General features: G+C 41.0%; 1 protein-coding gene across 9 annotated transcripts; it reads left to right on the top strand.

Moving 5' to 3' along the window:
- Positions 1-6,063: 6,063 nt before the first annotated feature.
- On the top strand, positions 6,064-38,399 carry LOC138815870 (endogenous retrovirus group K member 18 Env polyprotein-like). Of its 9 annotated transcripts, XM_070005249.1 has the most exons (8): positions 6,064-6,169; positions 6,356-6,597; positions 9,518-9,595; positions 9,860-9,963; positions 17,767-17,852; positions 23,609-23,693; positions 27,159-27,379; positions 28,466-30,420. In XM_070005249.1, exons 6-8 carry the CDS (start codon positions 23,626-23,628, stop codon positions 28,759-28,761), a joined length of 585 nt encoding a protein of 194 aa, XP_069861350.1. In that variant the 5' UTR covers positions 6,064-6,169; positions 6,356-6,597; positions 9,518-9,595; positions 9,860-9,963; positions 17,767-17,852; positions 23,609-23,625; the 3' UTR covers positions 28,762-30,420. The 9 variants fall into 9 exon arrangements, 3 of the variants coding, with proteins under 3 accessions (XP_069861350.1, XP_069861349.1, XP_069861352.1); XM_070005248.1 differs by lacking the exon at positions 9,860-9,963; XM_070005251.1 differs by lacking the exons at positions 6,356-6,597; positions 9,860-9,963.
- Positions 38,400-66,444: the final 28,045 nt, after the last annotated feature.

The following is a 66,444-nucleotide window of genomic DNA, read 5'->3' as shown; positions in this document are numbered from 1 at the left end:
TTCTTCTTCTTCTTCTTCTTCTTCTTCTTCTTCTTCTTCTTCTTCTTCTTCTTCTTCTTCTTCTTCTTCTTCTTCTTCTTCTTCTTCTTCTTCTTCTTCTTCTTCTTCTTCTTCTTCTTCTTCTTCTTCTTCTTCTTCTTCTTCTTCTTCTTCTTCTTCTTCTTCTTCTTCTTCTTCTTCTTTTCTTCTTCTATGTTGGTCTTGGGGCTTATACTCTGGGCCTGGGTCCTGTGCCTCAGCTCTTCAGCCCAAGGCAGGCACTTACCACTTGAGCCACAGCAACACTTTCAGTATTTTTTCTATTGGTTTATTGGAGATAAGTGTTTCATGACTTTTTCTGCCTGGGCTTCGAAGTCATGCTTAAGCACTGATAATTTTCATTTATCTTTTGGCCTATATTAATTTTGGAAATTCAAATTCTATCTATTTTCCTATAATATCTACCCTTTAGTGTTACGGTTATTAAAAAAATTAGTTCTGGCTCTAATCCTAGCTCAGGAGGCTGAGATATGAGGTTAATTGAAAGCCAGACCAGACAGGTTATTTTTGATAAATAACTCAGAAAGCTGGACGTAGTCCTGTAGCTCCAAGTGTATATCGCTATCCTTGAGAACAAAGAGCTTCAGGGATAGCTCCCAGCTCAAGCTCCAGGATCTGCAAAAAAAAAAAAAAAAAAAAAAAAAAATTAGAAATGGGTACTGCAATCCTAGCTATTTAGGAGAATGAAATCTGATGATTATGGTGGGAAGCCAGCTCAGATAAGAGTGTCTGTGAGACTTTTATCTCCAATTAACCACCAAAAAGCTGGAAGTTGTGCTGTGGTTCAAATAATGGAGTGCTAGACTTGAGCACAAAAGCTAAGCCCCCAGGCCTTGAGTTCAAGCCCTAGGACCAACACAAACACACACACACACACACACACACACACACACACACACACACACACACACACACAGAGCTGTGCTGGCATGAGCTCTTCAGTCTTTTCTCCTTATGAGATTTTTTTCATTAATATTTACACAATATTTTATTATTTTCATTCAGGTGAAATCTTTACTTAATTCTCTGAGTGGAGAAGAATTAGAGGCTCTAATATTTGAATTAGAACAACTCAGAAGCATTTTCCCTAGCAGAATTTTATGAGGAAGAAGAAGAAGAGAAAAAAGGTAATATGAAAATTCAGAATCGGAGTGGGAAGATGCAATGTATTTATTATTACTAGAGTATTTATTATTACTAGGGTATTCATTATTATTAATATTAATATTATTACTAGATTATTTATTATTACTAGAGCAATTTGTGTGTTTGTGTGTGTGCACGCACAACGCCTGTGCTAGTCCTGGGGCTTGAACTCAAAGTCTGTTTGCTGTCCCTGACCTTCTTTGCTTAAAGTTAGACCTTTAAGGACTTGAGCCACACCTCTACTTCCAGCTTATTTTTTGTGATTAGAGATAGGAGTCTCATGGAGTTTTCTTCCTAGGCTGGCTTCCAACTGTGATCCCGAGATCTCAGCTGCCTGAGTAGCAGTCTGACAAGGATAGCCACTGGTACCCTGCATCTCTCTCTTTTTTGCAGTGAGAATTTTCATGTAGAATTCTTTTTGCAACTTTCCCCCATCTAGGTGTTCAGACACGTCAGCCTCTTGCTTATGTCTTCTTCTTTTTTTCCCTGTCAGACTCCTCTTAGCATCCCTCATACTGATATTGTTCGTACACCCCTGCCAGTGATTACAGTTAGAGATTGCTCTTTTCAGAGTTTGTCCTCAGTTTGGCTAATGTTTCTTTATATCTCTGGATACTTCATCTGTGCCTCGTGACTTGTGGGATCCTTAATCCCATCTTGAATTGAGGCAGAAAAGGTGGTAGTACCTAAAACATGAGTGACACTCTTCCCCCTCCCTGCCTCCACAATTTAAAGCCTGTATCTCTTAGAAAATATGAATGTTGAAGCTGCTCATTTTTTATAGTAATAGGTAATGTGGCAGTTAGTATAAAATGTAATTTCTGGACAAATGAATCTTAAGGTTGTTTTATTTTAACATTTAATTAGATATATTTCTAAGACATATTCTCTGCTAATTGGCTATTTTAAGAAAGTGGAATCCAATGAATTCAGTTTTGTCTTTTTTTTTTAAGCTGGTCCTAGGATTTGAACTCAGGGCTTGGATGTTGCCCTAAGCTTTTTTGCTCATGGGTAGTGCTCTACCACTTGAACCACTGCACCACTTCTGGCTTCTTCTGAGTAGTTCATTGGAGATAAGAGTTTCACAGACTTTTCTGCCTGGGCTGGCTTTGAACCATGATCCTTAGATATTAATTTCCTGAGTAGCTAGGATTACAAGCATGAGCCACCAGTGCCTAGCCCATTTGTAGTGTTTAAATGAACTATTTACTTTGCCATGGAATGACATTTTCACTCTGAAGTATACAAGTGGTCATAGAGACTAGAATTTTATTTGGTGAACATTTCTTAAAAGTGAATGAAATGAGCCTTTACGACGAGAAAAGCAACGATGTATGAGTCATGATACACATTCAAACTAAGTTTCAATTTTATAGAATGTATTTATTGCTCTGTTGAGCTTTGTAGCTTCCCAGTGCTGTTTACAGACTATGCTGATGAAATCTGTGTTGATAATAACAGCTATATTCATTGATTTCAGGACAGTTGGTCAGCATTTGGAAGATTTGTGTGACTCAGTGTGAGTATTTTCCCATTATTTAATGTGTGATGTTAGCAAATCATGTACAGGCAAAAGAAAAGAAAAGACTAACTGATTTTAATTTAATACATCCAAGCAGAAAATCTTATGGTATAGCTTCAGGCTCATTGCTATATATCTCATTACAACTAAATTTTAAGAGATGACCACTAGTTGAGTTTTAGTGTAATATTAAGGAGTATGCCAGCATTAGCTTTATTGATAATCTGAGAAGGCAACTAAAATATTTCTTCCTTTTCTAACTAAGTGACTTTGTAAGGTAGATTTTCTGCATATACTTGAAACATCATAACCCAACAGACAGTATAAAAGCAGATGAGAGAATACAGGTGTCTTTCATTAGGCTAAAGGATGAAGAGATTTATTAAAGATGTAAAACAATGGGACTATTCTGCTGAAATTTTACCTTTTTTGGAAAATACAGTTTTTTTCAATAAGCGTATATTAATAAGTAGTGTTTCTTTTCTTTCTTTTTTTTTTTCTTTTTGGTGAGTTGTGTGGAGTAAACTCTGGGCTTGGGTGCTGACCCTCAGCTCTTTAGCTCAGTGCTAGTATCCTACCACTTGAGCCACAGCGCCACTTACAACTTTTTCTGCTTATGTGGTGCTCAGTAATTGAACTCAAGGCCTCATGCATACAAGACAAACACTCTACCACTGAGCCACCTTCCCATCCCCAGTGTTTTTGTTCTTAAGTTTACAAAACTACCATAAGCACTTGAGTTCTAAATTTTCTTTTGTTTGGGTTGTGAAACTAGGACTCAATACCTGATGCTTTGCTCATTAGCTGAGTTCTACTTTTTTTTTTTTTTTTTTTTTTTTTTTTTTTTTTTTTTTTTTTGGGTCCGGTCGTGGGGCCTGAACTCTGGGCTTGGGCACTGTCCCTCAGCTCTTCAGCTCAAGGCTAGCGCTCTACCACTTGAGCCACAGCGCCACTTCCGGCTTTTTTCTTTTTGCTTATGTGGTGCTGAGGAATCGAACCCAGGGCCTTGAGCATGCAAGGCAAGAGCTCTACCACTGAGCCACCTTCCCAGCCCCTGAGTTCTACTTTTTAACATATCTGTCTGTTTCTCTCGTGTGTGTGTGCATGCACATGCGAATGCATGTGTATCCCCTATTTTTTATTTAATTTATTTATTTTTGTGCCAGTCCTGGGGCTTGAATTCAGCACTTAGGCATTGATCCTGAGCTGTAGTCTACCACTTGAGTTATAGTTGTACTTCTGGGTTTTTTTTGTTTTGTTTTGTTTTGTTTTCTGAGTAGTTTATTGGAGATAAGAATCTCATTGACTTTCCTGCTCCAGCTAGCTTTTAATAGCAATCTATAGATCTCAGTCTCCTGAGTGTGTAGCTAGGATTACTGGTGAGAGCCAACAGTTCCTGGCTCTACTAACATTTTTTTTTGCCGGTTGTGGGGCCTAAACTCTGGGTCTGGGCACTGTCCCTCAGCTCTTCAGCTCAAGGCTAGCGCTCTATCACTTGAGCCACAGTGCCACCTCTGGCTTTTTCTACTTATGTGGTGCCGAGGAATGGAACCCAGGACCTCATGTATGCAAGGCAAGCACTCTACCACTGAGCCACCTTACCTTTTTAATTAGCTCTTTGGGAGCTCTCAAAATTTAAGAGTATTAAGAGGTCCTGAGACTAGCATGTTTGAGAGCTGCCAGATGAAAAATTTCCAAATATTAGTGCTTTTAAAGATGGCTCTCTGTTTACTTCTTTGAACTGTCAGTGTGCTTGCCACTGATATTTCTAAACCTCATTTGATTTTTTTCTTTTTTTTTTTTTTTTTTTTTTGTCGGTCGTGGGGCTTGAACTCTGGGCCTGGGCGCTGTCCCTCAGCTCTTCAGCTCAAGGCGAGCGCTCTACCACTTGAGCTACAGTGCCACTTCCGGTTTTCTGGTGGTTTATTGGAGTTAGGAATCTCATGGTCTCTCCTGCCCGGGCTGGCTTTGAACCGCGATCCTCAGATCTCAGCCTCCTGAGTAGCTAGGATTACAGGCATGAGCCACCAGCGCCCGGCTTTGATTTTTTTCTATTTCTCATCAACTGTAAAATAACTAGTCTTCAAGTTTTCTGCAAAGCGAATATTTCTCAGTGAGAAACTTTTGTTACTCCTTTAGTATGGATTTTATGCAGACTGGGACATTTTCTTTTTTGTTTGTTGTCTTCAGCATCGTGTTTAAGAAGTCAGACTAGACAATTGTATAACATCTTACTAATAAATGATTCCTTAGTCTATGTAAAAGCTTGATTCCTGATTAGAAATTTTTTTCTGACCAGGTACTGGTGGCTCACACCTGTAAACCTAGATACTCAGGAAACTGAGACCCCGGATCTGGGTTTAAAGCCAGCTCACCAGCAAAGTGTGAGACTCTGATCCCCAGGTAACTACCAAAAGCCCAAAGTGGAGCTGTAGCTCAAGTGATAGATTGTTAGATTTGAGCTGAAGAAGCTCAGGGACAGCACCCACGCCCTGAGTTCATGCCCTAGGACTTGCACAAAAAAAGAAAAAAAAGATTTTTTGAACATAAGTTCTTAATGTTTTTCTGAAGTATTGAGATGGCAGTTAACTATGATGGGCTTTGTAGTTATCCACTGAGTCAAAATGAAGATCTGTCTTTTACTAAAGCCATGTGACCTGCAATCCTGAGCTCTTTTCTCATCTGTAAGGTAACCCAATCTAATTCCTTACAGGTTGTTAAAATAAGTACTAAATTAAATACTTTATTCAGAGGCTGGGAAGGTGTCTCAGTGGTAGAGTGCTTGCCTTGCATGCATGAGGCCTTGGGTTCGATTCCTCAGTACCACATAAGCAGAAAAAGCCAGAAGTGGTGCTGTGGCTCAAGTGGTAGAGCACTAGCCTTGAGCTGAAGAGCTGAAGAGCTGAGAGACAGTGCCCAAGCCCAGAGTTCAGACCCCAAGACTGGCAAAAACAAAACAAAACAAAAATGAAATAATGTATTCAATAAGTGGCATAATAGTCATAAGCAAGAGATGGTAATTATTTTAATGATTCCAAAGATATAATAGATTAAAAAATCTGCTTTTTAGAAGTCTTAACTTAGGAAACACATAAAGCCATTGTGATGTGTTTAGATAGTTGCATTCTTTCTAATTACTCCTCAATATGACAGTTGTGTTATTTATAAACTTTTTTCTGCAATTAACTGCATTTGTTCATGTAATCAGCATCTGTTTGGTGTAGGAATGGGAATCTTGAACTTTAAATACCATTCAGAGGACTCTGAGGGATTTTCTAAACAGTTGGATTTTTGTCTAATATGTTCACCAGAAATGACTCTGAAAAGAGACTCCTGCCCAACTCCTATCACTCTTTGCCAGCCCTCCTCAGTGATATTTGTTGAGAATTCAGCAGTGATGTTGGCATTTAATGATATCTCAATGAAGTACTGAAAAAATGGAAGTAGCTGACGGGGATAAAGGTAGGAACCTGCTGTTGTGGTAGTGTTGGTCATCTTTTTCTATCAGCATTCTTGGTCCTTGCCATCCCTTTGCCTAAGAATATGTCTTCCGATTTTGGGAGAGTCCTGCCTTTCTCCAAAGTCCCTCCAATGCCCACACTTTATTCCTTTATTTATTTATTTTGTTATTGTTGTTTTTGGTGCCAGGACCACAGCTTGAACTCAGCTGATGTCTTACTAATCTGAACCACGACACCAGTCTGTCTTTTTCTTGCTAAGTGGAGATAGATCTAAACAGAATTTTCTGCCTGGCTGGCTTTAAACGTCCATCCTCCAGGTCTCAGCCTCCTGAGTAGCTGATTATTGTCGTGAGCCACCAGCACCATCCTACATACTTTCGATGCAACTTCTCCTCATCTCAATGCCAGTCACCAAATGCAAAGCCTCAGGCAAGTACTCTACCATGGAGTTACATCCCTAGCCTAATACTGGGCCACACTCCTGCCCAATATATACTTAATTCTGTGGAAAGTATTTGGTAGTGATCTTCCACCATTGTTTTCCTTTGTTATGATGGTACTGGGGTTTGAGCTCAGCTCACTCAAACTTAGTAAGCAGACACTCTACCACTGAGCCATGCCTTGGGCCCTGCTTTCCCTTGACTGTTTTCAGGGAGAGTATGGTTTCCTGCCTGGATGCATGCCTGAACTACAATTACCGATTTCAGTCTTCCTGTCATTGTTAGGATCACAGACACTTGCCACTGTGTCCAGCCTCTCTGTTGAGATGGAATCTCCTAAAATTTTCTGCCCAGGCTGGGCTGGAACTGAGATCCTCTTAATTTTGGACTCTCACATTAGTGTAGGAGGATGAGCACATATTAATGTAACAGACTATGGCTGAGAAGGGATCTCACAAACTGTGCTGCCAAGGCTGACCTCAAATTATAATCCTCCATTCTCAACTTCCCAAATACCTAGGTTTACAGGCATGAGCCACAGCAGTGACCTGCCTCATTTTGTTCTCAACACTTACCAAAAAAAAGTTATTAACACTCAAACATAATACATTGTATATCTGAACATTGTAAATTAAATGTATATATTGGAATATTATTTACATTCTAAGTATACACTAAATAATTTTTTAGAACAGAATGAGATAAATATAAATGAAAAAAATTCTGCATGCTATTGGATCATTTTGTCAATATTTTGTGATATAGGTATGTCATTATGTTTTTAGATTAATTTCTTGCACCCAGTAGGATTTAGTTGGATGACAACCTACGAGTCAGGTTTTAGATTTTTATTCATATTAGGATATAGTTAAATGTTGCTTAAATGAGTTACGTTGGTAAGGATGGTATTAATGAGATCACCTTCACAATCCATCTTATACTTGGGATTGCTAAGTCATTTTAATTCTTTCTCTTAAATGCCAAGGGAGAGGCACAAATGAGCTATGATACATTCTTCCCACCAATCCCAGGAAATTTGGGGGACAATGGTCAGATAAAACAGTAACAATTTGCCCTTTAAGCTATAGACTGATGATTAAGAAATATATAGATTCTAAAGGTTAAAACCTTTGGCTGGTCTCAAAGTGAGTGAATGGATAGGATTTAGGTGTGTAAAGAGAGAAGGAATATTTCCTGACAGTATGTTTGGCTGTCTTGATTATAGTTTGCTCTTGACTTACCCATATGTTTGCATGTTTCTTCAGTGAGGTGTTCTGTTTTCCCATCATCAAGATAGCATTTTCCTTAGCACCCTTCCAACATTAATCCTTTCTCCCGCTGATTTAAACATCATCTTGCTCACTTGGATCATGGATTATTCCCTCAATTTTACTTCCTTTTTTGTTCCTAGATTAGTGCTGATCAGTTCTCTACTCAGCCATTAAAATGATCTTCCTTTGATTTAAATTTGATCTTACTTGTCTCTGTTCTAAAAATCATTCAGTGGTTCCTCATCTCTTCGTTAGAAACTTTGAAATCTTACTAGGATGTAAAGGCCTAGTCTTTGCTGGATCCTACTTTGTCGCTTTTTTCCTTTGTTTACATTAAATGCTGTGATTATACTAAACTTCCTGCTATGCTTTCACCCCCTAATCTTGGCACTCATTTTCTCTGCCTGAAACTCTTCCCAAAACTTGAATTCCATTTTTTAAATTCTTTTTCTTTTCTTTTTTTTCTGGTCCTGGGGCTTGAACTCAGGGCCTGGGTTCTGTCCCTGAGCCTCTTTGTGTTGAAGGCTAGTGCTCTACCATTTGTGCCACAGGGTCACTTCTGTCTCTTTCTGTTTGTGTGGTACTGAGGAATCAAACCCAGGGCTTCATGCATGCTAGGCAAACACTCTACTACTAAGCCACATTCCCAGCCCTGAATTCCATTTACTTTATACAATATCTGCTTCATACTCTCCATTCATTCTTCTGTAATGTGACGCAAAGAGCATTGAGAGTGGAGGCCAAGGTTTAACTCCTAACCTTTGCTAAGAAATCTTGTGGAAATTCTTGACCTCTTCCAGCCTTCATTATCTTTATTGCCAAAGTGTGATAATGCCCACCTCTCTTATAAGCCCATTAAGAACATCTATCGACATACTATGCACAAAAAAATTCTATAAGCATGTCACCCAAAGATGTTTGGGGTGGCAACGTGGGTGATGACAACAAGAATGATCCACCCAAGGAAGCATTTAGCTTCACTGCTCAGGTGACCTTCCTGAACCATCCAGGCCAAATCAGTGCTAACTATGCCTCTGTCCTGGATTGTCATTCAGCGTAAATTGCTTGCAAGTTTACTGACTGGAAAGAGAAACTTGAACAGAGATCTTGTAAGAAGTTGGAAGCTAGTCCTAAATTCCTGAAGTCTAGTGATGCTGTCATGGTTCATATGGTTCCAGCAAGCCTTGTGTATGTGGGGAGCTTCTCTGACTATCCTCCTTTGGGTCATCTTGCTGTTTGTGATAGGAGACAGTTGCTGTGTGTGGCATCAAAGATGTGGACAAGAAGTCTGCAGGAGCTGGCAAGGCCACAAAGTCTGCCCAGAAATCTCAGAAGGCCGAGTGATTATTATTATCCCTAACGCCTGTAGCTTCAGCTTAACCAGTGGTGGAAGAAAAGTCTCAGAAATGTTTGTCTTAATTGGACATTTAAGTTTAATAGTGAAAGAATGGATAATGATAACAATGCATCATAAAAACTTGAGAAGGAAAGGAAAAAATTCTATAAGCACTCATATTCCATGCTCATTAAATTGTTATGCATACTTCTGCTGCCTTCACTCCTCTTCCTTCTCACCTTTCTTGTGATCCTCAGCAGTTTTTCTGGAATGTTTTTCATGTAAAACTTTGTTTTTTTCAGGGGATGAAGATTTTTCTGAAGAGATAACAGAGATGTTTTTCCCAACACATCTCCTGCAAACCAGACAAACTGGCCAGGGTAAGTTATTACTTCTTGGTGATTGTGATTCATTTATTTGTGACACTTCAGTGAATAAAAACTGAGATAGTAACCATTTACAATATGGAAGTAAGAGCAAAAGCCTTTCTCTTTGTTGATGACTTGTGAGCTATGTTCATATCCAAGGTCAGAGTGGGCAGAGAGGTTCTATATCCAGAGAAATATTTAATACAACATATATTCCATTGCCTGCTCATGCACAGGACATGGGATGCTTTTTCCTTTTATACCTATCTTTCCCAGGCTCAGGAGACATTCTGTAAACCAGTAAGCCCCAGGCACACAATGCTCTCTGGACAGAGGGAACTGATATAATCAAGATGTCCTGTGTGCTCCTAAGTCCTAGGGTAAGGACCCTAATAACTGATCTTTTTGGTTGTTGTTGTTATTAGAAAATAAATTTTGTTATGGAATGTCTTGGGTAGAAGAAAGACATTCCTCAAGCAACAAAGTAGCAGAAAGTTCCAGGCCAGCCTGTGCTAGCAGGGTTTGACCTCAAAAAGAAAAAAAAAACATAAAGAAATACATGTTTAAAATCTACTGAATGTAAGAAAGAAAGAGTACGGTTTCCTGTGAGTATATAATGTCAGAGAGTTTCCTGGAAACAGTAGCCTCTAAAATGGGATGATTGTTTTTCTTTATAGGGAAATAGTAATAACATTTATTATTATAACCACAATTCAGTGACATTCAGTACATTTCCAGTATTGTAGAACCATCACCTTTATCTTATCCCAAACATATCCATCACCCTTGACAAAAATTTTGGACCATTAAACCATTCATGCCTCTTGCCTTCCCTCAACCCACAGTAGCCCTGAGTTATTTTCTGTGTCTGTGAACCTTCTTACTCTTGGTACTTTATTGTTGTAGTCTGAATGTTTGGATTTCCATAATTTTTCATATGTTAACACTTGATCTTTTATTCTTATCCCCTAATGTTTGCTTTCTCCATGAAACCCTCTCAGAACACTCTTCGGGAACTCATCTTCTGCAGTTCAAGTGCATCTCTTCACTATTCAATCTAGTATTGTTTAAAAATGGTCAAATTTAAGAAAAGTCATAAAAAGAATATAAACAGTATTTATGTGCTTTTTATGAAAATTCACTATAGTTAACATTTTCCTTCATTCGCTTAATCACTTATTTGTGTGTATGTTCTCTTTGTGGACATACATTTGAGATTAACTTGTATATATCATAGTCCTCTATTCCTACATATTTTAATCTTGCTCTCCTCAGGATAAAAATGTCCCATTATTACATAGCCACAGTAGTTACCGGCTTCAGTAAATTAATCACAATGCCATACTTTGCTTAATCTTTGTCTATATTTCAGTCTTGACAATTGGCTCAATTCTGTCCCTGTCATTTTTTTCTCCAGTACTAATACCAGTACATGATCATGAATTATATATAGTTGTGTATACTTGATCTCCTATAGTCTATAATAATTCTCTGCTTTTCCTTTATAACATTACTATTTTTAACAACACAAGCACCTGCTTCCATTTAGTAGCTAGGATGAGAGGTATGAGTGACTGCTGACTAGCAAATGTAGAGTTCTTGAGGGTTAAATTGTGTTATTTGTTTTTGTTTTTGTTTTTGTTTTTTACAAACTATGAGGCTCATTGTAAAAAATGCTCAGTGTTGTTGACCCCATATAAACTAGCTTATTATCCCAAATATACATGTAGATGTTCAATAAGCAGATATGTCTCTATATTTTTATTCTAGGTAATTTGCTAGGTGCTAGGGAAGTAATGATGAGAATGACATAGAAAAATCACAAGAATAAAAGAAATCATGTTAATAAATATTTTTGAGGTCAATAATTCTCAATGTGGTCCCTATGTGGCAATTCTCGGAAGGCAGTTTTCAAATAATTGAAATTTTTGGCATAGAGATACAGGGTATAGCAGGGGCATTGGCCTGGTTGTCTGCAAACTAAGGGTGTAGGGAAAAGTGCACTGGAGCATGTGGTTCTGGGAATAATTTTTTAATATTTTTGTTTACATTTTTTACCTTTTTTTCTCCAGGCTAGCAGGCTTCATACCTTGAGCCACAGCTTAATTACTCACTTTCTTTTTTCTTTGTTCATTTTTGCTGACCTTGGGGCTTGAACTCTTCTGCCTGGGCCCTGTCCCTGAGCTTCTTTTGCTCAAGGCTAACACTCTACCACTTCAGCCACAGCACCACTTCCAGCTTTTTCTGAGTAGTCTATTATGTTTCTCGGACTTTCCTTCCTTGCATCAAACTGTGATCCACAGAACTCAGCCTCCTGAGTATGAGTAGCTAGGATTACTGGTGTGACCCTTTGGCACCTGGCTAGGTTTTTCTTATGTTTTGGTTCTGGACCTAGGGCTTGAACACAGGGCCTGGTCAGTGTTGTTTAGTTTTTGTTTTTGATTTAAAGCTGATAGTCTATTTGAGCCAAAGATCACTTTCTGCCTTTTTGTTGTTGTTTTTATTCTTTGTGTTAATCCCAGGGCTTCAAAGTGGCCTGGCCAGTCTCCAGTGTCCATGCTTTCTCCCCCTCCGCCCCCCTCCCCCCAAGTTAGCAGGCACTACATCTTTAGCCAGTGCACAACTCTTCCTTTTTATTTTTGGTGGTTGTTTTTATTTCTTTGTATTTGGCTTTTATTTATTTATTTATTTTGGCTGGTCACGGGGCTTGAACTCTGGGCCTGGGTGCTATCCCTCAGCACTTCAGCTCCTGGTCCTCTACCATTTGAGCCACAACACCACTTCCAGCTTTTTTTTCTGCTTATGTGATGTTGAGAAGTCGAACCAGGGCCTCATGCATCCAAAGCAAGCAAGCACTCTACCACTGAGCCACCTTCCCAGCCCTGGTTTTCATTTTTTTATGGTGATACTAGGGCTTGACCTGCCAGTCTTCTTGAGGTGTTGGGCTTTTTCCCCCCTCTGGGATGGAAGTTTTACAATTTGAGCCATAGCTCATCTTTTTTTTTTTTTTTGTTAATATTGTAAGGTCTGCTCCTGGATGGCGAGCAGACTCCACACTCCTCACAGCAAAGTCTCCACCCAGTAACTGCGTTACCTAGGCAACTGGGACACCTGGAAGAAGTCACATTTGCATCCACTGAGGTCATATCTGAATTTGATGTGTCCACACCTTTCTCTGCCCGTACCCTAGATAAGGCCTAGCCCAGGCCCAGACTCTCTCTGCTCTCTCTGCTCTTTTCTAGCTCTTTCCTCTCTCTTTCCTCTCTTTCCCAGCTCTCTCTCATTCCAAGGCCTTTCCCAGCCATGTGGAGTGCCAACCTTGCCTGGTCCCAGCAGGTCTACTGAATAAAACTACCCCTTACCTGAATAGCATGTGCATGGTGCTGTTCTTACTCGGCTATCTCTTTTTTTCATACCTAACAAATATGAGATAAGTGTTCTATGGCTCTAACTACTCAACAGGCTGAGATCTGAGGACCTCAGTTGGAAGCCAGCCCAGACAGAAAAGTCCTTGTGAGACTCTTATGTCCAATTAACCACTCAAAACCCAGAAGTGGCGCTATGGCACAAATGGTAGAGCACAAGGCTTGAGTACAAGAGGCTCAGGGACAGCACACAAGTCCTGAGTTCAAGCCCCACAACTGTCAAAAAAGACAGAAAGGAAAAAAGAACTACAGGAAGCCAAGATGACTATCCAGACAGCTTGGTATTGGCATAAGAACAGACATCAGGACCAATGGAATAGAATTGAAATCCCAGAAATGAACCTACAGACCTATAGCCATCTAATCTTCGATAAGGGAGCTAAAACAATAGAATGGAAGAACGACAGCCTCTTCAGTAAATGGTGCTGGTAAAATTGGTTAACTACTTGTAGAAAACTAAAGCTAGATCCTTATATATCACCTTGCACCAGAATCAACTCCAAATGGATCAAAGACCTCGAAGTCAAAGCAGACACTTTGAAAACATTACAGGATGGAATAGGAGAAACCCTAGGTCTCCTCGGCTCAGGCCGAAATTTTCTGAATAGAGACCCGGAAACACAAAAAATCAAAGAAAGGTGGGACAAATGGGATTGCATGAAGTTGCAGATCTTTTGCATGGCAAAGGACATAGCTAGCAAGATCAATAGAAAGCCCACTAATTGGGAGAAGATCTTCACTAGCCATACAACAGACAAGGGTCTCATATCTAAAATATACTTAGAACTCAAAAAATTAAATCCCCCAACAACAAATCTGCAAAGAAAAAACTGCCCAATAAACAAGTAGGCTAAAGACTTAAAGAGAAACTTCTCTGAAGAAGAAAGAAGGATGGCCAATAGACACATGAAGAAATGCTCAGCCTCTCTAGCCATAAAAGAAATGCAAATCAAAACAACATTGAGATATCACCTCACTCCAGTTAGAATGGCAAAAATCAAGAACTCTAACAACAACAGATGCTGGAGGGGATGTGGACAGAAGGGAACCTTACTTCATTGTTGGTGGGAATGTAAACTTGTTCAACCACTTTGGAAAGCACTTTGGAGGTTCCTCAAAAGACTTCACATAGAGCTCCCCTATGACCCAGCAATCCCATTTTTGGGCATTTACCCAAATGTTTACAAACAAGACCACACTAACGCCAACAGCACAACTATGTTTATTGCAGCATTATTTACCATAGCTAAGATATGGAACCAACCCAGATGCCCCTCAGTAAATGAATGGATCAAGAAAATGTGGTATATATACACAATGGAATTCTATGCCTCCATCAGAAAGATGACATTGCCCCATTTGTTAGGAAATGGAAAAACGTGGAAAACATTATATTAAGTGAAGTAAGCCAGGCCAAAAGAAACATAGGTGCCATGGTTTCCATTATTTGCAATATCTAGTATATGTATGAGTCAAGCAGAAAAGGTCAGATAATGTGATGTTATGAAAATGAATCCTTAGATATGTATTTTAATGTTTTTTTTCCTTTCATGCATTTGTTTCTAACGCATTTATAAGATTATCTCTTTGTAGCTTTGTATGTCCCTCCCCCACAGTATAACCCTGCTTTCACTATATTTGATGTCATTATAACTTGTGTAGGAGATGGGGAAAAACAAGTCGTTTAAGGATATAGGTAGACCTGTTGCAACAATGAGAAGTACAAGTTGTCATGTCGAAAACGAGTTTTTCAATGTTGGTGGGGGGGAAAGCCGGGAGGATTGGGTGGGCGGTTGGGTGGGGAGGCTGGGAAGGGATGTGTAGTGTAAACAAAGGAGGAGGCTGCAATGCTTGATAAGAAATGTACGCATTAACCTGCCCATGTAATTGTAAAACCGCTGTACAGTGTGTTCACAAAAAAAAAATAAATAAAATAAAATAAAGAAAGAAAGAAAAAAAAAAGAAAGTTGAGAGCCAAGGTTCAAAGCCATCCTAGGCATGAAAATCCATGAGACGTTTTTCACCAATTAACCAGCAACAGGTAGGAAGCAGTAGAGCTCTAGCCTTGAGTAAAACTCAAGTTTTAGCCCAGGAGTAGCATAAATGAAAAGAATTCTCATTTACTTTCCTGCCCAGGCTGGATTCAAACCACAAATGCTCAGATTTCAGCTATTTGAGGAGGTAGGATTATAGGTGTGAACCATATTTTTAAAATCTTAAATTGGCTCTAATATTTTTGTCCTTCTTTTCACTTAATTTATTATTCTTTTTCTCTTTTTCGTAAGTTTGGGTCATCTAGCTTATTATTAGGGCTGGCCACTCTTTCTGAGGTTTTTGTTTTGAAGGTTTTTTTTTTGTGGATTTTTGTCCCAACCTGCAGGACGTCAACGAGGGCGATGAACCTAAACGAGAGGAATGAAGGGACAAGAGACATGAAGAATGACAGCAAGACAGGGATTCTGATCAAGCTGCAAATTTTTATTTTTCACACTGGGGTATTTATATGCTTGGAATAAGGAAGCTTTTAAATTGGCCATTAAGGAAGCTTTTTCATTGGCCATAGCAGCTGCAGGATGTTTGCATAGGGCAGGGTGAAAGGGTGGTCATTAGCAGCTGCAGGATATTTGCATAAGGCAGGATGAAAGCGTCGGATTTCTGAGAGTGGTTCTGTAAACTCAGCCACAAGATGTTCTGGTGAGATAGTCAAGCCTATCTTCATGTTGAGAGACTCCTTTTGGCTCCCAACAGATTTTTTTTTTTTTTTTTGAGCTTGTTATAGTACTTGAACTCCAGGCCTGGTCATTATTCCTAATTTTTTCTCAAGACTAGTAGGCTTCCCACCTCAAGACAGTTCAAATTGTGGCTCTTTATGTATTTTTCTTTCTTTCTGCATTTATTTTAGGTGATGCTCTTATGGCTTGTACTCAGGACTTGGGCATTTTTGCAGAGTTTTTGTTGTTGCTGTATTTTTTTTTTTCTTCATTGCTGGTCCTAGGGCTTGAACATAGGGCCTTAACTTTTGCTAGTCATAAAATCAGGGCAGAGCCACTATGTCTGAGGTTTTTCCCTTTTCTTTCTCAAGACTAGCAGTCTCTATGGCTTGAGCCACAGATAAAGTTCTGGCTTTATTTATTTATTTATTTTCATTTTTGTTGCTAGGGCTTCAACTCATGACATGGCCACTCTCCTGAGGCTTGAAGTCAGGGCAGGGCCACTGTGAATGAAGAATTTTTTGTATTGTTTGTTCTCAAGGCTAGCATACTTTAACAGCTTGAGCAACAGCTGCATGAATGGCTTTGTTTATGTAATGTTCTCTACCACCCCCACCAGGCAAAAGTTGTAAAGTTCATTTTTTGAAATAATTTCTTATACATCTCATTGTTGCAATCGGTCTAGCTGTATCCCTATTTAAACAATTTGTTTTTTCCCTTCACCTTCACAAATTACGCCAACATCAAATACAGTGAAAATGGGATCAAATACAGTGAAAATGGGGGAGTTATTTATTTATTTGGTTCTGATCCTAGGGCTGGAACACAGGGAGTGGTGACTGTTCCTAAACCTGAAATCAGGGCAAGGTCACTGTGCTGGAGTCTCTCCCATGTCCTAAAACTTAAGCCACATTTCAACATCTGGCTTTGTAAAACAAATTTGGTGATTCATAAGGGATAAGTTTCTTATGGAGGAGCTGGGAAGTGGCTCAGTGGTAAAGTGCTTGCCTTGAGCTGAAGAGCTAAGGGACACCATCCAGAGCTGGAGTTCAGGCCCCACAACCCATAAAACAGAAAAAAGAAAAGAAAAAAAAAAGCTGAGTGCCAGTGGCTTACGCCTGTAAGCCACTACTCAGGAGGGTGAGATCTGAGGATTGCAGTTCAAAGCCAGACTGGGAAGGAAAGTCCATGAGACAATTATCTCCACTAAATCACCAGAAAACCAGAAGTGGCCCTGTGGCTCAAGTGGTAGAGCACTAGCCTTGAGCTGAAGAGCTTAGGGACAGTGTGCAGGCCGAGTTCAAGCCCCATGACCAACCCCAAAAAAAGAAAGATTCTCATGGGAAGACAGGGACATTAGCCAGGCTCTAAAATCAGAGGATGGTGGTTCAAAGCCAGCCAGGGCAGGAAAGTTGTTGAGACTCTCATCTCCAATTAATCACCAAGAGCTTGGAAGTAGAATAGTTCTAGTCTTGTGCAAAACAGCACAAGTTCAGGCCCCAGGACTAGCACACATAAAACCAAGTGTCATGGAGCTTCCTGCCCAGGTTGATTATGAACCACAATCCTAAAATTTCAGCTTCCACAGTAGCTAGGATTATAGGCATGAGCCACTACTTAAAAATATTTCATTGACTTCGCTCTTCTTCTTTTGCCTTCTTATTATATTGTTCATTTCGTGTGTGTGTGTGTGTGTGTGTGTGTGTGTGTGTGTGTGTGTGTGTGTGTGTGTGTGTCCGTCCTGGTGCTGGTTGTAGACCTTGAACTCTGGAGCCTAGCCACAGTCTCTGAATTTGTTTTTCTTTTATTTTTAATGCTGTTTCTAGGCTTTGTATTCAGGGCCTAGTCCCTGTCCCTGAGTCATTCTTTTGTTGCTGGTGGTGGTGGTCCTAGGGCTTGAACATAGGGCCTGGTCACTTCCTGGGTTTGAAACCAGGGCAGGGCCACTGTGTATGAGGGATTTTGTTGTTCATTTTCCCTCAAAGCAAGCAGTCTCTGTGGCTTGAGCCACACAGATCAACTTCTGGCTTCTTTTACTTTTTGGCAGTTCATGGAAGATAAAAAATCTCATAGAAGATAAGAGTACTGTATCAGCACCTGAAATCTGAGGATTGGGGTTGAAAGCCCAGGCAGGTAAGTCCATAAAACTTATCTCCATTTCATCCCCCAAAGAAAGGAAGTGGTAGAATGCTACCTTTAAGAAAAAAAAATTCTATTTCAACCCCTGGGTTCAAGACCCACACCTGATACATACTCACAAATTCCTAAGGGACTTTTCTGCCTCAGTTGCCTTGGAACCCAGATCTTCAAGTTCTGTCTTTTGTGTAGCTTGAGCTCCAGGTGTAAACCACCAATTCTCTTGGCTTTTGTGCTCATCTTCCACTCTGATTTTTATTTGTGTATTTGTATTTAATTGATTACTTAGTAGTAGTCCTACCCTATGTATCTGGGCCTGGTCACTGTTATTTTGCTTTTTCATTCAAGGCTGTTGCTTTACCACTTGAACCACAGCTCTACTTCTGGCATTTTTGCTGGTTAGTTGGAGATCAGAGCCTCATGGAATTTCCTGCCCAGGTGGGCTTTTAACCACCATCCTGAGATTTCATGCTCCTAACTGGCATTACATGTCAGCCACCAAAAAGTGCCTGGCTCACTCAATTTTAATATTTTTTTTGTTTGGTCATGGGGCTTGAACTCTGGGCCTGGGTGCTATCCTCAGCTCTTCAGCTCAAGGCTAGTGCTCTACCACTTGAGCCACAGTGCCACTTCCGGCTTTTTTCTTTTTTGATATAAGGTGCTGAGGAATCAAACCCAGGGCCTCATGCATGCAAGGCAAGAGCTCTACCACTGAGCCACCTTCCCAGCCCTCAATTTTAATATTCTTAATAGGCTCTTACAGTCTTTTTATTCACATGATGATGATGATGATGATGATGATGATGATGATGATCATGATCATGATGATCATGATGTGCTGGTCATAGGTTTGAAATCAGGGCATGGGTGCTGTCCATTATCTTCCAGTTGAGCCTCAGCTCAAGTCCTGGACTTTTCTTTATTCCTTTTTGCTTCTTTCTTGGTGGTTAATTTGAGAGAATTGTCTCATAAAAAACCTTGGCACTACTCAGGAGGTTGAAATCTGAGGATTGTGGTTTCAAGCCAGTCCTGACAAGAAAATCCAAAACACCCTTTTCTTTTTCTTTTTGTTGTTGTTGTTGTAATGACAAAGGTGAGGTGCAGTGGATTTGCAGTTTCATTAACAGGTAAAAAGGATGTTTGTTTTTGAGCAATAGCCTCCCAAAGTACACTGCCTCCTGACTAGGGATGGTCCACTGATGGTTAGAATGACTTGTCTTCCTTCTATGACCCTATTACCCTGGTAACCGATTGTTTACAAAGATGTGATCCTGATTCCTTAGCAACATGAGAAGGGATAATATCATTCCTAGGTTGGGATGAAAACCAAGTGGATCCCCCCATTTGGTGTGCTGCCTCGCTCTGGGGGGCCAGGATGATAGTGCACCCTTCTGTGAAGAAGGAAAATGACTTGAACAATTCTGTACTCTTTGTTCATTTCTGACAGATGAGGGCTGTAGATATATTCATGGACTCATCTAGGGACAAGCAGGGAATTTTCTAGGATCTCCATTGTGTCTAGGAAGGAAGGGCCTCAGGTTTTGCTGCAGAGAGATGCATCCTACAGTGCGGTTGCAGCAGCCCTGGCTTGCTCCAATGCCAGTGATTTCCCAGATCAGCAATATACCTGGACCCAGGAAATGGCACCTTGTGCAGATGAAATAACTCTCAGGACATCTGTCCTGATGACCACGGAAGCCTATGCCAGTGCAAGCGACGGTGACACAATGCTGCTCATGTGGCTAGGAGTATGGAAGTGGCACTGGTGTGGATTAGAGGTGTTGGGTAGCACACGTGGTGGATGCTTTCTGCTCTGCCCACCACATGACTAAAGGCAATGCTGGATTCTCTCTGAATTTAACTGGGGTCTGGGGGACTGTGGATTTTCTGGGATGCCAAAGCCCCCAGGGGGACATAGGTTGAGCTGGACTAGGTGAAAGGGAGTGAAGGAAACCTCCAGAAAAAAGGAAGTCTTGATTCTCTTTAAAAGTTCCTTTAATGCTTAAATTTTAATCAAAATGGGAAATAAATGGAAAAAGTGATTCTAGATCTCAGTTTCCTGAATAGGTGTGACACTAGTACCCAGCTCACTCTTTTGTATCTATTGAGTTTATTAGGTTCTAGACACTGTAGCAAGGAAAAAAAGAAAAGCTTTGTTTTGAAGGTCTATGCCTTTGTGTGTGGGGTTGGGGGAGGGTAGAGAATGTATACACATAAATATGTTTAAATATATGATGGAAAAAATATATTGAGTGATGTGCTAGGGAGGAATGCTAGCAATTTGCAGTGATGTATGAGTTCAGAAAAGCCTCATATGGTAAATGACTTAGAAGAGATCAAGGCAACTCATCCAGGCCCCAGAATCAGGTAGATTCATGAGCTCGAAGTATGAGCACCTACACCTGGGCCCCCTCCCATTTCTGGAGTTCCCTCCATACAACTGACCCCTCCCTCTCTCTGCCCAGACCCACCTGGACTCCCATCTACCTCACTTCCTTTTCCCTCAGATCCTCATGCTACCAGGATAGTGATGGAGGTCATGTGCTCCCTCTTGGGGGAAATATGGGTCCTCTAAAAAACCTTGTAATAATCTTTCTCCTTTGCCTTCCTGCTTCTGCATGGTCCCCTTGCATGGATTTTTTCTAATCCTCTTACATTGGTCGCCCCTGTGGGGATGGGCTCCCCAGTGGGTTTGATCCTCCCTCCACTTCGGAAGGAGGTTCAACCAGCTTCCCTGGGACCCATCCTGAGATCCTATATGCCAGTCACCAGAGGATCACAAAGGTAACTTTCTCCTGACTGAGCGCTCTACCAGCCTATCCAACACTGCTAATTAAATCCCACTCCAGGGTAAGTGACCAGTTTATCTGAGGTCTGGGTTTCTGATTCTGATATCTCAGTGGTAAGGCCACCTGGGCCTCTGTGACTTACTGAGCCCCCCTTCCCCTCATCAGAGCCAAACCTTAGCCAAGTGCCAGGGGCCTACCTTGGCCCAAGGAACCCTCCTCCATGGCCCAAGGAATGCAAATGGACAAACATGAAGACATTCTCCACTGGCAAGGCCACCACCCCCTTTAGGAGCCAACCTGTACTGTGGAGAACACTCTAATATAGACCCGTGGAATCAGGTCCCTTACCATGGGTAGGACACTAAATTTCTTTACATTAAGGTCACCTGGGCCTTGGAGGGCTGCTGAGCCCTTCAATCAAATTTTGCCCCAAATTTAAAACTCCACTTCTGTGAGTGCTTGGGCAGATAGCTCTGGCTCTCTCTCTCTCCCTCTCTCCCTCTCTTCCTCTCTCCCTCTCCCTCTCCCTCTTTCCCTCTCCCTTGTAACTGAAGGTAAAAGTATGGATGAGTTTAAGTTTAAACTCCTCCTCTGTGCCTTTGCAGTTTCCCCTCCTCTGCAGTCTCCCCTGTGAGGCCCTCCCCTCTTTTGCGGCCTCCCCCACAAGGCACTCTCACTTCTGTGGCCTCCCCACAATGCACTCTCACTTCTGCGGCCTCCCAGTGAGGTACACCCCTTTTTGCAGCCTCTTCTGTGAGGCCCCCTCCCCTGAAGGACTTCATCTGTGAGGTCCCCACTGCTCTGCGGGACCCCTCCTCTGCCTTTGTAGTGGGGGTGGAAGCTGAAGCCCCAGTTTTGCCAGAAACAATGCATAAAGCATAAAGTGACTCCATTTAGGGTAGCATCTCTTACTCTTTTCCATGGTTTTCCATGGTCAGGACTGACTTTGTCCTGGCCATTGTCTCAACATCCATTCCTGGGATAGCTTGTCCCGGTTGGCATTTACAGTTTGGACTCAAGGCCTGGGCACTGTCCCTGAGTCCTTCTGTTCCAGGCTAATGCTCTACTACTTAGAGTCACAATGCCACTTTCAGCCTTTGGCTGGATAGTCCTGGTTCTGTGCTGATTAGTAGGGAGATGGAGTTTTAGAAGGATTTTTTTTTGTGTGCCCAGGATGGCTTTGAACTTTCTTACAAAAGCTCTTTTTATTTCCAGTTAAAGCAACAAGGAGATCAATGAAATGGAGGTTACCTATAACTTGTTCACAATTGACTAACAATTACTTGTCAGAGATTTTTAAAAGAAAGCCCAGTAGATGCTTTTAACCTGAGACTGATTGGCACTCTATGACCCACTGCCTCTGGGTAGCCTGCTTAAAGTGGCTTATAGACAACATTTAACCTATAACAAATGTACAGGCCTTTTCTTGGGCTACAGCAGCATAGCCTGTTTAACACCCTGGTTTATAAAAGCATTTTCTGTCTGGCAGAGGAATGCCTACCTATGTAGGCCTTTAGACAGATCTCAATAGGAACATAATCTCAGCTCTACAAGCTTTTCAACAGATGAATTTAACCAGCTCAAAAGTTACTGCCAATTAGGACTTTGAGGAGATACAGGGGTTTTGGGATTTACATTCTACAATCTTAGCTTTTATTACCCACTATCACAGATCTCTGGAAAGTTTTGCCCAGTTAGACCAACATGGGTGATAGGCATGTTTACAAACTTATCTTTCTATGACCTTCTGGCTTGATCAATTTTTTGGAGGACCAAGCTCAAGTAACTCAGGACCTGATACCACTTTTGTCATCCAAACATTTGTTTGTAATTGCCTCTGGATGTTTTAACATTGTCAGGGTCCCTGGAGTGCCTTTCTTATGTTGGGATAAATACATCTTTGGCACTTTCCTTGGTCAGTCGCTGGACTTGAACTCAGGGTTTGAGTGCTGTCCCTCAGCTCTCCAGCTCAGGACTAGCACTTGGCCACTTTAAACTCCAAAACAACTCAGCTTTGAGCACTCTGTTGGCAGATTAGAGATGACAATCTCACAGGGACTTTAGTCTGCCTGTGCCTGGACTGGCTTCAAACTGCAGATCAATGAGTTTTTTGTTTTTTTTTTTTTTTTTTACAAACAGTCACTTTTACTCCAATTAAAAGCAACAAAGATGGTCATTGGAAGTAGTTTTTTTTTTTTTTTTTTTTTTTTTTTTTTGTCGGTCATGGGGCTTGAACTCTGGGCCTGGGCGCTGTCCCTCAGCTCTTCAGCTCAAGGCGAGCGCTCTACCACTTGAGCTACAGAGCCACTTCCGGTTTTCTGGTGGTTTATTGGAGATAGGAGTCTCACGGTCTTTCCTGCCCGGGCTGGCTTTGAACCGTGATCCTCATATCTCAGCCTCCTGAGTAGCTAGGATTACAGGCGTGAGCCACCAGCGCCCGGCTGGAAGTAGTTTTATAAGCATGGTTTTACTTATTAAATTACATTTGACAAACTTGTCCTATCTTTTACTGTGGGCCTTCCGGCAACTGTTACAAAAAATTTTAGGGGCAAACTAGAATAATCCTATTTCTTTTTACTTTGAAATAAACCTTTAGGAAAATTTTATCTTTTAAACTTGTCTGGGAGGCCAGCCACTCCCCACAACTTCTCAAATTTTTGCAAGGGGGATGTCATTTTAAATCCTTTTTGTAAAGTTATTTTAATTTGCATTTAAATGCATCATTGAAACACTGGGCTGTATATTCTTTGCCTGTAGGCTGTCCTGTGGGCAGTGAATAGAAAGAGTGGCCATATTTTTTTTCTGCAGTCTTTGTTACCTTTAGGAATTTACCTCCAATTGTAAAATAGTATAGAAATCAATTTCTATCCTTTGCTCATACACCCCGTATGGTCTAACTTCTGGCGATGAACATTTACAGAACCAAATATCTAATGTGTCTTGTGTTTTACCCTTAATTAACAGGCTTTTGGTCATGTGAGATGAAGCAAGGCCAGAGTCTGAGAGAGACTGTGGCATCTCCCAACATGTATGGACTGTTGCACCTCCTGTTGGTAACCTGCAATATTTCTACATATACTGGTTAGAGACCTGGTTTACACTGGCTTTTGCAGGCTGGTGCCACTGGTTTAGGCAGCTGTGACTGGGCATAGTCACTCTGGTCCCTTGATCTTAATTGAAGTTGATCGGCACACAGGGGAGAAAACAGAGAATGAAACCCTTAGCTTTAGTTTACTAGCCATGTCAGTGAACAATAGTTAACTCTTAGCATAAATGGACATAGGAATGACATAATTCACAGCAAACTTAGTTACCAATTTCATTTACTTTGTAAAGGACATTGTCTTTTTTAAGTCCTTTTCCAAGGTCTTTTAAAACTGCCTGTTTTTTCTTTGGCTTAGTCAGGTCACAAAGTTTTAAAGCAATTTAGATTAATTCACAGCTTCCATTGACAAAGATTTTTAGTAGGCAGAGTAACCTTGAAACCATAATCACTTACATATAGTCAAATAAGACACAGACAGACATGTTTGTGCACAGATTATAGAGCGTGCTTAGATTTTAAAATAGACTTTTAAAGTTTTGAAATTTTAGTGGAACTAATTTTCTAATTATGATGGAACCATGTGGTCATTTTAAAATACAAAACTTTGCCAACAAGAAACCTAGTGAACAGGAGGCAATAGGAACATACACTTGGCCTAGCATAATGGCACCACAGGACAGGGGAGGAGGAAGGGGTAGTACTAAGCTGAAGTACCAAGATGCCAATTTGGCACATCCACCACTTGCTCAATGCTAGAGAGAAGATTAATACACTTTTGGTAATATCCAAACTTGTTGGCCTTTATTTCAGGGAGTTTAGACTTAAACTCACCCATTTTCTATCTAATGAGTAGAAACAAGCAATTACTGGTTACATTCTTCCAGGGCTTAACCAAAGCGTTTAGCATATGAAATACTTGTGAAAGAGGTTACAAGCAGGTAATTTTGGCAAGAGGCAGAGTTTAAGGGGAGGGAGAGAGAGAGAGAGAGAGAGAGCTACTTGCTCAAGCACTCTCAGAAGTGGAGTTTTAAATGTGGGGCCAAATTTAATGATGGGGACTCAACAGCCCTCCAAGGCCAGGTGGCCTTAATGTAAAGAAATTTAGTGTCCTTCCCATGGTAAGTGACCTGAAGCCATGTGCCTAGAGTAGAGTGTCCTCTGCAGTGCAGGTTGGCTCCTAAATAGGTGGTGGCCCCACCAGTGGAGACTGTCCTTATGTTGGTCCAAGGTGGGTCCTTGGGCCATGGTAGGCCTCTAGTGGCTAATTCCAGCACTTGGCCAAGTTTTTGGTCAGATGGTGAGGGTGGGGCTCAGTTAGCCCAGAAAGGCTCAGGTGGCCTTACCACTGATATTGGAATCAGAAACCCTGACCTCAGACAAACTTGTCACTTACCCTGGAGTGGGAATTAATTAGTGGGGCTGGATGGGCTGGTAGAGCACTCAGTCAGGAGAAAGTTACCTTGATGGTCCTCTGGTGACTGGAGTGAAGGATCTCAGAATAGGTCCCAGGGCAGCTGTTTGAACTCCCTTCTGAAGTGCAGGGGGAGCAAATGCACTGGGGAACCTATCCCAGTATGGAGCCACCAGTGAAAGAGGATCAGACACATCCATCCTATGGGACCATGCAGAGGCAGGCAGGCAAAGGAGAAAGATTATTACAAGGTTTATTAGAGGAGCCATATTTCCCCCAAGAGGGAGCACATGACCTCCATCATCATCCTGGTAGCAGAAGTATCTGAGAGAAAAGGAAGTGAGGTAGATGGGAGTTCAGGTGGGTCTGGGTGGAGAGAGGGAGAGACCAGTTGTATGGAGGGAACTCCAGAAATGGGAGGGGGCCCAGATGAGGGTGGAGCTGAGGACCAAAGGTGAGCGATCTACAAACTGCAGTTCAAAGCCAGTCCAGGCAGAGAAAGATTATCATCTCTAACTAGCCAGCAGAGTGCCAAAAAAGCGGGCAGAGTTGCTTTGGAGTCCGAAGTGGCAAAGTGCAATCCTTGCACTGGAGAGCTGAAAAACAGCACTCAGGCACTAAGTTCAAGTCCAGTGACCAAGGGAAATGTCAAGGTTGCGTTTACCCTAACATAGAAAGAGGCACTCCTGGGACTTTGGCAATAATGTTTGGCTCTTCTAAAATTGATCATAGCTGGAGGTCATGGCAAGCTACTTTATAAGCATGCATAACTGGGCAAGAACTTGTCAACCATTTGTAATAGTTGGCTGTAAAAGGCTGAGGTTGTGAATTGTGGGGAATAGCTTAAATCCAAACTGCTCTGTATGTGCTTAAAACCCTAATTGGCAGTAAATTCTGGGCTGACACTAACCAAATAAATTTGTTTAAGAATAAAATATGAAATTGTTAGGACCAGATCAAAAGTAAAGAGATAGGGTATTAATCAGAACAAGGAAGGAGAAAATTCAAATTTAACTGAGACAAATAAGTCCCAGGTAAGCAGAGAAACATTGGTATAAACACCAAAATAAAACAAAATTGTGGTCTGATAATTACTAAAAAGATCATTTATATCAGGATTTAGACCAAATGTTAAATTTTCAAAGATAAGGGCTTAAGTAGAGAGTTAAGCACCAGGAGCTACACTAAACATCTGTATTCCAAAGGATGGCCTGCCTGTCCCACCTAGGCTATTTGAGGAGCTAAACAATGCTTTCGCCCATTTGGGGAGGTAATGTTTTCCTAGGATTTCAAGGTAAGACTTGTCCCACCTCCAGGCCTTGAAGCTGGGTGCAATGCCCCCATCTCCAGCCTAGATACCAGGATGTCTACAGGCAGTTGTGTGGACTCAACCACCCTATTTGCCTTGATGCAATTTGTAATCACTAACTGTTAGGTCTGCTTTTATAACTTGTTTGTCAATTACAAAACTGCCACTGAACACCTACAAGTGGAACTTCTTATGGATCTTACCTTTAAACATCCTAGACTATTTAAATCTTTTACAAACCAAAGTACTAAACAGGCTATGCTGCTATAGCCGCCCCCCAAAGGGTCCATACAGTTATGAAAAGTTAAAAAATTATGCCTAAACTCTAGTTTGGAATAAAATGTAATTAGTAAAAAGTTGTCACCTTGACAAACTACCCCACACCATATTCTAAAAGCCAGTGTACAATCAGAAAAATATTAGGGGAGTTTACTAAAGTTAGTCCCTAGGTAAAACTTCTTTAATGAACCTGTGTAGACTAATGCCAACTGTTTACACACCCATAAAACATTTAAGCTTCAATTATTAAAAAAACAAAAAAGGGGAATCCCCAAGGGAACTTTTGCCTTAACCTTATTTACTCTAAATGTTTAAAATTTCACTCAAAGTGATCCTTTCACTAAAGCTGAAAAGCATTTTATCCCTCTAGCACCACCTCACTATCTATTCCCATATGGTTTAAAAAATTTAATCAATGAAGAATAAGACTAATGCCCCATAAGTGAAAATAGCGTTTCTATCATTCCAGATGGATCTACTGGCAACATCTGGGTCCCTTTTTGACTCATCCGACCTCCAGAGAAGCAAAAACAACACAACACAACCCTGAGGAAGAACATCTAGTACGCAGATTTGCAGACCTAAGGTTGAAGTCTGGAGGAAGCCATCATCCTTATCTTAAGAAAACCAGCTTGACCCCAGCAACATGGGGTCAGAATAAGGTGTTGACACAAGACCGAAGCCACCCTGGTCAGTACAAAAACCCCTAGAATACCTGAATATCTGTTTTGGCCATGATTGCACTGCTTGTGAATACTTCTGCAGTGAGTAGTGAACATGCATATTGGGCCTATGTCACTCACCGACCATTGTTAAAATTAGTGGATTAGCTAGACCAAGGTCCGGTGGCGTATACAAATGACAGCATGTATTTTCCTCCACCATGGGATCATGCAGACCCTACTCATCCAGGTGAGGAAGGCATACCTTATATTATTTCCTTAGGATTTGAGTCTTTACCACTGTGTTTAGGGACATCACCTTGCTTACCAACCAGAAGACAGGTATGGGCATACATCTTGCCTGATGATAAAATCAACAATCATATGGGGCTATTCAGCACAATTTCCTTAAATTTTATTGGTAAGGATCATTCTTATACAAATAAGACTGGGCGACCACCTAACCTAGTATGCCAGGACATTAATTATTGAATTTTGTTTATGTTTCTATTCAGTGGTCTCAGTGTCAAAACCCTAGAGGAAAGATTATACAGCATAATGATAACATCTCATTTATAGATTGAGGTCCTCATGGATGTTTCATTGCCAATTATTCTGAAAAGCATGTTGGTGATTGGTATACTAATAATTCTTCTGATGGTGACGTCTATACAATGGAGTTATAAATCATGTAGAACCCATTGGCTTGCTCACCTGACATGATGGAGGCCTTGTGCCTCGTAGGCCACATATAAACTTCAGGGGACACTTAGGGCCTGAGCAGTGGCATTTATAAAACTTGCCACGCAATTTTATACAACTCAGAATTGGATTGGTCACTTTACTAGGGCCCATGAGGCAAATTATACATTTTACAGGAACCATTCTTTTACTGTACAGGGTTGTATTAAACTTTCCTATGTCCTAGCCCACAGGGACAGTGTCAATCAATGAGAACCCACGCAGCCTGGACTCTTTACATGCTTAAATCATACTATTTCTTTTAATATGACTTCTCAGTCTCTCCTGATATTAAGATCTCGCTTAGGGGTCTGGGTGCCTGTTAACCTCACCCGACCTTGGCAGGAGAGCCCCACTGTTGGTTTGTTGACAGGAGTCTTCCAGCAACTGCTGAAGAGAACTAGGAGATTCCTGGGTCTGAGTGTAGCTGTGATCCTTGAAATGACTGCTATCACCATGACTGCTGCGACTGCCGGAGTGGCCCTGCATTCCTCCATCCAAACCAAGGACTTTGTAGAGAAGTGGCTGGACTGTCACCAGCTATGGACTCATCAGCACAATATTAAACAGGACATTGATTCCCGTCTGAACACCCTGCAACACACGGTGCAGTGGATGGGAGACCAGATAATTGATCTGCAGAAACAGCTAACCTTCAAGTGTGATTAGAGCTCAATAAACTGTGCATCACTCCTACTTGATTCAACACTTCTAACATTACTTGGCAGGGACTTCACTACCACCTGCCAGTCTTGCAAGGAAATTTGACTTGGGACATCCACTAGTTACAGCAGGAAGTCATTGAGACTTTCTTGGCACAACTCCCTGGGGTGGGATATGAAGGTCTGGCTGAGGGAATTGCATCTGTGCTAAACCAATTGGACCCTCGAACCTGGTGGCACAGTTTTACCCATAGTGTTTCTACAGGATTGATTGCATTATGTCTTGTCAAGATATTGCTGTCTACATTCCAAAATAGTTTCTGCAAATCCCTTCTGCAAAGGATCTCTTGCTTACGGTTGTACTTAAAAAACAAAAAAGGGGGGAGATGTCAGAGGCATCAACCGGCATAACCCCATCTGTTGCTGTTTCCACAAAGGGATCTGGGAACACGATGTGTGGTATAGGCAAGAAGGGACTACACCATGTGGGTATAGACAAAATTTATTGGAACATCACATGCTTATATACAGCACACAAGCAGGAGAAGTAAATCTTCAGTCAGGGGCAGAGAGTTAAACAGTTTTATGGGAGCACAGACAATGAGAGTTTAAACAGAAAAAGCTAATCCTTGTCAACAAATGTGGAGCAGTTCCACTAAACAAGGTTGTAAAAGTAGGTAAAGCACAGGTGATTTACACATGGGGGGGGGGGTCTCCAGGCATTGTTCTACGTGGTTAAGTAGATGAAGCACGAATGGTACTTTGAGCAAACCATTACCTGAGTCTTGCACCGGGGCAGAACCTTTGCCCAGCATGGAGGAAAGGGTGTCCCTTCCTCCCCGAGAAGAATTGGTAGTGGTCCTGTGGCTCAGGTGGTAGGGCACTTGCTTTCAGCTGAAGAGCTGAGGGACAGCGTCCAGGCCCAGAGTTCAAGCCCCACAACCAACAAAAATAAATAAATTGGAAGGAAGGGATGCATGTCTGTATGCACCCTCAGGGCACACAGGTGCTCAAATGGGGTTTTGCAGGCCTATGCCTCCAACACCCATATGAACCCCTCTCCTTCTGCTCCCACTCCAGCTCCCAGATCTTAGGCAGATTGGGTGGAAGGGGGCTGTGTCAGTCCTGGAGTTTTTCTCCACCTCTGGCTGTGCCTGAGCAGCTGCAGGAGCCCTGGCCCATGCTGCACGAGGCAGCAACAACTGCTGCAGTCGCTGCTGCAAGTTTGGCCATTTGGCTCCACTCCTGCCTGGTTGCCCTGACACTGGAGGAGTCTCGCTGGCTCCTTTGCTGTTTCACACTGCACCTCCAGCCTAGGGATGAGCCCAGGAAGCTCGGCGCTGGAGCCTTTGAGGCCTGAGGTCAGCCACTGGAGGGATTTGGAGGGGCTGCCCTGCCTGCAGGGTCTGGCCTGAGGAGCCTGTGCCCCAGTCATGGCTGCTTGCTGCTCAGAAGAAGCGGCGGTGGAGCTGGCCTGTAGCCGGCTTGCTTGCTCCCTCCGAGCCTCTTACAGTTGTGTTACTGGCAGAACAATATCCCAACTGCTCTAGTACTATTTTATTGTATTTTAAAAATAAAAGACTTCATGGGCCCCATAAGTGCTTTATGAAATATGACTGGCAGCCGCTATTTAAATAAATGTGAGAATTCAGGAGTTTTTCTTTTATCTTCCTAAGTGATTTTTTTTGTCTGTCTTGGGACTTGAACTCTTGGCCGGGGTACTGCTGTCCCTTAGCTCTTCAGCTAAAGGCTAGCACTCTACCACTTGAGCCACAGGACCACTTAGGTTTTCTGGTGGTTTATTGGAGATAAGAGTCTCATGGTCTTTCCTGCACTGGTTGGATTTGAATCTCGATCCTCAGATCTCAGCTTCCTGAGTGGCTAGGATTACAGGCAGGAGCCACTTGTGCCCAGCTCTAAGTGATCATTTTAAAGGCTAAGCATAATAGATCACTCCTGTAGTACCATCTACTTGGGAGGCATAGATTGAGAGGATTGCAATCCAAGATCAACCCAGGCAAAAAGTGAGATCTGATCACAATCATCAAGCTGGGCTGATTCCAATAATCTCAGCTAGATGGGAGGCTGGTCCTGGGATGGGAAGAAAACAGGATGCCCTAACTTAAAAACTAAAGTACAAAAAGGCCGTAGTGTGGATTAAGAGTTAAACACCTGCCTAAGCATGAAATCCTTTGTATAAACCCTAGTACTGAGAAAAGGAGGGAGGGAGGAAAGCAGGAAGGGATATAGGGGAGGGAGAGAGATGTTATTTCATTAATTTTACATTTTTCCTAACACCATTCATTTTGAGTTTCTTTTGCTCAAGACTAGCACTCTGCCACTCAAGCCTCAGTACCACTTCCAGCCTTTCTCTTTATGTGGTACTGAGGAACCAAACCCAGGACTTCATGTATGTGCTAGGCCAGCACTCTATTACTAAGCCACATTCCCAGTCCTTCTTTTATTTTGTAAGATGAGCTTTGGTTTTGTGTTCTTCTCTTGGCATGGAACTTAGGCTAGTCTCAACCTAACTTCTGACTCAGCCTCCTAAATTCAGAGATTGCAAACATAGATCACCATACTCAGCTCAGGATTCCTTTGAGAGAATCATCTTTTCAGAGACAGAGTTATTCTGTCTTCCTTGGATTGGATGGCCTTTTGCTTTTGGCATTGTGTTAATCCCATTTCTTGTCTTGATATATTTCTCCTTCTAGATCAATAGAAAATTTTCAGCTTCCCAACTTGAAGCCTATTGGTCTCATCCAATAATATCACAAAATTGGTGAATACCATTACCTGGCATCATGGGCATGCCAGCCAGCTAAAACTCAGCTATCAGATGGGCTTGGGCTTCAACAATGCAGGCATTTCTCTGCATAATCTGAAAACTGTCATAGATAATGTTGGTTTATTCCATCCTGTTTTCAGCTGCTTGCCATTCTGAGCTTTGTATGTTTTTGCTTTCTTTTATTTATTTATTTATTTATTTTTGAGTCATAGGCCTTGATCTCTGGGCTTGGCTTGGGTGATGTCCCTGAGCTTTTCAACTCAAGGCTAGCACTCTACGACTTGAGCCACAGAGCCACTTCTGGTTTTCTGGTGGTTTATTGGAGATAGGAGTCTCACGGACTTTCCTCCCTGGGCTGGCTTTGAACCACGATCCTCAGATCTCAGACTTCTAAGTAGCTAGGATTACAGGTGTGAGCCACCTGTACCCGGCCCTGACTGAATCTTGAAAAGAGAAGACAGGAATAGGTCAAGAGACACACATTATCAAAATGGGGATGGGAGGGATCGAGAGTCCTGACTGAGCAGTGGATCCATATAAAGTCTGATCAGACTTACTCCAAACATGAAGGAACATCTTCAGTCTGGATGTTGGATGCCTCTAAACATTGTCAGGGACATGAAAGGAGCAGGGTTGGGTTGAAGGTTTAGGGAGCACTGTGGGATGAAGTGTCATTAAAAACTCAGCTCTGGGGCTGGGAAGTTGGCTCAGTGGTAGAGCTCTTGCCTTGCATGCCTGAGTCCCGGGGGTTCGATTCTTCAGCACCATATAAGCAAAATGGAAAGCCGGAAGTGGCGCTTTGGCTCAAGTGGTAGAGCACTATCCTTGAGCTGAAGAGCTGAGGGACAGGGCACAGGCCCAGAGTTCAGGCCCCACAACCGGACCCTCCCCCCCAAAAATAAAACTCTCAGTTCTGACAGCACAGATCAAGTGTATGTCTTGGGAGTCCCCTGTTGTGCTGTGGCAATGCTCTTCCTGTGTATGTCTGCCTAGAGGGGGAGGTGTTTGCTCCTCATTTGTCATTAATTCTAGAGGACAGAGGAGCCCCATGAGTCCAGTAAACAGATGCTTTCTGGCAGCTTCTCACAGTGTTTCCTCCAGGCAGCACCATGCTCTTTACTTGCTCTGATGAGGCAGCTGCATATGGGTCTGCAGGAATTTCTTGTCAAGAAATTAGAGAGTCATTCATTCATTACTCTATAACAAAGAGTGGCAATGCCTAACTATAGGTTGCTTTGTTATTCCAATGTGTGTGCTACTGGCACTGGCTTGTCTCTTCAGTCTGCACAGGCTCAGGACAATACTATAGTCAGCTCGGACACACCAGCTTACACCCAGTCACTACTCAGAATGTGATGTCAAAGCTACTCCTGGTAATAGATGACAAGGCTGTTTAAATCAGAATAAGATCACAGCAGAATGCACTACGATATCTTTTTGCTCCTCTGATTTAACAGCTTCTAAGCTAGTGTTTCCTGGCTTCCTATCCTTGTGGCGTAGTATGAGAGCCATCTAGGTTGTTGCAATGCATCAGCCAGGAGAAGGGTGTCTATAGTCAGAGTATGACACAAAAAATAGCATCTGTGGTGAGGTTAGACTTGGTGTTGGATTATAATTAAGCTATTTCTGCAAAGCTGGGAAGCATGGAAATGGACTGCCATTGTGAAATGGACATGGGATAATTTAGGAGACAACAAGGATCTGAGTAGCTCTCACCTGTAATCCTAGCTACTCAGGATGCTGTGATCTGAGTACTGAGGTTCAGAGACAACCTAGGCACAAATATCAGATAGTTTCTTTCTTCCAATTAACTAGCAAAAATGAACTAGAGCTGTGGCTGAAGTACTAGCCATAAGAAAAAGAGCTAAGGGTCAGCACTGAACACATGCTAGCATGAAAAAAATGAGAAAGACATAAGAAGGGAAATTACAAGAAACTTACTGTGAACAATTAGACCTCTAATTATCTTTCTTTTTATTAGCAAGTATTGGTTGTACAAGAAGGAGGTTGTGACGTTCCCATACATGGATACAATGTATCACAGTCATACCCACTCCATCACCTACCCAGTCTTATTTCCAGTTAACACTAAAAAGCCAGAAGCAGTGAGGTAGCTCAAGTGGAAGAGTCCCAGCCTTGAGCAAAAATCTGAAGTGACATTACCAGGTCCTGAGTTGAAGCCCTAGTACAAGGACCACCACACCCAACAAAAATAAAATATTCCATGGGAATGAATGTAGATCTTGTAACATACAACTACAGAAAATAATAATGTCTGGCATTGAGCTCCCTTAAATTATAAATAACATGAGGAAACAAAGGTCCAAAGTCTTTTTGAATAGCATTTTATTTTCTGAGGATAACAGAATAACAAGACATTGTTATTGTCTGTTCTGTCACATGGTGTTAGATATAAGTATGAGATACTCTGCAGGAAGAACCTCTGTGCAACTTCTGAGGAAACAGAAGTTGGCTGTTCTTTTAAGGGTGAAGGAAATACTTTGTATCTTTTGATGGCGGTGAATCTATGGGAAATCATCAACCTATTAAAAAAACTAGATATAGTTATAGAATTATATCATCTTATATTAAGAAAGGTCATTAAAGGCACTTTAAAACTAAACAAAGAGGGGCTGGGAAGGTGTCTGAATGGTAGAGTGCTTGCCTCACATGCATGAGGCCCTGGGTTCAATTCCTCAGAACCACATAAGCAGAAAAGCAGAAAGTGGTACTGTGGCTCAAGTGGTAGAGCACTAGCCTTGAGCTGAAAAGCTGAGGGACAGCTCCCAGGCCCTTTGTTCAGACCCCATGGCCAACAAAATACATACATACATACATACTTACATAAACTAAGAATAAGAACTTTAAGAGCGTAAACTAATAGAAATGGAATATAACTTAAATAGCAATCTACAAATTTATACTGTTAAATTCATTGAGTACTTAAACAAATGGGGAAATTCAATTCTTTCCCATAATAGATTGTTAACTGAAGAATATAATTTGAGTGAGGGAATTTTGTGTAGATGCCTATTACATATCATCTAATAGAAATGCCATGTAAGCCAGAACACAGAAGCCTCCCACAGGACATAGTGCTGTCTGAAAATGAACTCATGGAAAAATGGTACAAAACCTCGTTCAGAAGTCATACTAAAATTTTTCTGTGTATATGCTGATCCTGGGGTTAGAACTGAGGGCTTGGGTGCTGTCTTTGAGCTAATTTTGCTCAAGACTAGTGCTGTGCCACTTGAGTCACAGCACCACTTCCAGGAGTGTTTTAGTAGTTTTTTGGAGATGAGTCTCATGGACTTTCTTTCATGGGCTGGCTTCAAACATTGGTCTTCAGATCTCCACCTCCTGAGCAGCTAAGGCTATAGGCATGATCCAGCAGTGCTGGGCTCCAAACTGACAATTTTCTCTCAAGAAATATCACTTCACACTGAAATAGTGAATCCAAATAGCTCATAATGGAACAAGGAATAATATTTCCAGAGCAACCTATAGTGGATCTATTCGCATATACTGTGACAGATACCAAATGTTCCCAAATCAAATCTACCCTAACCATTTTTCTCTCATAGACCCTTCTTAAAGCAATTTCAGCAGGTTTTGTTAGTTTGTTTTGTGCTTATTCTAGGTCTTGAACTCGGGGCTTGAGTATCATATCTATGCTCCTTTTGCTTAATCTTAGCATGCTACCACATGAGCTACAACCCATTTCCTTTCTTTTGGTAGTTTTTTGGAGATAAGACTCACTGATTTTTCCTGCTTACAACCTTCTGAATAGATAGGATTAAAGTTGTGAGCCACTTTCCCCCACCTTCATTGTTTACTTTTGTAGGAGCACATAAAGTACTTCCACCACATTTGTCCATTTGCCCTTCCCTTCACAATGCTACCCCCACCAAAAACCTTATAATAGATTTCTTAATCCTTTGATTAAAGTAAACTAAGCAAAGAGACAATTAAAAATGATATGCTATGTCTTAGGTTGCCTTGATCTTAGCAGAGTATCACTTCAAGTTAAAACTGATTAACAAAAATTGAAGAAAAATACCGAGGAGACTCAAAATTGAACAAAGTAAATCCTAATCTTCAAGTTTCAGGTCTCCAAGTAAAAGGAAAGCAGAAACTGTTGTTGGGAGTTCCAGGTAACCAGTGAGGCTTGATAGTCAAAAGTGATGTGTGATCCTGAAGTCTGAGGGGAATATGAGCAGTACTAATGTATAAGTGTTTAAAATCCCTCACTTCAATGGTTATGCTGGGGTGAAGTTGAGAATGTCCTTGTTCAAGGTTTTGGGTATCATCATATTTATGACTTCATGAAATCCCATAACATCATGATGCCTCTTCCTGAAAATTCATTGAGTAATCCTAGCTACTCAGAAGGCTGAGATCTGAGCATCATGGTTTAGTTATCTCCAATTAATCACCAAAAAGATGGAAGTGGAACTGCAGCTCAAGTGGAAAATCACTAACCTTGAGGGGGAAAAAAAGCAAACAAGAACAGATTCTAAGCCCTGAGTTCAAGTCCTAGCAGTGGGGATGGGGAGAGTTTGATTGAGAAGGAAGACAAAAGACAGTCAAAGCCAAGAGTAAAGTAGGCCCTAAAAGTTCAGAGATTACAACCTAGAATGCCTTTAACCAAGGATGCTTGTCTTAGTTGGGTTTTTCTTATTGTGATTTTTATAGGCAAACAGCATTGAATTGGAGAAAAAATAGCTTTCTCAACCTAAACCAAATATCAAAATGAAGAAAAAGACTATCTTGTGCAAGCCTATAAAGCAGGAGTTACTGGAGGGGAATGAAGAAAGCCTAAAGAAGAGCTCAGCATCCCAGAGAATGGTGTGTCAGACCAGGAAAGCAAAGAGGAGGACCAGGAGCCAGAATCATCATGTGACCTCAACTCTGTGGATATGTGCAGAGTCATGTGTTCACTCACTAACTCTTAGGATTTTGTCATGGCTAGGACACTAAACTCGCTCCTTACTCAAATTTTCCCTTTCATCTGCTTGATCTCAAAACTTCTTAACTTGGGTGGCATTTTTTGTGCTTTTGAAAATTTTATTATTTCTCAAAAACAGCCTTTGAAGTGTTAAAAGGACATCTGGGTGAATAAAGTGGAAATATTCGAGTTTGGTTAAAAAAAAAATGAATGAACTGAGGCAGTTGGAAGACCATGGGAAGAGGTGTAATAAGAATAGTCTCTTACGTGGGAAAAGTCTTAGCAGTTTTACCTTCAGCTCCATCTGTAAGAAACCATTAACATTCTCTATTAGTAGAGTTATTATTTGTATAATTAAATTTGGAATTGGCACTTGATGATCCAAATATTAAGTACCATGTCCCCTGAGCAAAGTTTAGGTTGTTTGATATAAAGTTGAAGAGCCTACAAGTTTAAATTTTTCTTTAATATAATAAGTAACAGACTATTTTTCAAAATCTACTTGGTATGGCGAACTTGAATTGCTAGGCCTGGTAATACTTTTCATTGTAGGAACAACTAGTTTTTCTACATAGCTCTTACCCTATACCCTGATGCCCTACTCTGCTTTGTTAGCCTTGTCCAGTACTTTGGGATGTAGTCCTTTGGTTTATTTTTATCATTCTAAAGCTAGTCTCTATCATCATAGATATGTCAGAATTGGCATGTTGGTCTAAATATCTGGTAATAAATCTATTTCTTCCACTGTTAACCCCACAGACATCTTTAGGTAGAAAAATGTTGTTTCCTGCTCTTTGCCTTAGCACCATCTTCCTAGAAAAAACAGCACCATGAGAGCCAAGTAGAGGAAGCGAATGCGCAGGCTGAAGGGCAAAAGAAGAAAGATGAGGCAGAGGTCTAAGTAAACCAGTTTGTGCACCCATCAAGGCCAGAGGAGCAGGAGGAATAAGGAATGCCATAGGCTGGGACGCTGAGATGTTGGACTGCATGCCGCTGTGATTTCCCAGTGGATCCAGAACTTTCATTGCCAAGATCATCTCTGAAAGACACACCTTGCTCATAACCAAGCATCCCCTGATGATCCTGTGCCCCAGACCTGTGACATTCTGGACTAGTTCTGTTCATAGTTGTGGCCAAGTGTGACACATGTACAATAAACCATCTCTTTTGCTGTTGCAAGAAAAAAACAGAAAGAAAAATGTTGTTTCCTTATTGAAAATTCACCCATTTCAAATATTTTGTGGAAGTTTCTTTTTTGTTTATTGTTTTTTGTTTTTTGGATTTTGTTTTTTGTTTTGTCAGTCATGGGACTTTAATTCTGGGCCTAAGCACCGTCCCTCATTCTTCAGCTCAAGGCTAGCACTCTACTACTTGAGCCACAGTGCCACTTCTGGTTTTCTGAGTAGTTTATTGAGATAAGAGTCTCAGGGACTTTCCTGCCTGGGCTGGCTTTGAACCATGATCCTCAGATCTCAACCTCTTGAGTAGCTAGGATTGCAGGCTTGAGCCACCGGTATCTGGCTGGAAGATTTTTATATGTGGATTTATGGAGGGGTGTATTTGTTTTCTACTTTTCAAACCATTATTTAATGACCATTATTTTGGTATTGAGCAATTTTATTATTTTAATTTGGGGCATTGCTTTATTTTGTTATGTTTTTGCCCATAATGGTATTTGAAATCAGGGTCTCATACTCACCTTACTTGAACCACTGCTCAAGTCCAGCTCTTTGCTTGTTGAAGATGGAGTTGCAGACTTTTCTGCCTGGCCTGGCTTTGAATCACCATTCTCCAGATCTTAGCCTCCTAATTGAATTTTATGTGTTCAATAGTGTGGAATGTAAGCCAGGCATGGGAAGCTAACAACTATAATCCTAGCTACTCAGGAGACTGAGATGTGAAGTCAATCCCAAACATAAAAGTTCATAAGTCTCTCAACTCTAACAAACTTCTCAGAAAAGGCTAGAAGTGGTGCCATGATTCAGGTGGTAGAATGCTAGCTTTGAGCAGAAGAAGCTCAAGACAGCACCTAATCCCTGAGTTCAAGCCTCTGCCTGTTGGGGTGGGGGGCAGAAGATTGGGTTTCAAACAGTCAATTGGAAACTCTTCTTCCCAACATTTCATGACCAGTCTTCCCTCTCCTCCTTCATAAAGGCCACAGTATTACAGGTTTTCTACCAGAGTCATAGAAACTGGTAATATTAAGTGCTTTTTGTTTTATATTCAATTCACTTTGGAACTTTAAAAAACTTCTATAACTTATAATATTTATACTACTGAAAAATAACTGATTTTTTGAAAAGCATAGAAAAAAATCTTTGTCAAGGGTCCCAGTGGATACTAAGGAACATTATTGGGAAATTTTTACTTGGTTGCTTGTCTGTTGAATCATTTAAACACATGTGGAATTTGGGGTTTTTCAACATTTTACCACCAAATCTTCAACAAACTACGTTGCCTCATTGGATTTTGCTTCAAAAATTATAAAATATTTTGACATATTTTTGGTTTGGTCTTTTGGGGATTTTGGCTTTTGGAGTGCTAGTGGGCCAGTACGTAGGCTTGAATGGAGGTCTGGTATCTTGCTTAGATTATTTTGTTCAATGCAATCACTGTGTCATTTAAGTCAGATTTCCACTTCTGGTTTTTGCTACTTAATTGAAATAAGAATCTTGAGGATTTGTTTCCTTGGGTTGGCATCAAACTGTGATCTTCAGATCCCACCTTCATGAGCAGCTGAAATTACAAGTATGAGCCAAACCCTGGATATATTGTACTACCTATAAAACCAAAAGATGGACAAAATTCAGAAGCAAGTGTGTATGATATGTATTTTACATAATTATATAGACAAATATAACCATGTAAGTGTGTGTGTGTGTGTGTGTGTGTGTGTGTGTGTGTGTGTGTGATTTTAAATGTGTAGAGGGAAATGAAGATGTATTGAGGAAAGATTTCACCTAGGTTTTTTCACAGACTGGGCTACAATACAGTCATCATCCCATCCATCTGCATCCTTACCTAAGATATGCACATCCTGTGGTGGTATCATGGTTATTTTTTGTGTGTGAGAGCCACTACTGAGGCTTGGATTCAGGGCCTGGATGGTGTCCCTTAACTTTTGTTGTTGTTGCAAGGCTGGTAGTCTGCCTTTTGAACCACAGCTCAGCTTTCTGTCTTTTGCTGGTTAATTGGAGGTAAGGGTCTTTTTGCATGGGTTGGCTTTGAACTGGGATCCTAAGATCTCAGCCTTCTGAGTAGCTAGGATTACAGGCTTGAGCCTCCAGTGTTTAGCTTTTCATTATTACTTTTACAACCTACATACTCATACACATCCCTTGCATCCAAAAATCTGACAGTTCAGGCTAACTGACAAGATGTGAGGAAAGATGGCTGAGTGGATAAGTTTCCAAATGGGCATCTAGCCATATTAATATCATTTTGGTAGGTAACTTACCCTTTAGTGAGCACATATTTCCTCTTTCATTCTTTCTTTAGAAGTCAGTGAAATGTTTTTGATATATCTTTCAAATATTATCTCCCAAACAGGAGATAATATTTTAATATATTTGACAATATTTCAGATGAGGGGTCTTGGTTGTCTGGAGCTCTGTGGGAAGAAGGCATCCAGCTGGGCTGTGGGCAAAGAGCTGATGTTTTCTATCTGCTGGTTGCAGAGAAAAAGGTTTTCTTCCTGGAAAGGCTTTGAATCCAAACCCTCTGCTTTCAGGCTTCTGAGGATTACAAGCATAAAGCACCACCAACTGGCTCATTTTAGAAGCCTTAGTTGCTTTTCATTCATCCCTTTTTTCCTGCAAGGTTGATCTAGGCAGCTTGGTTGTACCTCATGATAAAGTGATTTTTATAATACTTTGCCTCTGCCATTTCTGAAACTTATTTCCTCAGTACTGGGTATATGAAGTTGATCTAAACCCAGTAACATTTTCCTTCTGAGATGTTAGGTAGCTTATTTAAATAATTTATCCTTTCCTTTGGCAAAGCAATCAAGATGTTTCTGTAAAACCCAATTTCATGAGAGTATTATAGTTAGAAATTATCATATGCACACTTCAATATAGTCTATGCTTTATTGATTTATTGATTTATTTATTTAGGTCAGTCGTGGCACTTGAACTCTGGGCCTAAGCCCTTTCCTTCAGCTCTTCAGATCAAGGTTAGTGCTCCACCACTTTAGCTAGAGCACCACTTCCAGTTTTCTGATGGTTTATTGGAGATAAGAGTTTCACGGAGGGAGTTCCGGGAAGATGGCGGAGGAGAAGCTGGAATCTGAACAAGCTCTCGCATAGAAAGTAGGTTTAGAGTTCCAGTGAACAGTCCTAAGCCAGAGAATCACACCAAGTGTGCCATCACAGGACAGAGAGTTAGACAAGAGAGGGGAAGCCAAGGAAACGCATCAGCTGCCGCTCCGGCGGCGGGGTCGCGGCGGCGATAACCGCCGTAGGGTCATACCTGAGACAAAGATAGTCGGGGACGAAGGAGCCAGACGCAGCGGACGAGCGGATTCTACTCAACACCAACAAGAACCGACAAGGAGCGAACATCTTCATCCTGCTGTTTGCAGACCAGAGACGACCCAGGATCCAAGACTCGGCGTGAGTACAAGCCCGATGTCCTCACTCCTCAGGGAGCAGAGGAGGGAAGGCCACCCCTCCCCCCCCAGCACCGGTGATCTCCATCTTGGATACCGACAAAGCTCGGAGGAGCTGCTAGCTCCAGCTCAGGCCTTGGAATAAAATGAGTCATTTAGCAGGTCACAAGAACTTAACGGCGAAGTGACCTGCCAGACTCAGCTCCATCCAGGGAAAAGTCACCCAGCTCAGGCGCCAGCCATCGGAGTGGCTTGCCTCACTGGGTAACCAGAGCCAGAGGCTGCCCCTCCCTCTAGCAGCCACCACAATCAATTGAAAAACAGAAACCCTGAGAATGGCTCCAGGCTGGGCGCTGTGAGCTTTATCACAAAATAGCCCCAGGGAAAAGCTACTGTTTGTTGAAAGGCCTCAACTCTACCCAGAACCTAGCCTCATCACCACATCCCCCTCTTTTGTGACTCTCAAAGCAGAAAACTAACCTGGGAGGGGGATCTCAAAATCTTGGGTAAAGCAGAGCATTTTTCTGCCTCTTCCAACCAACCGACTTAAGAAACCAATCAAGCCACAGGACCACAAGCTGACCAGAGACTCCAACAAGAGACTGGTTGCAGACAAAAGGGAGATACAGGATTCTTCCCACTCCTCCCCCCCCCCCAAAAAAATCAAAAGACTTTTTTTCTTTTTTTTTTCTTCTTCCTCTTTTTTTCTTTTTTTTGCTTGTTTTTTGTTTTTTGTTACCTTATATATATATATATACATATATATATATATAAATTTTTTTCCCTTCTAAAACTTTTATTAATCTTTAATTTTTGCCTCTTCTGAAAAAATAATTGTTTTCCAGTAACTTTTTTTTTCTAATCTTATAATTTTTATTTTAGGAATACGTGAATGAGAGTTTTCCCTTCTTTTCTTGTCTTCTTTCTCTTTTTCTTTCTTTCTTAATTATCTTTTTGTTTTTTATCTAGCTCTACTGAACTTCTGATCTTTTCTTCTCCCTTTCCCATCCTTAAAACTTTTCACATCTCCTCTATGTCCCTCCCCTTCTCTGAACATATTCACATTCCTCTCTAAATAGACGGTCTTTTAACCTCTATAATAACATTAATTTTTACGTTTCTATTCTTTTTCTGGTCTCTCTTTATTCCCCTTTCCGTCTCTTCTTTTTCTCTCTCTCTCTACTTGCATCCTACCCAACCCATTTCCTGCACTGTGATTAGGACATAGTTAACTCTCCCTGTGCTTCCCCACACCAATCTATTCCTATTTTTCACCCACATCTCTCCCCAATCCTAATAATTTCTGGTTTTCCAAATTCTTTTCTGGGGTTCGAAGTCCTTTAACATATAGTCGTTTGATATTGAATAGATGTATCTGTTGAACTAGATTGTATCTGTAGACTATTGACTGTACAAATGCAAACTTTGGTTGATGGTTGCCTTAAGATAGTGTTCTAGCACAAAACTGGTGCAATCTTTACCTCAAATGGGCCGAGTAAGCCAGAAAAACACAAGAAAAATGGCAAATTCGGGTATCTCACTTCCCAACCTTGATAAACAGGGATTAGAACAGATAAAGAATAATCCAGAGGAGAGTTCCCAAATAGCTCTACAAACACTAATAGCAAACATGATAAATGAGAAGTTTGACAATGTACAAAGGACTCTGTATGAGCGTGATAGGGAGAGAGAGGAGGCATCCCAGAAGTTTATACAGGAATATCATAAGCGTGAGGAAGCTTCTCAAAAACTGATACAGGATTTGGGTGAACAACTTGAGAATACTCAAACAGAAAGGGAGGAATGGCATGAGCAGGCAGAGAACACTCAAAGAGAACTGCAGGAATCCCACAGAAGGGAGGAAACTAATCAAAGAGTAATTCACGAATTAAGAGACCAGGTAGAGAATACACAAAGATCACTAAAGGCATTCATGGAATCCATTAACAAAGAGCTGAAGGAAGTCAGGGAGACCACAAAGGGAATGCTGAATGGAACCCAACAGAAGGAATGGGAGTCCAAAGAAACCATAACCAATCAACTAAGTGATTTGAGAACAAACACTGAACACCAAATTAAGGAAGTAAAGAAATTCATACAAGACCTAAGACAGAGCTTCAACAAAGAACTTGAAGCCATCAAAGCTGACCAATTAGAAGGAAAAGAGATAAAAAACAAAGTAGAGAGTCTTGACAGCAGGTTAGACCATGCAGAAGATCGAATCTCAGGGATTGAAGACAGCCTAGATATTATAGAGAAAGAGCATACAACCATCCAAGACAAGTCCAAGAAATATGATAGGTCTATCCAACACCTGGAAGACACCATCAGAAGGCCCAATCTAAGGATAATGGGTGTAGAGGAGCACCTAGAAACAGAAGTTAATGGTCTAGGAAATTTGTTTAACAGGATCCTAGCAGAGAACTTCCCAAACATACAAAAAGATAGGCCTATTCAGATACAAGAAGCTTTTAGAACCCCAAATAGACCAGACCAGAATAGGACATCCCACCATCACATTATAATCCACACAGGATCAACCCAGACCAAGGAAAAGATCCTTAAAGCTGTCAAGGAGAAAAGGTTAATCACCTATAAAGGGAAACCAATTAGAATCACCTCAGATTTCTCAGCAGAGACAATCAAAGCAAGAAGAGCCTGGAACGACGTATGCCATGCCCTAAAAACAAACAACTATCAACCAAGAATACTGTACCCAGCTAAACTCTCCTTCATAACTGAAGGCCAAATAAAAACCTTCCATAGCAAAGAAAAATTGAAACAATACATCTCCACCAAACCAGCCCTGCAAAAGATTCTTAAAGATGTCCTACACATAGAAAACCAACAAGAACGCAACAAAGGCCAAGAAACTGCACCCAAACTGAGAATCCAAGAACCTTAGGAAGAACCCAGTTTTCACAGCCCCCAAGAAGGTGGATAACATGGCAAGAACTCCCAAATACCTCTCAGTCCTATCTCTTAACGTTAACGGACTGAACTCTCCAATTAAGCGACATAGACTGTCTAGTTGGATTAAAAAACAAGACCCTTCTATCTGCTGCCTGCAGGAGTCACATCTTGCCCGTAAAAACAAACATATTTTCAAGGTTAAAGGCTGGAACAAAATCTACCAAGCAAACGGCCCTCATAAACAGGCGGGAGTTGCAATCCTAATATCAGATAAAATAGACTTCAAATTAAAATTCGTGAGAAGAGATAAAGAAGGTCGCTACATAGTAATTAAAGGATCTCTCCTTCAGGAGGATATTACAATTCTAAATATCTATTCCCCAAACAATGGAGCACCCAAATTTATCAAAGAAACACTACTTTCCCTCAAATCCCATATAGATCCAAAGACATTAATTGTTGGGGATTTTAACACACCACTCTCCCCACTAGATAGATCAACTCGGCAAAAACTCAACAGAGAAACCGCAGATCTAAACAGCTGCATAGATCAACTAGACTTAACAGACATTTACCGAACATTTCACCCAGCAGCATCAGAATACACGTTCTTCTCAGCAGCACATGGAACGTTTTCTAAAATAGACCACATTTTAGGCCACAAAGCAAACTTGTCTAAATTCAGAAACATTGAAGTTATACCTTGCATTCTCTCTGACCACAAGGGAATAAAATTAGAATTCAACACCAAAAGCCACCAAAGAAAGTCCGGTATCACATGGAGGCTGAACAACACACTGCTGAATCATGAGTGGGTCATGGAAGAGATTAGAAAGGAAATTCAAATGTTGATGCTATTCAACAAAAATGAACACACAAATTACCAGCTCCTCTGGGACACAGCAAAGGCAGTACTCAGAGGCAAGTTTATAGCTCTGAGCTCCTACATCAACAAATTGGAGAGATCTGAAACCAACGATTTAATGACACATCTAAACCTCCTTGAAAAAGAGCAGCAAGATAAACCCCAATCCAGTAGACGGAAAGAAATAATCAAAATTAAATCAGAATTATATGAATTAGAATCCAAAAAAACTATAGAAAGAATCAACAAAACAAAGAGTTGGTTCTTCGAAAAACTTAACAAAATTGACAGACCCTTAGCAAACCTTATCAGAAAAAGGAGAGAACACACCCAAAGTAATAAACTCAGAGATGAGAATGGAAACATCACCACGGAAACAACCAAGATTCAGAACATTATAAGGGAATACTTCTCAAAACTTTATGCTAATAAGTTTGAGAACTTGACAGAAATGGACCTTTTCCTAGCAAATATTGACATGCCAAAACTAAACCAAGATGAGTTAAACCAGCTTAACAGGCCCATATCAAGCATTGAAATAGAAACAGCAATAAGAGACCTCCCAGCTAAGAAAAGTCCAGGACCAGATGGTTTTACAGCGGAATTTTACAAGGCCTTCAAAGCAGAGCTCACACCAATACTCCTCCAACTCTTCAATGAAATTGAAAGAGAAAGCTCACTACCGAACACATTCTATGAAGCCATCATAACCCTCATCCCAAAACCAGGCAGGGACTCATCAAAGAAAGAGAACTATAGACCCATTTCTTTGATGAACATTGATGCAAAACTTCTCAACAAAATTTTGGCCAATCGACTTCAACAATTCATCCAAAAAATCATACACCACGATCAAACAGGATTCATTTCAGGGATGCAAAGCTGGTTCAATATACGCAAATCAATTAATATTATTCATCACATCAACAGGAGCAAGAATAAGAACCACATGGTTATCTCAATAGATGCAGAAAAAGCATTTGACAAGATCCAACACCCCTTTATGATGAAGGTTCTGGAAAAATTAGGAATCCATGGAACATTCCTCAATACAATAAAGGCTGTATATGACAAACCTACAGCCAGCATTATACTCAATGGTAAAAAACTAAAGCCATTTCCTCTTAACTCAGGAACAAGACAAGGATGCCCACTCTCTCCACTTCTCTTCAATCTAGTATTAGAATGCCTAGCTACAGCAATAAGACAAGATGCAGACATAAAGGGGATCCAAATAGGGAAAGAAGAAATAAAACTCTCCCTCTTTGCAGATGACATGATCTTGTATTTAAAGAATCCCATAGACTCCACTCCCAAATTACTCAAGCTGATTCAAAACTTTGGCAAAGTAGCAGGTTATAAAATTAACCCCCAAAAATCAATGGCTTTTCTATATGCCAACAATGAGAAAAGTGTGGCTGAAATTAGGAAAGCAACTCCATTTGTAATAGCCCCACAAAAAATAAAATACCTAGGAATTAACTTAACCAAAGAAGTGAAGGACCTCTATGATGAAAACTTTAAAATCTTGAAAAAGAAAATCAACACAGATCTTAAAAAATGGCAAAACCTCCCATGCTCCTGGATTGGCAAGATTAACATCGTGAAAATGGCAATACTTCCCAAGGCTATCTACAAATTCAACGCGATACCTATCAAAATTCCACCCTCATTCTTCAAGGAAATAGAGGAGGCAATCCAAAAATTCATATGGAACAATAAAAGACCCCGAATAGCAAAAACGCTCCTCAACGGAAAGAACACTGCTGGAGGAATATCAATACCAAATTTCAAACTCTACTATAAAGCCATAGTAATCAAAACAGCTTGGTATTGGCATAAGAACAGATGTCAGGACCAATGGAATAGAATTGAAAACCCAGAAATGAACCTACAGACCTATAGCCATCTAATCTTCGATAAGGAAGCTAAAACAATAGAATGGAAGAAAGACAGCCTCTTCAGTAAATGGTGCTGGCAAAATTGGTTAACTACATGTAGAAAACTAAAGCTAGATCCTTATATATCACCCTGCACCAGAATCAACTCCAAATGGATCAAAGACCTTGAAGTCAAAGCAGACACTCTGAAAACATTACAGGATGGAATAGGAGAAACCCTAGGTCTCCTTGGCTCAGGTCGAAATTTTCTGAATAGAGACCCGGAAGCACAACAAATCAAAGAAAGGTTGGACAAATGGGATTGCATACGGTTGCAGAGCTTCTGCAGGGCAAATGACATAGCTCGCAAGATCAATAGAAAGCCCACGGATTGGGAGACCTTTACTAGCCATACAACGGACAAGGGTCTCATATCTAAAATATACTTGGAACTCAAGAAATTAAACCACCCAACAACAAATCCTCAAAGAAACAACTGCCCAATAAATAAGTGGGCGAAGGACTTAAAGAGAAGCTTCTCTGAAGAAGAAAGAAGGATGGCCAATAGACACATGAAGAAATGTTCAAAATCCCTAGCCATAAAAGAAATGCAAATCAAAACAACATTGAGATATCACCTCACTCCAGTTAGAACAGCAAAAATCAAGAACTCTAACAACAACAGATGCTGGAGGGGATGTGGACAGAAAGGAACCTTACTTCATTGTTGTTGGGAATGTAAACTTGTTCAACCACTTTGGAAAGCAGTATGGAGGTTCCTCAAAAGACTTCACATAGATCTCCCCTATGATCCAGTAATCCCACTTTTGGGCATTTACCCAAATGTGTACAAACAAGACCACACTAAAGCTACCAGCACAACTATGTTTATTGCAGCATTATTTACCATAGCTAAGATATGGAACCAACCCAGATGCCCCTCAGTAGATGAATGGATCAAGAAAATGTGGTATATATACACAATGGAATTCTATGCCTCCATCAGAAAGAATGACATTTCCCCATTTGTTAGGAAATGGAAAGGTTTGGAAAAAATTATATTAAGTGAAGTAAGCCAGTCCCAAAGAAGCATAGGTCCCATGGTTTCCCTTATTTGCCATATCTAGTATAGGTATGTGTCAAGCGGAAAAGGTCAGATAATGTGATGTTAGGAAAATGAACCCTTAAATATGTATTTTAATGTTTTCGTTTCTTTCATGCATGTGTTTCTAACGCATTTATAAGATTATTTCTTTGTTGCTTTGTATGTCCCTCCCCCACAGTTTAACCCCTGCTTTCACTATATTTGATGTCAGTATAACATGTGGAGGAGATGGGGACAAACAAGTCGTTTCAGGATGCAGGTGGACCTGTTGCAACAATGAGAAGTAGAAAATGTCATGTCAAAAACAGCTTTACAATGTCGGTGTGGGTGGGGGAGGGGGGTATAATTGGGTGGGGGGAGGGCTGTAAAATTGGGTGGGGGGAGGGGGGAGGCGGGGAAGGGAAGTGAAGGGTAAACAAAGGAGGAGGCTGCAATGCTTGGTAAGAAATGTATGCATTATCCTGCCCATGTAATTGTAGCCCCTCTGTACAGTATGTTCTCAAATAAAATAAAATACAATTAAAAAAAAAAAAAAAAGAGTTTCACGGAGTTTCCTGCCCATGCTGGTTTTAAACCATGAGCCTCAGATCTCAGCGTCCTAAGTAGCTTGGATTACAGGCCTGAGCCACAAGTGCCCGGCAGTCTCTGCTTTTATAAACTTATAGATTGGTTGGAAGAATGATGATTGTTGAATTAATTTAGTAACTATTCTATAGATTTTAATCCTTAAGGCTTATTAACTCAAAAAGGGATTAAATACATTCAGAATAGTGGAATGTGGCAACTACTGATTTGATGTATGTGGACAAATGATCAGATTTCTTATGATTACTAAAAAGATTTCTTCAAATTTCCAGTGGTAGGCTGCTGTGCTAACTTGGAGGAGACAGTGGTGATGCTGGAGCTCTGAAAACTGGCTATGAAGCAGAATTCAGAGGAGAGCATTTGCTAAGGATATAATTTCCAAGGCTCAGACCAAATATATTGAACTAGATTGCCCAATGATGAACAATGGGGCACATTTTGTTTGTTGGTTTGTCTTGTGAAGATTTAAATTTTGAGCCTGGGTACTGTCCCTTAGGTTTTTTTTTGTTCTAAGCTAATGTTCTACCTCTTGAACCACAGCGTCACTTCCAGATTTTTGGTGGTTGATTGAAAGCCAGTCTTACCAAATTTCCTCTTTGGGCTTGCTTCAAACCTCATCCTCAGATATTGGCCTTGGGGGTAGTTAGGATTCGAGGTATGAGCCACCAGTACCCAGCTAGGATCACATTTTAAAAGTTTTCTCTAGGTTAGTCTGGTGTGTCTGGTTACAATTTGAGAACATTGGTTCCGGTGAGTCATGTCCGATTTAGAGTAAAATCAGAACTTTTCTTCCTGTAACAAGTAGCACACAATATCTAATTTATTCCTCTCTTCATCTCTGATCTCTTTCTTCTTCATTGTACCAGTCCTTCCTTGTTCCATGAACTTCAGCATGTCAGTGCTTTCTTCCTTTTCTTAAACAAGTCAGGTCCATTCCCACCATTGGGAATGTGCTTGCTGTTCTTGCTACCTGGAACATCTGCTCCTAGAAAATTGCATGGATGATGGCCCTGCTTTCAGATCAAATGTCCCCTCCTCAGGGATGTCTCTTCCTATCCCCACTGTGAAGTTGTACCCACAATACCACCAATGTCATGCCTCTGAGTTATAGAAATTGTCATTATGATTTCTGGTTTTCTTCTCAGCATGAAATAGGCATGGAGGCAGCCACATTCACTTCTGTTTCTCCAACCCCTGCCTAGTGCCTGGTCTTTAGTGCTCAGGAGCCTTAGCATGGGAATAAGCCTGTTCCAGCTCAAGTAATCCTAGCTACCAGTCAGGACAGCTCATCAAGCTGTAGCCTGGTGTCTAGCAGTCATTTCCTCTCATCTTTTGTGCTCTCTGTGTATCTGAGTCCACCTGATGGCCAGATCAGTGCCTGAAACCTATCTGCTGCCATGGCAAAAGTATCTGTGATGTCATAGAAGTTATGGCCATTGTTTTGTGAAGCTGTGAGGACACCCACCCCCACAAAAGGTCACCCAGACAGGGATCTCCCATGCCCAGGAGTACATTCAAAAGTTCAGCAACCAAACCATCCCTCACCCCCTGATGCACTCAGTGTGTTTCCATTTCTTTAAAAAAAAAAAGAAAAAGAAAAGAAAAAATCAAGACATGCCTTTGATGATTTGTCACAGAATTATTGAAACATAGTATATAATTTTATGTGAGTATTTGTAAGACTTTGTCCATCTCTGGAGCCATTGGCATATTTATATGTGTTTGCAGCTTGGGAACAAAAATAATCTTTAATTCAGTATAGTCAGAGACTATAGTTCAGAAGGCTCTTTTGAGATCCTTTTGGAGAGAATGCTAACTTTCCATCTACAGGTGGCCATCTTGGTACAGGAATTGAATAGATTATCATAGGATAAGAAGCTTGTCCTTATTTCTACTGACTTTTCTCTGGGGTCAGGGAGGGTGATCCAACGGCATATGTGTCTTTGCTATCCTGGAGGGGCCCAGACTTCCTCTCAAAGTCTAATGCCATGATGGTAAAAGAGGCTAAAACTCAGAACCCACCTTCCTATACAACTAGGATTATAGGTCTGAACCTTGTACATACAACTCATAGCCCTTTTTTGGGACATAATGTGGTCAACTTAATTATATTCACTTCATACATAGATACACAAATGTATATACACATGTATTTATTCATCTATTTATAAACAGTATTATATCCACACACACAAATATATATTTATATAATTATAATCAAAGTTATATCACCACTTTCCCCAATAATGCTTTATACTGGTTTGTGAAAAAATACCCTTGAGACTAAAAATGTTAAATGCTCTCATAGTTTGAAAAAATCATATTCAATCTTACATAATATATTATATATAATATAGTGTAAAGAATATAACATGTATTTACATATAACTAATTTAATTATGGATTTCCTTCCCAATTAATTACGGAACCATTTAGACAATGATAATTGTCTAAATCTAAATCTATTTTACTGTTGTCAGGAAATACATTATTATAATAAGGCTTGCAAAATTCACATTGGTGAGTTCCAAAGCCTCAATAATTAAAATATACAACTAGGATGATAGAAACAAAATAATAGAAAAAGGAAGAATGGGAGCTTGTGGGAAGGAAAAAAACCTCAACAACCCAAACCTCCACAACCCATGCCTTTTTTCCCCCAAAGTCTTTAGAGACTTAATATATTGGAATCAACACTTACAAGCACTACCCAAACAGAAAACAATCACAAATTTAGAATTCAGCTATTCTAGTCTCAATCCATGCCTTCTCTCAGACAAGCAAGTATTCATCATCAATCTCATTTTTTTAAAAAAATCATGTGTATGAGTCTTCTCCATTAACAATTTGATATACCAGAATTTGTTCAGAGTACGTACTTGTGGCTCACACCTGTACTCCTAGCTACTCAAGACTGACATGGAAGGAAAACATTTGGCTTGTCATTCTTTAATGACAGAAGGGAAGCTCAGATGTGTTTAGTATGTAAAAGACCCTTAGGTCATTACTCAGAAGCATAATAAAGAAATGGAAAGGAAGAAAAAGGGAAGAAATATATGTATATGTTACATTGGGTAGGTTTGTGTACATATGTGTCTGTCTATATGTACATAGGCATACATATCCTTTAAAATGTGTATTGTATTGAATGTTTCCATTTTAATCCCCCTTTCTATCCTCTCCCTGCCCTGTACCTGCCATTACCTCTGATTTCACTGTTAGTTCCCTACTTTTGTCCATCTGGAGTCTGTCCATACCGCTTTTCTGGTGGACTTATTGACATCAATCATTCATTTTCCTAAATTTTACAGATATGACATGCAATGTAACTATTTTAGAAATGATAGTGTGGGACAACTTCAAAAAATCAATTTAATGTATGCTGGAGACTCACCTGTAATCTAAGTTCTGAGGATGCTAGGATTCAGTCAGCCAGGGCAGAAAAGCCTGTATAACTCCATCATATTCACTTAATTAGTTAAAAAACAGGAAATGGAGCCATAGCCAAATTGTAAAAAAAAATACTGTAAATCTAAGAAGAATTTTATAAGAAAAGCAATATATGCTAACCTCTGCAATTATGGAGTTGGGAGCATTTTGTGAGCATCCAAGACTTGAGTTCTAATCCCTGTACCAGAGCAACAACAGCAACAAAAACCATTTTCTATTACTAAACTAGTCCTGACAATTAATAACCTAAGTTGGTAATGTGCATTTAGTCCAGACGATGCTTATCCAGACTCAAGGGTAAACAGACTGAATTAGGAAAATTGAGACAGAACTGGAGCTAAGGAAATAATACAAAAATAAAAGACTAAAACCTGAAATTAAAATTTAAACAAAATTATAGCAGTTTGAACAAGAAAAGGATATTTTTATGAATAATGGGGTTTTGTGTTTTCTTCTGGCCAAGAAGTTGTACTCAATGCCTATGTGCCGTCCATTAGCTTTTTTGCTCAAGACAAGCACTCTAGTGCTTAAACCACAGCTCCACTTCCAGCTTTTTTTTTTTTTTTGGATGGTTAGAGCAGATTATTTCTGCCCAGGCTGGCTTTCAATTGTAATCTTCAGATCTCATCCTGGTATCTACGACTGCAGGTGTGAACCACAAGCACCTGGCTGGAATAATAGTTTGAAAGATGCAGTTTTAGAAGAGTTGGAAGACTAAGCCGAGTGAGCAGGTATGCTGAAGCCAAGAAGCTAGAGGCTAGAGGTGTGTAATACTTTTATTATTTGTTCTGATGTAGGAGAAATTATCTTCAGATGGTTTTGATCCTGGACAAAAACACTGTGGAAAAAAAATGCAATGATGTAAGGAATTTTGTGTTCTCAATTTGGGAATCACTGAGAGAGAGAAAAAAATAATAAGCTGCCCTGGCATAGAGCTCAGAAGTTTAAGTTGACTAGGGAGGTATTCTATTACTTGACCCCTGCCCTAGGCAGTTGGTTTTCAGTTTATTTTCAGACAAGGTGTTCACTTTTTGCCCTGGGATGGCATTCAGATTTGCCTTTCCAAAAGCTGTGGTTGATTATAAGTATGCAGCTCTACTACCAGATTTACAAACCAACAATTATATAAATGGAACAGTTGTGGAAACAGAAGAAGAAATGTAGAAGTCCTGTAAAACTTTGTGTTCCTTGGAAATGGAGGTATAGATGATAGAGAGCTAATAGGTTATAGAAATCTTGCCCATGTAATTGTAACCCCTCTGTACAGTATTTTCACAATAAATTAAAAAAAAGAAATTTGAATCTCTGGACTCAGAACCTATAGCACAATTGAACAGTACTTTAGTAGGTCATAAATATCTGATTTCTACTCCCAAAATGACAATAAATACCACCCAGGATATTAAATTGCCTCAAACTGGCCAATTTCTTTGCTTGTCACATTTAAGTCAGGCTTCAAAGCTTTTCTAGGACCTCATTGTATGATTTTGTAGAAACTCAGATTTTTCCAGATATCACTGGCTAGGAGCTTATTGATTCTCCTGAACATAGACTGGGGGCATTTTCCATTAGCCCCATGGGTAATACTTTATCCTGCACAACAAAACAAGTGCTGATTTGACTAGTTTGGAGCCGATCTAGGTGGATTCTAAACGTCAATGGAAGTCATTCTGGATCATGTTCTTCCTTGCTGGTTCATGCAGGTACACCTGCATCACATGTAGGGTTCAGAACCACTGGAATGTGCACAGGGCTCAAAACCTGTTTGGGCTTTGCTACAAATGGAACAAACCCCTCTATGTTCACATGCTTTCTGGAGTGCAGGGATGGCTCCTGATCTCCATTGGTTACCAACACCAACATCACTAATAGATTCCTTATCTGGAGTTCAGGAGAAGCTGCTCTACAGTAATGCTAACCTATGAATGGAAATAGGCACAGGATTTTAGAGTGGACTCTAGAAGTTAAGGTGCAACTAAACTTCCATAAGGATCTAATGGGGGATCTCTATAGTTTGAACTTAGACTGAACACTGATGAGTGGCTATGTTCATGTATTTTCAAAAAGAAAAATTACCTGGCAGAGAATATCCATAAAAGAACATTTTGCCATGCCGGGTAGTACTAGGGGCTCTTGGCCATTCAGGCCCATCCCTAGACACCCAGGTTCCATCCCTATTCACAGGCTCTGAGGCATCTAAACAAGGACTTCTTCCTCTTTTTCTTGGACTCACTGGTCACACACTCCTCCAGCTTTTCAAGAAGAATATGTAAGGGGAAAACCAGTCCGAAGAGGGCAAGTTGAATTTGACATACTGTGTAAGTTCTTTCAGGGTGTCATGGTTCTTACGCTCATAAAAGTCATCATTGTACAAGTCCATCCACACAGTGAAGATGAAACAAATGATGCTGTGGGCAGTTTGGTGACAAGGAAAGTGAGAGCCTGAGCCTGAGCCTTCTACCACAGCCCCTTTCTGCCAGGACTCATGCTGTGGCTGTCCATCATATATGCAGACTTGCATGTTGAGAAATGGAGGAGACTCCTGGGAGCAGAATGATCATCACAACACACTTCCAGGAGCTTCTGAAAGACAATTCTCCAAAATTCACCCTGTGATAGCCAGTGAGAATGTTGTTTCCCCACAGGATCTGATTTTCTGCACACTGCTTTCCCTGTCACCCACGAGAATCCACAATTGCCACCACATTCACAACTGTGTCATTTGGCATTCACTGAAGTGCCAAGCCTCAACCCTCATAAATGGTAGACAAACAAACTTGCACTTTGGTTCAAAAGCCTCAAAGATACCCAGTTTTCAGGAACAGAACTTCTTTTTGTGTCAACATCCACTTACTGGTTTACTTGTTCATCTTCCTCCCAGTTATGATGAAGGGATCTGTACCAATAGGAAGAGAGAAGGAAGTCAACTCTATGGTTCTCCTTTTCTGAACTAAGAGGACACCTATGGGACTGGCTAAGTCCTACACGGTAGTATAAAAGTGGTGGAGAAACTGATGAGATATGTCTCTACAATTCTGTGAAAATTCTGTGAAGAGGCTTGTATGCATCTGTCCAAAGTAAATGCCTGTAATCCTAGCTAATCAGGAGGCTGAGATCTGAGGATCACAGTTGGAAGCCAGTCTAGTCAGTAAACTCTAAAGCCACTCATCTTCAATTAATCAGCAAAAGGACAGAATTGGACCTGTGGCTCAAAGGGTAGAGTGCTAGCACTGAGCATCAAAAGGACAGCACTAAGGCCTTGAATTCAAGTTCAAGTTGCAGCCTTTCCTCTACCTACATTACTTCACAGGCCTGCAAGATGGCTACTGAACCCTTATTTATTAATTTCATAGGGCCTCACTTAGGTGAGGGTCCTTGTTAGGTGCCACTGGCTCATGCCTGTAATCCTAGCCTCTCAGTAAGCAAACAGCTGAGGCTCCAGTATCTTCTAAGGAAAATGAAATGTCCTGGTGACCCAGTCCTAAGAAACTAGCCAGGGTGTACACCTCTTTGTCTTATGCCAACCTCCCTTGAGAATACCTCAAGAAAACAGGAAGTGGAACTGTGACTCAAAGTGGTAGAGTGCTACCCTTGAGCAAAAAAGCTCAGGGACATGACCCAGAGCCTGAGTTAAAGCCCCATGACTGACAAAAAATAAAGATTACATTTGTAGAAAGTAGCAGAGCCACAAGTCAAACACTAGATGGTTGAGTGCTGGAGTTGAAATTCTATAATGTTTTGGGGCATATTGTAAGATGTTATTAATAAGAAGATCAAAACCCCACGGAGATAAACCAAAAATCATCAAGTAGATGCTTATCATTTTCGGGTGAACTCCAGCTTTGCCGTGGGTGGTGTGCAGTTCCCCAGAAAAGGAGAGGAAAATACACCATAGAGGATTCCACAGCACAAGCAAGAAGCTATGGCTGGCATATGTGAAGAATGGAGAGCAGAATTTCCATGACTTGAGACAAATAGGACACAGGATACATACTACAGGTGCTCAAAGAAGTCCCAAACTTCATTCCCTTAGAAGGCTCTAGGGGGTTATGAGATTTGAGTTGCACCTTGAGAGACAGACTACAACTGTGTATAAAGAGAATACTAAAACCAGGCACCAGTGGCTCACTCTTATAATCCTACCTATTCAGGAGCTAAGATCTAAGGATCAAGGTTCAAAACCAGCCTGAATAGGAAAGCCTATGAGACTCTTATCTCCAATAAACGACTAAATAAAAAAAGTCAGAAGTGCAGCTCAAGTGGTAGAGCACTGGTCTTGCCCCAAAAAAGCTGGAGAACAGCACCATGGCCCTAAGTTTAAGCCCCAGGATTGGTACAAAAGAAGGAAAAGGAGGAGGAGGAGAAAGAGAATATTCTAGTAGACTGGAAGGAAATACAAAGTTGAAATGTTCCAGGTATCCACACTGTATAATTGGCCCTTCAAAAACTTAGATTAGCCAGCTAAGACTCAGCAGGAAGCAGGCTGTCAGTCACTGCACTACATGTGTAGACCCTGGAAGTGAAAAGCAGAGATGCTATACCCTGGACTCTCAGAAAAGAGAAAACTCAGAAAGAAACTGGAATCTACCTATCCCCCATCTCTGTAGCAACAAGATGAACGAAAAACCTGGAAAAGGAGTGTGTGTGGGACTGTGACCCATACATCACTGTTTTGTTTTGGGCAGAGAAGGTAGGATTCCTGAGGTCTGGACACTCATCCACGAAATGGGACTAAATGTATTTTCCCCCCTAGGGAGATCAAATTAGTTAATCCATTTAGAAAGTATTCTAGCCTATAAAACAGAATAACATGAACATTCCCAGGAATGGGCAACCTCCTTCTATACAAGTGTATGTGTTCTATTTGGGACCAACCTAAATTAAGCTAAAAGCTGTTTCTTGATCTTTTTTTCTTTAATTGTGCATTGATCTTTTTAAAAAAATTGTGTCTATATGAATGTGTGCGTGCACGCACGTGCGCACCACACATGCACACACACACACACACACACACACACACACACACATACACACACACCACACGTGCACGTGCATACTGGAATTATGCTAGAACTCAGGGCCTGGACACTGTCACTTAGCTTTTGATGTTTTTAATTTTTTCTCAATGTTGGTGCTCAACCACTTGAGCCACAGCACTACTTCTAGCTTTTTGTTGGTTAATTGGAGATGAGTCTCACAGACTTTCCTACCTGGGCTGGCTACAAACCACTCTCTTCAGATATCAGCCTCCTGAGTAGCTGGGATTATAGGTGTGAGTCACCAGTTCCCAGTTTTCCACTGGCTCTGGTTTTATCTTCTCTGCTGCACATAAAAGTATCTATTCTATTTTCATATCTTAGTTCTCCAAGTATTTACAGCCAATAATTACCATCATTTCCCCTCTCCCAACCAAAGTTCTAGACTATTCAAAACAATCCTTTGCCAGCTGCCAGCGGCTCACAACTGTCACCCAAGCTACTCAGGAGGCTGAGTAGTGGTAGGATTGTGGCTCAAAGTCAGCCCAAGCAGGAAAGCCTCTGAGATTCTCATCTCCAAATAACTACGAAGAAAAAAAAAGGCAGAAATGGAACTGTGGCTCAAGTGGTAGAGTGCTAGCCTTGAGCAAAAAAAAAAAAAGAAAAAGAAAAGAAAAGAAAAAAAGCTCAGACGCTGCATCCAGACCCAGAGTTCAAACCCTAGGTCTGTTCATATATGCGCACGTGTGCGCGCGCACACACACACACACACACACACACACACACACACACACACACACACACACACTAGTATTCCATCTCCTTCTGAGGCTCTTCAGGATTTCACACAAAGACAGAACACCACCTTCTGTCTGACACTTTCTAGAATTTTCCATATGATGACCAGTAAGAAACACGAGTTCTAAATGTAGCTGTACCTAGAAGCTAGTTGATCCTCCTACCTTTCATGGTTCTGAACTACCTTACTTTCCTTCTGTAGGCAATCTAATTCTTGCTGGCTAGCTCAACATTCAGCCCACATCCTTGAATAAATAAAGCCTTTTCTGATGAAAGGTAATGCTGTACCTCTTGAGCTACAGAACCATTTCTGGCAATTTCTGAGTAGTTTATTGGAGATCAGAGTCTCATGGACTTTTCTGCTCTGAACTTTTCTGACTTTTCTGTTTTGAACTGCAATCTTCAAATCTCAGCCTCCTGAGTAGCTAAGATTACAGGCATGAAACACTGGTACCTGGCTTCAGTCTTTTTTCTTTGCTCCAGAATTCCTCTCATGTTGATCCTCATGCACTAAAAGACAATTCAATGTTACTGTCAACATGATGGCTTTTAAAATCAAATTTCTCTGCATACAGTCTAGACCCTTCTGTATCACAAGCCACTAACAAGTTATCTGAGATCTGATCATCAACACAAGGCAGGTGACACTAGTAATATTTAGAAGAATTGTCAAAACTGCAAAACTGAGGATTAAAGAAGTAGTAAGGTGGGCACTAATGGCTTGTGTCTGAAATCCTAGCTATTCAAGAGACTAAGACTTAGAGGATTGTAGTTTGAGGCCTGACTGGGCAAAAATGTCTGCAAAAACCCATCACCAAAATAACCAACAAAAAGCAAGGCTGGAGAAATGGTTCATACAGTAGTGCACCTAGCCATAAGCAGCAAATTCAAGCCCAGTTACAGGTTAAAAAAATAATAATTTTTACTTTTCACTGTACCCTTGAACCACTCAAATGCATATCACCAGAGAGCCTAATTTTAAATGGTTTTCCTAGATAATTAATATATAGACAGGGATGAGAAACTCTGAAGTAATGACTTTGATACTTAAAAGGTATTTTTCATTACATCATTGTTGTTCTATATTTTAAAATAAGAGTAGATTATCAAAAGCAGTTAATCAGTGAGGTCTAGCTTTCACTGTCAACTGTGTGTAATTATTTCGTTTATCATAATCCATGAGCTGGACAGTGTTTGGCAGTGTCTTTATATTTACATTTAAATCACTTTCATTATTTAGCTGTTCTGAGAAACATTATGTATGGGCTTAAGCATGTAAATATCTTCATAGCCACTCAACTGTTTACCTAGGATAAATTCTGAGACGAGGAAGTACTGGCTTGGAGGGTAATACACACTTTTAAGACTTTTGAACATGTCAAATTGCTATCCTTAATGGAATGATCAATAGCATTTGGGGTGCATTAGAGCTAGAAATAAGAAAAAAGTACAGTTCAAATTGACTTAAACAATAAAGGGGATTTATAGGCTCATAGAACTGGCAAGTATAGCATTTAAATGAATTTCAAGGCTAGCAGGATTCTGCATTTTAATAATATCATCAAGGATCTGTCTATATCATTTCACCTCTCCCCTTAGCCCTGTGAGGTACCAGACTTTTTTGAGTTTAAATAGCTCTTTCTGTAGCCAGCAATTGCAAATGCCTATACTGGGAGAAAAGGAAGCTGCCTAGAAATGAATGGGCCTGGGGAAAATTATAGTTGGTTTTGTTTCTGTTGGATGGGGGGCTTGAACTTGGGGTCTGAATGCTGACCCTGAGCTTTTTCTGCTCAAGGCTAGCCTTTGAGCCATAGTGACACTTCCAATTTTCTGGTGGTTCATTGGGGATAAGAGTCTCATGGACCCTCCTGCCTATGCTGGCTTTGGGCCATGATCCTCAGCTCTCAGCCTCCTAAGTAGCTAGGATTACAGGTGTAAGCCACCGGTGTCAGGCTAAAAAATTATGTTAAAGGAAGTAACTCAGGTCCAGAAAGACAAAAGATCACATGTTGTTTCTCATAGATGGAAGAGAGACCTCATTTATAAATATATATAAGCACACACTGGGTCATGTGCATATATACACACACACACACACACACATACATAGATACATACTACAAATGTATTAACTAAAGTATATGGTATATCATTAACAGAAATAACGTGGTATATGCAGGAGAGAATTCTTTGAAAAACTAATAGTCAAACAAAATGGATAACAGGAAGCTAGAAATTGAGGTGGGGGGGTAGGTGGATGACGTGGTATGGTGTGGAGGGATAGAGAGAGGAAGGGTGGGAGAATGCAATCATCATATTCAATGTACATCTGTTAAAATGGAACTAGGTAACTTGGGTGGGGTTGGGAGAGATGGGAAGAATGATGGAAGGAATGGCGTGGATCAAGCTGCATTGTACAGCTGATAGCTGGTGACTCTTGCCCATAATCCTAGCTACTCAGGAGGCTGAGATTTGAGAATAAAGGTTCCAAACTGACCTGAGCAGGAAATTCCATGAGTTTATCTCCAAATAACTACAAGAAAACCAGCAGGGGAGCTGTAGCTCAAAGTGGCAGAGGGCTAGCCTTGAGTAAAGAAGCTCAGGAACAGCAACTAGGCTCTGAGTTCAAACCCAAAAACCAATTTTTTTTTTAAAAAGATGCCCTGCACTTCTAAACTGATGTGTTGAATTGAAACCTCTTTGTACAACTACTTAAAGATAGATAAATAAATAAATCCAGGAGGAAGGCTCTTTCTTCCACATTAGGCCTCGCCTGGAATTGACTGATCAGAGATGGGATCATTCTAATTCACTTAAGCTCAAATATAAAGGAGCAGCCAGCTGCTCCTTCCAGCCCTTATAGCTTTCAGGGGTGATGTTCAGATGTACTGGGGAAAGGAGAAGGTGACTAGAGGAGGCACCTACAAAGCCCGTAATGGATGAGCAACATGTGAGAAAATAAAAACTTGGTGCTGCTTACATATTTGAAAAAAGAAGGGAAGAAAATGGATTTGTGAGAAATGGGCCTAACATTCAATCAAAAAAGTCTACCGTAGGCCATTTCCACAGGTAGTGAATCCATTAGCAGGCCTTATGCCCAGGAATAGAAAGCACATAGACTATACTGTATGTAGTATGTTACATTCACACAAGTGCTGTGGATGTAAAGAACTGTAGTATTGGGAGCTGGTACGCCTGTAATCATAGCTACTCAGGAAATTGAGATCTAAGGATCAATGCTCCAAGCCAGCTCAGTTCTGTGAGAAGCTTATCTCCATTTAACCACCAGAAAACTGGAAGTGGCACTGTCGCTCTAAGTGTAGAGCACTCATATTGAGCAAAAGAGCTCAAGGACAACCCTGAGGCTGTGAGTTCAAGCCCCAGGACTGACAAAAACGAAAAAGAAAAAGAAAGAAAGAAAGAAAGAAAGAAAGAAAGAGATATCTTGGAATAGGTAGATTAATCCAGCAGAAGAAATCAGGAATAAGCCTGCAAGATTTCTCTTAAAAAAAGAAAGAAAAATAGGTCCTGGAAGGTGGCTTAGTGGTAGAGTGCTTGCCTTGCATGCATGAGATCCTGGGTTTGATTCCTCAACACCCATAAGCAGAAAAGGCCAGAAGTGGTACTGTGGCTCAAGTGGTAGAGTGCTACTCTTGAGCTGAAGAACTGAGGGATAGCACCCAGGCCCAGAGTTAGGCCCCAAAACCAGCAAAAAAATAAATAAAAAGGAGAGAGAGAGACAGAGAGAGAGAGAGAGAGAGAGAGAGAGAGAGAGAGAGAGAGAGAGAGAGAGAGAGAGAGAGAGAGAGAGAGAGAGAGAGAGAGAGAGAGAGAGAGAGAGAGAGAGAGAGAGAGAGAGAGAGAGAGAGAGAGAGAGAGAGAGAGAGAGAGAGAGAGAGAGAGAGAGAGATTGAGGATGATCTTTAGGTAATTCCATGCCCCAATAGCTAAAAGGGAATGACCAATTAAAAATATCATGGTTCGTGACCAATGAGCAAGTCACCTTCCAGCAAATCATTAGCATAAAAGTTAAATGACACCTATATAGATTAAAAGAAAAGAACCCACCATAGATTAAACCAGTTAGTTGGCAAACCGCTATCATGACCCCTCGCACCCAGCAAGAACGTTTTCTCTCTCCTCTTCTCACATGCATAAATTGAAAACTTTTAACACTTACTCCTTGCTGTCTGTGGATTTTATTCCTTGAGTTCTCCAGGCAGTGACACAGCAAGATAAGGATCTGCTGCAGCTCTAGTGGTGGCCACTGGTGGGGTGAAAGCATTAGCAGGTATGGTTTGTTGCTGGGCTGAAGGCGGTGACATAATTGGGCCTCTCTGGCTATGAAGGAAACAGCAGGTAAGAAAAGTCAGTGTTTTAGGCTGTCAATATTCACGTGGCTAGAACTGGCCTTGTAGCTTTAAGTCTAAGGTTAAAAAACTTCTATGAGAACTTCTTGATGTTTACGGTACCTGGCATATTTCCCTCTTGAAATAGCAATTGCTCTTACTTTGAGTTTATCATGTGTCAGAATTTTCTAGAAACATACACTTGGGTCCACCCAATTCTATCCCCTGTTCCCAGGCAAGGTTGTTTAGGATGTTATTGCCTCCCTTTGAGAAAAGTTGCCACTGTGTATAGTTTTTTTTCCAGTCCCGGGGCTTGAACTCAGGACCTGGGGCCTGTCCCTAAGCTTCTTTATGCTCAAGGCTAGTGCTCTGCCACTTGAGCCACAGCACAACTCCTGGTTATTCTGAGCAGTTTATTGGAGATAAGAGTCTTAAAGGACTTTCCTGTGCAAGCTGGCTTTGATCCTTAGATCTCAGCCTTCAGAGTAGGTAGGATTATAAGCATGAGCCACCAAACACCTGGCCTATAGTCCTTTTATGACCTCATAGAATAGCTTTGGGTCCAGCTAGCTGCTTATCAGCTCTGAAACTGCTGCAGAGAACAAAGCATTTGCTTTTCCTGTCCCATTTCAAGGGCCCTTGATCAGGTCATTACTAGGTCTTTACATGGCTCAAATACAGCAAAACTTTTTTTTTTTTTTTTTTTGGGTCTGGTCATGGGGCCTGAACTCTGGGCCTGGGTGCTGTCCCTCAGCTCTTCAGCTCAAGGCTAGCACTCTACCACTTGAGCCACAGTGCCACTTCCGGCTTTTTCTTTTTGCTTAAGTGGTGCTGGGGAATCGAACCCAGGGCTTCATGCATGCAAGGCAAGCACTCTAACACTGAGCCACTTTCCCAGTCCCGCAAAACTCTTTATTACACCCCTCCCCTTTCCCTCACTTCCTTTCTCAGGGCTACTTTCCTATCATGTGTCATTTTAGGTCACATATCACTCAAACACAACAAAGCTCTGCTCTCTCTTTTTTCTCCATCCCTCCTTCCCCACACTCCTTCTCCTTTCTCCAATCCCTCTCTCCATTTCTTTTCTTTTCTTTTTTGCTGGTACTAAGATTTGAACTCAGGGCCGGGTGCTATCTCTTAGCATTTTTTACTCAAGGCTAGTACTGTGTCACTTGAACCACTTCCAGCTCTTTCCTGGTTGATTGGAGATAGGAACATTATAGATTTCCCTGCTGTAGCTGGCTTTGAACCATGATCCTTAGATCTCAGCCTCCTGTTTAGCTAGGATGACAGTAATGAGATGGCTATTTTTTGAAGAACCCTCAGTGCAGTTTCATTAGTACAATTTGATTAATATCCATCTTTTCACCATAGTGTGGGGTTCATAAGGGATCTTTTTAAACTACTGTGTCATCAGTGTCCTTGACATTGTACTAACACCTGCTTTACTTATATCTTTAAATAAAATAACATTTGACTTAAAAAAAGCAACATATGTTCTTGAATTTGATTTTCACTACAACAGTTTCTCATTTGCAATCATGCTTAAACATGTTTCTTGAAATTATGGAATACAGAGTTTTGCAATTGCATGTATGAAATTCACTCCAAAATGGTAACAACTCCTCTCATTGCCATGAGTATTTGAGTAAAGATTCCTTCAACTCACTCACAGAGCTAACCAGGTTCACTGGTTCCCATTAATGGACAGGTAGACTTAGGAAAACATTCCCAATTGAGGAACATGTGTTTCTATAGCTGTCAGATGGAAGTCAGTTTGGAGACCCCATTTAAGGAAACATGGTGGACAGAGAAATCACAATAGCCAGGAGAAAATGACCAGGTGCACCAAGAGCAAGAAATGGACTAAGTGGAAGATGCTCCCAAGATATTCCCCATGCATGCAACTTTCCAACCATGGTCTGTAAAAGAGACAACCCATCAACAGGGTCCATGAAAAGGGAGACAGCCAATCAGCAAAATCCCCACTCCACCATACTGGCTCAGTAGCTAGAGCAACAGAACAGAACAGAACAGCAGCAGCAGCAGCAGCAGAGTACTAGCAAAAGCAGCTCTTTTGATTTGTTGTCCATTAGTTTTTGGTATACATTTTTTTTAGTGGTATCCTGATGTGGACGCTCAGTTCTCCCATAGTCCTATCTGAGTACATGCTTTTCCCAACCTGGGACTCCAAAAAGAAACAGAAAATGCCACATGTCTGTCTCTGTTGGACGTTGGGCATAGGCATCAGGGAAAGGCCATAAGCTCGTTTGCTTTGAAAAATTTGGGTGGTGGTTTCTAATTGAATTCCATCCTATCAGGAACGAGATCTTCATCTCTTCTCAGGGTGCCCTTGACTAGCAATTCCTTCTGCTAACATTGCAGTTGGCTACAGTTCTTTCAAACCCTGGGCCCAGAGGAGTCTGGGATGTGAAAGTATTATCATGTAGATTAATTTCTCATGGCAGTTGTGTTATTGGATTTCTCTCTTTGTCAACTCACTTTCAATGGCTGTAACTACTGAGGTCTCCACCTCAAAGTAGAAATGATGTTTGTAGAGAAGGATTGCATCCATTCTATCTACCCTCAGAGCTCCTGCAAAGACCCTTTCTCTTCAGCAGAATGGAAGTGCATTTGTAAAGGTGTAAGCATTTACATTCCCAGGACCTTTAAAGAGTATTAACTTCCTCCAGGTCTCTGAATGAAGCAATTACTTGCCTAGAGATAGAACCATAGTGATACATATGAGACTAGGTTTCCTTCCCTTCTTCTCTTCCTCTAACCCCCTCTTCTTTCCTCCCTCCCTTTTTCTTTTTCCTTCTTCCTTCCTCCCTCTTCTTTACTTCCTTCCTTCCTCCCTGTCCCTCCTTCCTTTTCTTTTTATTCTAGTACAGGGACTGAACTCCAAGATCTGGCTGTCCTTTAGTATTTTTTTCCCCAAGGCTAGCATTTTACCACTTGAGTAAACTCTACTTTTAGCTTTTTGCTCATTAGTTGAAGATAAGAATCCCATAGATTTTTCTATCTGGGCTGGCTTCAAATCAGTATACTTAGACCTCAGCTTCCTGAGTAGGTAGGATTACAGGTAGGAGCCACTGCCTTTCTGTTCACATCAAATATGCATGGAACTGTTTCCAATCAAGGCCTCTGAAGAGAGAATTGGGAGAATAAATCTTGGGGCATGCAGTGTGGCTATCCGATGAATGATTCTGAACTACAGAGTAGAGACTAGTTTGTGTGTAATCAATATGGATTTGGTTCCCCATCTTTAAGTGCAAGAAATAGCCAAGCAGTTCATTGCTCTATATCCAACTAAATGCAGTTCTGAGTCAATTTTCTAGTTGCCAAGTGTTGGAGTTTCCCTCCCTTTCTTTCCCAGGGAGCAGGGTATCCTATGTAACTCTGGACGCGTGGGAAATAATGTCCACAAAGTGCCGCTGGTGATGGGGCTCCCCCTTCATGCTTTAGAGTCCATCAGAAGAAGGCCATGGTGTCTTTGTGGACTGAGTACAGGTCTGGCCACCCCTGGGGAAAGTCATGAAATCACTCACAGGAGAACAGGCTCTTTTTCTGAGCACACCTAATGCTATTGTTCTCAATTTTGATGGCTGATTTGAGCATACAGTGACAAACAGATGACAAAAAACACTCAAGAGTTAGATACAAGCTGGGCACTGGTGACTCACACCTGTAAATGTAGCTACTCAAGAGGCTGAGATCTGGGAACTGTGGTTCAAAGCCAGACTGGACAGGAAAGTCTGTGAGATTTATATCATCTCGAATTAACAATCAGAAAAACTGAATCAAAGAGGTAGAGTGGGGGCTGGGAAGGTGGCTCAGTGGTAGAGCACTTGCCTTGCATGCATGAGGCCCTGGGTTCAATTCCTCAGCACCACATAAGCAAAAAGAAAAAAAGCCAGAAGTGGTGTTATGGTTCAAGTGGTAGAGTGCTAGCCTTGAGCTGAAGAGCTGAGGGACAGCGCCCAGGCCCAGTGTTCAGGCCGCATGACCCGACCAAAAAAACCCAAAAGAGGTAGAGTGCTACCCTTGAGCAAAAAAGCTCAAGGGACAGCACCCATGACTGACAACAACAACAACCATAACCAAAAGAGAACTTGTTAGGGGAACCTTCTTGAAAAGCCTTGAGGTGAGACAGGCCATTTTTTTAGTTGCATATATGTGATACTGTTTATCCCCAGGAAAGTTTTGCTATAGAGAATGCTCACCCCTGATTGTTATCCTATATGGTTAGCTTGTGGTGAGCTTTGTCCCCACCCACAACATGGTTTTTGCCTTTAAAAGCTTTGTGCAAGCTCTGTTCTGGGCTGCAGGTGTTTGGGACAGGAATCTACCGGTAGTCACCGACATTTTACTAAAGACTCCCAGCCAAGCGCTGATGGCTCACACCTATAATCCTAGCTACT

This window comes from Dipodomys merriami, unplaced genomic scaffold (assembly GCF_024711535.1).
Source record: "Dipodomys merriami isolate MVZ:Mamm:240054 unplaced genomic scaffold, mDipMer1.0.p SCAF_678, whole genome shotgun sequence".
Lineage (NCBI taxonomy): Eukaryota > Metazoa > Chordata > Mammalia > Rodentia > Heteromyidae > Dipodomys > Dipodomys merriami.
This window is presented reverse-complemented; position numbering and strand designations above follow the sequence as displayed.

Bases quoted from the DNA above. Each gene is read 5' to 3' on its own strand.
- LOC138815870 (XM_070005251.1), top strand. From the start codon at position 23,626: ATGAAGCAAGGCCAGAGTCTGAGAGAGACTGTGGCATCTCCCAACATG. The intron at 23,694-27,158 runs GTTGGTAACCTG...CTATCATTCCAG, and splicing joins TATGGACTGTTGCACCTCCT to ATGGATCTACTGGCAACATC. The intron at 27,380-28,465 runs GTCAGTACAAAA...GTTTGTTGACAG, and splicing joins ACAAGACCGAAGCCACCCTG to GAGTCTTCCAGCAACTGCTG.